This window comes from Sminthopsis crassicaudata, chromosome 6, assembly GCF_048593235.1.
Source record: "Sminthopsis crassicaudata isolate SCR6 chromosome 6, ASM4859323v1, whole genome shotgun sequence".
In the NCBI taxonomy this organism is placed as follows: Eukaryota; Metazoa; Chordata; class Mammalia; order Dasyuromorphia; family Dasyuridae; genus Sminthopsis; species Sminthopsis crassicaudata.
The window spans coordinates 225523786-225595874 of NC_133622.1; the positions used below are offsets into that span (position 1 = coordinate 225523786).

A 72089-nucleotide genomic window follows, 5' to 3' on the forward strand; every position below is an offset into this window, starting at 1 on the left:
AGAACCACCAGCAGGGGTGACATTGAGGCCTAATACATCACCTCTGTCATCAGCTGATAGTATCTAGGAAATGCCATAATTTATTTGCTTTCTCTGTTGGTCGTGTAACTTTGTTTGATAATTTGGAAAGTGTATTTGTTAAAAATTGCTCGATTTAAAGTTGTGTTTTTAGTGACTCTTAGACTGTGAGCCATGAAGAGATCTCAGGTCATTCAGCCCAGCCCCCTCATGTCCGTCATTCCTTTTCCTTCTGCCCTTCTGCAATGAAAAATAAGTTTTCTGAAAGACATCTTTGAGAACTCAAAGAAAAGTTGTTGTTTTTTTTTAAAGTAGAATCTGTGTCTGTGTCTTGATTAAGCTCCATAAACTGAACAGTGCCCACTCACAATTAGAAAAATAATAGGTTGTGCTTCTGTTAACATTTCTCGTTTTCAACATAATGATATATTTATATTTAACCGAGGGCTGCTATCCTTTACACATCGAACAAAAATCGTTTGCATGCATCCTAGAATTGTGCTACAATTTACTTTTTAATTACTGAAGTAAAGGATCTATTAAAATATACACAAACATAGCAGTGATATTCGAAGAATCCCTAATGAAAATTAAAAAAAAAAAGAAGCCGTCAATAAATGCGGAAGGTGAAGTATGAAAGTGTACATAAGGAAACAGTCCATCAAAGCCTGTTTGCTGATGGGTATGAGCCAGTTGGGAGACTTTACTCTCGATCTGTACATGTATATGATTCTATATAATATAGCTTTATATTATATAAAATGATATATGTGTCATTCTGTGTATATTAAAGATTGGTCCATGTTTTTTAGGTAGGTTAGCCTTCACAGTTGTAGCAAGGATGTCCTTCCTGATATGGCTGTTATTTCCTCCATTATGGAGTGAGGGACCACTCCCAGTGTATTTGCTACGATTTTCTTATTGTTGACAGCGGCCAACACCACTATAAAGTCCGGGCCCGTGAGCCAAAAGTCTTTCAAGTTGTCTATTTGTTGTGTTTCCCAAATAGATTCAATAAACACCATTTTGTATTTTGATCCCGTTCCTGGCAATGTTATTTCATTGTTGTCTCTTGTCTCGAGCACAGCAGGTTTGTTGGCATCCCAGCCATCCTGCCTTCATGTTCTTGGTCCTTCCTTTGGGGTCCCTCTTCCTGTTGCCCCCATTTCTAGGTTAGGGAACAAGATCCCTCAGAAGTTTTTTCTACCATCCTAGACTAAGTACCATTTCCCAGGGAAGTATAGATTGTTCTCGGAGCTGGGGAAACATAAAACGCAAGCCTTGAGAGATAGGGGCTCTTTTCATTCCAATATGACCAATGCAAAAAGGGATGTGTTTGGTCTTGAATGCTTGAGCTCATCTGATGACCAGATTTCCCCCAGGAGCTGTTTTCTGGCTTGGAGGATAGCCTGGTAGGAAGAGAAGTGGATTTAGCTCAGAGAAGCTCAGTTTGAAGCCTGATTCTGCCTTTTCCTACAGTGTGTAAATGGGGGCAAGTGCCTTAAGCCTTATTATTTTTGTTTAAAAAAAAAGCTAGGTTGCAGTGGATAGACCACAGAAGAAGTAGCATTCAAATCCAGCCTCAGACACTTACTATGGTATGACCCTGAGCAAGTCACTTAACCCTGATTGCCTCAAAAAAAAAAGAAGGTAGATTTGAGATTCCTTCCATCTCTAAATTGGGGAATCCCATTAATAATCATTTTGATGTTCTAGTTTTGAGGAAGATTTATCTTCTCTTCTCTTCCCCTTTCCCCAGTCTTCTCCCTCCAGAATCTTTGCATAAGGAAGATTTTTGTTTTTTGGAAGCAGTTTGGGGTGAGGTGATTTGCCTAGGGCCACACAGCTAGTTAAGTATCTGAGACTGGAATGGCTTTTGTCTGCCAAGGTCAGCTCTATGCTTAAATGTCCTCAGTAAAATAGCTGAAAAGGAAGGATGGGAGAATTATGCAAATACATGTGGTCTACTTCCTCTCCCCCAGCATCCTTCCCTGGTTGCCTTTTGTGCCTGGAAAGTCCCTCCTGGCTCACCTTGGCTGCCAGGGAAGTTCCTGGCTGACCTGCCCATCTGTAGGTTCCCGTGTCGGTGCATTATTAGGCTCTCTGAGAAGGTGAGGCAGTGGGAAAACAAGGCAAATGGAGTTCCCCCACGAGTTTGTGCCAGTTGGCAGCAGTGCTTCATTAGTGCAGGCTGGCAGCTGTAATTAGCACGCTGATTCCCCTTTGAAAATAATTAAATGCCATTCATCAGCCCCACTGGCACCAAGCTGCCATTTGTGGGTATAGCAACCTGCTGAGGCTGCGGGGCCCCCATCGGGGCTCCCATTCCCACTCCCGTGGCCAAGTGCCTTTCAGCTCTGGCTCCTTCCCCTGGGAGATTAAGACATTCTGCTCAAGGGGGGGAGGGAGCTCAAAATCTCCTTCACTGGAAATAGGGTCAAGTGCCTCTGCCCCTCTGTGGGCCCCTGGAGGTCACCAGATGCTCTGCATATAGCAAGAGCCATAGGAAAATTGCTGGTGTTTGCACCCAGAAGCATGAATAATGTATAAAGGTCTGTAGAAGGAAGGAGATTTGGACGAGATCATCTGGGCATGTTAAGCCTGGAGAAGGGACGTATCTGAAGGGCCATTCTCGATGATGGCTATGACCCTACGTGGCCGAGTGAGTCTGAATCCTTCTAGGTCATCCTTCCAACCTTCTCCTCTCCCTCAAGTTCCAACCAGCACCACCCAGCCCTTCCACCTGGGCCTCTGGAACACCTGTTCTCCAGCCAACAAACTTCCCATCATTCTGTATCTTCTCTTTTCTGATTCCTCCCATGTTCCAGCTGTTACTGAAACCTGGCTCTCCTCTGATGACAGATTCTCGAGCACTTTTGGCAGGACTGGCTTCACCTTCACCCCTTCCCTTAGGCTCAATGGTCAAGGTTTGGGAGTTGGATTACTTCTTGCCCCCCAAGTTTTCTCCCTATGTCACTCAGTAACTTTCCTCCTTTTCAGGTCTTTGCTATTCCTACCACCCAATCCAAATCCGGGTGGCCCTTGTTTACAGACTTCCAGGTTATCCCCTTTCTATTCTCAATGCATTCAAGACTTGGCTTACAATTCTTTGCTCAATCCCAGCTGTCATATCAGGGGACTTCAACATATATATGACTAATCGCTCAGTCCTCAACCTACTCACTTCCTATGAACCTACAAAATGTACCACTTCCATGTTCCAGAATGGACAACCACTTACTTGGTCATAATCTATTGGTCTTCCACCTCTCCCTTTGCTTTCCCTTATCAAACTCTACTTTTCATCCACACTATGACCTTCAATCCCTTGACCCCTCAATTGTCTTCCAGGCTATCTCAATCACATCCACTCCTTTTTTCCATCCTGATTCACTGATGAACTAATTCAGTCCTATCATGTTCTCTTGCTTGGGTCCTTAGCCCCTTTATTTCAGTGATGAAGCTTTTGGATCATTCTGTGACTGACGGGAGCCCCGAAACTAGAGTCATTTCTTGATTGGTCTAGTACCAATATGTATAAGTGTGTATGTCCCTGCGGCAGAATGTGTGCCCTGAAAGAAAATGAGCAGAAGGCTGATTTTCATTTTCTCTCATGCAATCTGGCCCTCTGTTCTAAGGAAGACTTCAGAATCCCCCTGCCCAGACTTCGGCCTCTGATCTGGTCTTAATATGTAGTGGACAGTAGCAAGAGGGGAGGAGAAGTAGTGTATTTAGTCCAAAAATCAGTCAGCGACTGTCTGGAAAGCAACTAGTGTGTACCCAGCACTGGGCCAAATAATAAAAATGAGAAAATCCCTATCCTCAAAGAGCTCCCATTCTAGAGGGAGATACATGTTCGAATAGAATTATGTATACAATATTTACAAAATAAACATAAGGTTTATCCAACATTTATTAAACACTTACAAGGCTTAGAAATCGTGGTGGACATTGGGGATAGCAGGATAAGAAAAAAAGTTCCTTCCTCTCAAAGGAAATGATTTTCTACTGGGAAGATATAATATACACACAGATAAATACATAATATATGGGGGCTATAAACATATGCAGGTGTTTAAATAGACGTGTATACATACGTAAAGTAAGAGCAGTAGTGATGAGGGAATGGCCGGCTCAGGACGGTTTTTGCCACATAATTATCTGTGTGACGTTGGATACATCACTTCCTCCTCCTTGAGTCTGTTTATCCAGTCTCATTGATCACAGACTGAAGGAAGGTGATCTGGTCCAGCTGCCTCATTTTGCAAATAGGGAAACAGAGTCATGGCTTGGCTAAGGTCATATAGGTGGTACTAGAACCCAAGTCTTCTGTTTCTGTAGCCAGCGTTCTTTACAGGGCACCATGCTGCCTCTGGATCTTTAGTCCCTTCCCAGGGCTACTATTCTGTGACTTTGGGGTGGATCCAGGGTTCTGTGGGACAGGGAGACTGATTAACCAGGACATAAGAGGAGAATCCAGAGTAACCCAGGAAAAGGTAGGAGCTAGAACTTGGGACCTTCTAGAACCTAGAAGTTTGTGGGAATTTAGAAGTGGGAAAAAGCCTGGAGAAAATGTCCAAGTGAGGGCTGGGGAATGAATGAATGAATGAATGCATTTATTAAGTACCAACTTGGTGAAGTTGCTTAAAAGCTTGGGAGCCACTTGTCAGAGTCCCCAGAGCTAGGGCAGCTGCTGAGTTAATCCTGTTTCTGCCCTCACTTGTGTGACCCTTGGCAAACCTGGCTCCCGGAACCGTAGGCTGGGCTTAACAATACAGCTTGGATGGCCAGAACAGGGTGTCCTCTCCTGAGCATAGGTGAGGTCCTCAGTCCGGATCCCTTCAGGTGCTCAGAGGCTGTTGCTTTTACTGCTGCAGTTGAGAAAGCCATTGAGAAATCCAGGTTTCCTCTTGGGCAATAACCACCCCCATTGTGATAAACCAGCAGCTAGAAAGTCAGGGGGAAGCTGGCGGGAGTGTGGAGGATGGGGTGGGCAGAACAATAAGGCCGGGCTTCTGTGGCTGATTAGAAATGTCCCATCCGTGCCTTGTCGATCCCAAGCTTCCTGAAACAGTGGGCGGTTCCATTTCAGCCTTCACATGCAAGGACAATGTACCAGCTGGCCAGAAATGGAGATTTCCTCCCTCCAAATGACAATGGGCTGGTTAGTCAGTTAATGGCCACCAAGGACTGGAACGGTTTGCTGGCTGTGTGTTTTGATTCCTAGTTCACCTTTGCCCTAAGCCTCGGGATCTAGGGCTTATTGACCTTTGGGAAAATGCCAGGGTGAGGGTTTTCTATCTTCTATCCATCTATCTATCATCTATCTATCTATCTAGCCATCTATCATCTATCTATCATCTATCTATCTATCCATCTATCTATCATCTATCATCTATCTATCTATCTATCCATCTATTTATCTATCTATCATCTATGTCTATCTATCTATCTATTTATCTATCATCTATCTATCTATCTATCTGTCTATCTATCCATCTATCATCTATCTATCCATATCTATCCGTCTATCTATCTGTCTATCTATCATCTATCATCTATCTATCTATCTATCCATCTATTTATCTATCATCTATGTCTATCTATCTATCTATTTATCTATCATCTATCTATCTATCTATCTATCTGTCTATCTATCCATCTATCATCTATCTATCCATATCTATCCGTCTATCTATCTGTCTATCTATCATCTATCATCTATCTATGCCTGTATATCTATCTATCCATCTATCATCTATCATCTATCTATCTATCTATCTATCTATCTATCTATCTATCTATCTATCATCTATCTATCCGTCTATCTATCCGTCTATCTATCTGTCTATCTATCCATCTATCATCTATCTATCCATATCTATCCGTCTATCTATCTGTCTATCTATCTATCTATCTATCCATCTATCATCTATCTATCATCTATCTATCCATCTATCTATCTATCATCTATCATCTATCTATGCCTGTCTATCTATCTATCCATCTATCATCTATCTATCTATCCATCTATCATCTATCTATCATCTATCTATCTATCCATCTATCTATCATCTATCATTTATCTATCTATCTATCTATCTATCTATCTATCTATCTATCTATCTATCCATCTATCTATCTATCATCTATGTCTATCTGTCTATCTATCTATCTATCTATCTATCTATCTATCTATCTATCTATCTATCTATCTATCCATCTATTTATCTATCTATCATCTATGTCTATCTATCTATCTATCTATCTATCTATCTATCTATCTATCTATCTATCTATCTATCTATCTATCCATCTATCTATCATCTATGTCTATCTATCTATCTATCTATCTATCTATCTATCTATCTATCTATCTATCTATCATCTATCATCTATCTATCTATCTATCTATCATCTATCTATCCATCTATCTATCTATCCATATATCTATCTGTCTATCTATCCATCTATCATCTATCTATCCGTCTATCTATCCGTCTATCTATCTGTCTATCTATCTATCTATCTATCTATCTATCTATCTATCATCTATCTATCTATCATCTATCTATCTAGCCATCTATCCATCTATCTATCTGTCTATCTATCTATCTATCTATCTATCTATCTATCTATCTATCTATCTATCATCTATCTATCCATCTATCTATCATCTATCATCTATCTATCTATCCATCTATCTATCTATCTATCTATCTATCTATCTATCTATCTATCTATCTACCTAATTTTTTAAACCCTTTTATTTTATTTTATGCTGAGGCAATGGGGTTGCCCAGGGTCACACAACTAAGAAGTGTTAAATGTCTGAGACCAGATTTGAACTCAGGTCCTCAAACCCTTTTATTTTCAAAACATATGCACGGATAATTTTTCCACATTGACCCTTGCATAGCCTTGTGTTTCAGATTTTCTCCTCCTTCCTCCCACCCCCTCCCCTAGATGGCAAGCAATCCACTATATGTTATACAAATTAAAATATATGTTAAATCCCATATGTGTAAACATTTATACAATTCTCTTGCTGAACAAGAAAAATCAGATTGAAAAGGAAAGAATGAGAAAGAAAATAAAATGCAAGAAAATAACAACAAAAAGAGTGAGAATGCTATGTTGTGGTCCACATTCAGTTCCCACAGTCCTCTCTCTGGGTGCAGATGGCTCCCTCCATCACAAGATCACTGGAGCCAATGGCCCATCATTTTTATAGGAACCTTAGAGCTGGAAGTCCAGCCTCTCTTATCTTGATGAAGAAGGGGAAGCCATTTGCCTAGGTCAACTTGGGGATTTGAACCCAGGTCTTTTCTTTCCAAATCTATTGACCCTGATATACCCTACATCTTTCCTAGGACCTTACAAATCAATTTTGAGCTGCAGATGACAGGTAGTTGTACTGCTAGTCCAATTTAAGGCCTTGGAGAGTGGAAGATGGTGTCTACTCACAGAGAAACCTAAATCACCTTGGATTGATTGTGTATATAAACAAGACATTCCCTCAGGGAAGGGACCATTTCATAGGCTCATAGATTTATATATGGAGGAGATTTGGGGGGTCTTTTGGTGGAGGCTCCCTCATTTTACAGATAAGGAAACTGAGAGCAGTTAAAGGCAAAGCTGTGATGGTCTAGCCAATAAAGTCGCAGTCAAAGTGTGAATTGTACTCTTTGCCTCCAAATACAACTCCTTCCTATTGTACCAAGCTGTTCTGGCAGGCATCAGGGCTGGCTGCCATCAGATAAGAATCAATGATTCCCCTACAGGGCTTGGCTAAATTTCTTTGTAAAGTTGGGAGAGGGATGGGGAGAGATGCTCAGCCCAGCTAGAAAATAGACCGTGGCTGCCACCTGCTGCCAGGTAGTTCTCAGGTTGGCACCTGCCAATTTCCCTGTCCTTTTCACTTTGGGTCTCGTCTGGGGTGCCTGAAGTACCAGGACAATCAGTCATCCCCCCGAAAACAAAACAATGAACCAACTCAGACTTTTACGCCCACAAGCTCTCCCTGCTTCCCAAGGTCCATCTTTGAGCTTTCATTGATGGAGTCATCCAGTTCTGGCTCAAAATAACAAAAAAGCACTTTGCTTGGGGTAACTGGACACACTGTTTTAGTCCCATTTTACAGATGAAGAAACTGAGGCACAAGGAAATTATCCATGGTCCTACAAAAATTAGTACTGGTGGGATTTATCACCCCACCCTGATTTTATTCAAATAACTGTAGCTTGAAATGTATATGAGAGGTGCAAAACAAGAGAATATGAGGTCCAAGGTGGGAGAAATCATAACCAATTGAGAGAATTAGGGAAGGATATAAATGGAGGTAGTGGAATTTGAGAGAAAATTTAAAGTAATGATAGGAAACCAGTGAGGGAAGGGTGGGAACAAGAGGATTCTAAGCATCATAAATAGTAGGAGAAGAGGAATAGGGGTAGCCAGTAAACACTGATTAACTCCTACTATGTGTCAACCACACAGTTAAGAATTTGAAATACAAACTGGTAAAAAATAGTATAAAAAATTGTCCCTGCTTTCAAGCTTACAGTGCAAACGCCAAGTACAAATGAATTACAGATAGAAAGGATATAACTGGATATAACAGACAGAAGTAAGATGCCAGAATTAAATAGACTTATTACAAAGTGGGATTTCATTTTATTTTTTATTTATTTAGTTATTTATCAATCGATTAATTTATTTATTTATTTTTGCTGAGGCAATTGGGGTTACTTGCCCAGGGTCACACAGCTAGGAAGTGTTAAAAGTGTTAAAGGTCAGATTTGAACTTGGGTCCTCCTGACTTCAGGGCTGATGCTCTATCCAGTATTGCCCCTTATTTTTTTTTTTAATACTTTTTATTTTCAAAACATATGGATGAATAATTTTTCAACATTGACCTTTGCATAGCCTTGGGTTCCAAATGTTCCCCTCCTTTCCCCCACCCCTCCCTTAGATGGCAAGCAATCCAATATATGTTACACATGTTAAAATATATGCTAAATCCAATATAAAGTAGGATTTTAAATGGGACTTAAAGGAAGCCAGGGAAATAAAGAGATGGAGAGTTTTCGGGAGAGATTCCACATCTGGTGGATAGCCAGTGAAAATGCTGGGAGTCCAAAAATGGAGGCGAGTATCTTTGGATCACAGAATCCACGTGTGGGGGTAGAATGGGAGGAGGGATACTTAAGGTTAAGAATGCAATGCTGTAGAGGGAGCTCGTGTTATGAAGAGCTTTGGATGCCAAATGAAGATCTTGTATTTGGCCCTAGAGGTGATAAGGAGCCACTGGAGTTAATTGAGTAAGGAGGTGACATGGCTGACTCTGTGCTTTAGCAAGGATGGATTAGAATGGGGAGGGACGTGTGGGAGGAAATCCCCCCCACAAACATCCCAATAGTTCAGGCATCTGGCGGTGGTAATGTCCACGAAGGGTACATTTAAGAGATGATGCAGAAGCAAAATGGCGGACCTTGTCAAGAGATTGTCTATGGATGGTGAGAGTAAGATGTAAAAAGAGAATATCCAGGTTATGAGACTTGGAGATGGGGGATGGGGGTGTCCTTGACTGTGATAAAGAAGTTTGAAAGGGACAAATTTGGGAGAGAATGAATTCAGTCTTGGACAAGTTGAGTATAAGTTGTCCACCAGTATTCAGTTGGAGAGATGCAAGAAATGCATTGGAGGTCAGTAAAGAAGTTAGGGCTGGATAAATAGATTTAAGAATCCCTAGCATGGGGATGATTGTGGAATCACAGCAGTGATACAACAACAAAAAGAGTAAGAATGTTATGTTGTGACCCACATTCAGTTCCTACAAATGACTCTTTTCATCACAAGATCATTGGAACTGGCCTGAATCATCTCATTGTTGGAAAGAGCCATGTCCATAAGAATTGATCATCATATAGCATTGTTGTTGAAGTATATAATGATCTCCTGGACCTGCTCATTTCACTCAGCATCAGTTCATGTAAGTCTCTCACAGGCCTCTTTGAAATCATCCTGTTGGTCATTTCTTACAGAACAATGATATTCCATAATATTCATATAGCACCATTTATTCAGCCATTCTCCAATTGATGGGCATCCGTTCAGTTTCCAGTTCCTAGCCACTACAAAGAGGACTACTACAAACATTTTTGCCCATACAGGTTCCGTTCCCTCCTTTAATATCTCTTTGGGATATAAGCCCAGTAGTAACGCTGCTGAGTCAAAGGGTATGCACAGTTCCAAATTGCTCTCCAGAATGGTTGAATCTGTTCACAACTCCACCAACAATGTATCAGTGTTCCAGTTTTCCCACATCCCCTCCAACATTTTTCATTATTTTTTCCTGTCAGCCAATCTGAGAAGTGTATAGTGGTATCTCAAAGTTGTCTCAATTTGCATTTCTCTTATCAATAGTGATTTGGGACACCTTTTCATATGAGTAAAAATGTTTTCAGTTTCTTCATCTGAAAATTGTCTGTTCATATTCTTTGACCATTTATTAATTGGAAAATGGCTTGAATTCTTATAAATTTGAGTCAATTCTCTACATATTTTAGAAATGAGGCTTTTTTCAGAATCCTTGAATGTAAAACATTTTTTCCCCAGTTTTTGTACTGGTTTTGTTTGTCCAAAAACTTTTTGTAATGTAATCAAGTTATCTATTTTGTGATCAATAATGATCTCCAGTTCTTCTTTGTCACAAATTCCTTCCTCCTCCATAGGTTTGAGGTAAACTATCCCATATTCTTCTAATGTGTTTATAATATCATTCTTTAAGTCTAAATCATGAACCTACTTCGACCTTATTTTGGTACATGATACAATGCTTAATTTTTGCCATACCAAGTTTCCAATTTTCTCAGCAGTTTTTGTCAAATAGTGAGTTTTTAATCCTAAAAGCTAGCATTTTGGTGTTTGTCAAACAGTCGATTACTGTAGTCATTGACTATTTTGTCCTGTGAGTCTAACCTATTCCACTGATTGACTACTCTATTTCTTAGCCAGTATCAAATGGTTTTGATGACCACTGCTTTTTAATATAGTTTTAAGTCTGATACAGCTAGACCAACTTCATTTGCATATTTTTCATTAATTCCCTTAAAATTCTTGACCTTTTGTTCTTCCAGATGAACTTTGTTATTATTTTTTCAGGTATATAAAATAATTTCTTGGGAGTTTGATTGGTATGAAATTGGTTAAGTAGATTAATTTAGGTAGTATTGTCACTTTTATTATATTAGTTTGGCGTACCTATGAGCACTTGCTATTTTTCCAGTTGATTAGATCTGATTTTATTTGTGTGGAAAGAGTTTTATAGTTGTATATATATAGTTCCTGACTTTGCCTTGGCAGATAGACTCTCAAATATTTTGTATTATCTACAGTTATTGTAAGTGGAATTTCTCTTTTTATCTGTTGCTGCTGGACTTTGTTGGTAATATATAAAAATGTTGATTATTTATGTGGATTTATTATGTATCCTGCAACTTTGCTAACATTGTGAATTGTTTCTAGTAGCTTTTTAGTTGATTCTCTAGGGTTCTCTAAGTGTACTCATATCATCTGCAAAGAGTGATAATTTTAGTTTCTACTCTAATTCCTTTAATCTCTTTTTCTTTTCTCATTGCTAAAACTAACATTTCTAATATAATATCAAGTAGTAATGGTAATAACAGGCAACTTTGTTTCACCCCTGACCTTATTGGGAGTGGTTCTAGTTTATCCCCATTAAATATGCTGCTTGCTGATGGTTTTAAATAAATGCTACTGATCATTTTAAGGAAAAATCCATTTATTCCTATACTTTCCTACTGTTTTTAATAGGAATGGGTGTTGAATTTTATCAAATGCTTTTTCTGCATCTATTGAAATAATCATATGACTTTTGTTAGTTTGGTAATAGTTTTCCTAATATTGAACTAACCCTGTATTCCTGGTATAACTCCTACTTGGTCATGGTGTATTACCTTGGGGATAACTTGTTGTAATCTCTTTGCTAATACTTTATTTAAGATTAGTGCATCAATATTCATTAGGGAAATTGGTCTATAATTCTTTCTCTGTTTTCACTCTACCTGATTTAGGTATCAGCACCATGTCTGTGTTATAAGATGAATTTGGTAGGAGTCCTTCTTTCCCTATTTTTTCAAATAGTTTATATAGTATTGGAATCAATTGTTCTTTAAATGTTTGGTAGAATTCACATCCCATCTATCTGGTCCTGGAGATTTTTTCTTAGGGAGTTGATGATTAATAGCTTATTCAATTTCTTTTTCTAAAATGGGACTATTTAAGTAATTTATTCCCTCTTTTGTTAACCTGGGCAATCTATAGTTTTCTAAGTATTCCTCTGTTAAACTAGATTATCAGGTTTATTGACATATAGTTAAGCAAAATAACTCCTAATTATTGTTCTAATTTGCTTTTTACCGGTGGAAAGTTCTCCCTTTTCATTTTTGATACTGACAGTTTGACTTCCTTCTTTCCTTTTTTCTAATCAAATTAACTAAAGATTTGACTACTTTGTTGGTTTTTTCATAAAACTCAGTTTTGTTTATTAATTCAATAGTTTTCTTTCAATTTTATTCGTCTACCCTTTTATTTTCAGAATTTCAAATTTGGTATTTAATTGGGATCTTTTTAATTTGTTCTTTTTCTAGATTTTTTAGTTGTAAGCCCAATTCATTGATCTTCTCTTTCTCTGGTTCATGCAAGTCAGCATCTAGTCATAAAATTTCCCCTAACAAATGCTTTGGCTGCATCTCATAAATTTTGGTATGCTGTCTCATTATTGTCATTCTCTTAAATGAAATTATCGATTGTGTCTATGATTTGTTATTTCACCACTCATTCTTAAGGGTTAGCTTAGTTTGCAATTAATTTTTGGGTTTTTTTCCCCTTGGCCTTTTTGCTTGTAATTTTTATCACATCATGATCTAAAAAGATTGCATTTACTATTTCTGCCTTTTTGCATTTGATTTTGAGGGTTTTAGCCTTAATATATGGTCAATTTTTTCATAGGTTCCACGTACCACTGAGAAAAAAGTATGTTCTTGTCTCCATTCAATTTTCTCCAAAGGTCTATCATACCTAACTTTTTTAGAATTCTATTTCCCTCAACTTCTTTCCTATTTATTTTGTGGTTTGAGTTATCTAGTTCTGAGAGAGCAAAGTTGAGATCCCTCACTAGTATAGTTTTATTGTTTATTTCTTCTAGAAGCTCTTTTAATTTCTGCTCTAGGAATCTGGATGCTTGGTGCATATATATATATTTAGTATTGATATTGCTTCTTTATGGTATTCTTTACACACTCAGAATTTTTTACAAATATCTCATTTGATCCTCACAACCACCCTAGGACTTAGGCATTACTAAGTTAATCCTATTTTAACAGCTGAGGAAGCTGAGTCAAATACTCACGTCAAGATGAGAGAGATAATTGTCTGAAGTTGAATTGTCTGACTTGTCTGGAGACTCTGAATCAGAAAACTTGGAGAGAGCATTAAAAAAAACAGGTGATCAATAATGTCATTCATCAAAGTCCAGAGCCCAAGCAATGGTTTGACCAGAGTATGAGGTCATAGTATAAAATAAGCCTGGAACAAAGGTGGCATGGCCCCTGACTGTGTAATGTATAAGGGTGGAACAAAGGTGGAGTGGTCCCAGAGTGTAATATAACAAATACCACATTAGGGAGTTAGAAACTTATTAGGGAAGCAAAAAACGAGTCATTGGAATGCCTTGTTTGTAAGAACTGTTATAAAGATAATAAATCAAGGATTGGCAGCTAAATGGATGAGGGACAAATGGAAAAGCTGATAGGAGGAACAGAAAGCTAAGAAAGAAATGTGTTTTTCTTTTAAGCTTTCCTATTCTGTTCATCTGAGAGGTGTAGTCTGATTCCAGCCTATAATAAGGAGCAGGAAATTGAGTAGACAAATAAGAACAGGCTTGCTTGAGAATCTTCCAGGATCCCTGAGTCATCTTTAGAGTATGTTTAGTTATAGTATTTGCCTTGGAATATCATGATTTCCTGGAAGATGAGACATATATTCAAATGGAAGCACAAAAACACATTCTCCAGTCAAATACAAATGTTTTGGGTTTCCCATTGCTTGTAATTATTCATCATTTTTCTGTTCTTTAAGTATGCATAACTAAAAAGTTGACTCTATAAAGTAACCCTATTCTCATTTCTTTTGTTTTTTTGGTTAAAACAACTTTATATGGAGTTTTAAAAAGTGACGAGATTAACAGAAACTGGACTAAAGATGAGTGATTTTAAAGTCAAATCTTACCCAAAATAACTTGTTGGGAGTGTTTTAAAAATTATAGTCTTTGATGACTTTTCTTCTTGGAACGTTCATCCCCAAAGGCTTTTTTGAAAAGCTGTTTTCCTACAAAATGTCTTAGAAGTGTTTGTGTCACTCAGTTCTGAAATTACTTGATTCATTTTAAATGCAGCAGGTGGATATTTAGGAAGGATTATACAAATGTGTCTCTCTGCCTGGAAACAGTTCTTTAACAAGTAAAAAAGAGGTGGAGGGGAACCCTGTTAAAAAAAGGTTCACAAATTTAGACCTGAAAGAGATCTTAAAGCCATCTAGTTCAGGCTCCTATTAGATGAGGAAAATGGGGTCCAGGGAGGTTACGTGGCTCCTAGAGAGAAGCTGGAATCAAACCTACATCTTCTGATCCAAATGCAGACTTTGTAATGTTACTTGTCTAGGATTTTTTTCTTTCTATAGTCACTTGAAATGAGGCAGGCTGATAAATATTGGCAGAGGAAGGAGCTCATTACATGTGTCCTGCAAGAAAGCCGCCATCACCTGACACAAATCTGAGCTTCCTTCCTCCCCCAGCCTCTCTACTTTCGCCCCTCTTCTCCATGAACCAGGATGAACGGAATTTCTGCTCAGTCACATGTGATAAAACCGGGGAACCACAGAACATGAGTTCAAGGTCTCTTCCAACTCTGCTCTCCTATACCTCTTCCTTCTCAGTTTACACTGTGCCCTTCCCCCAATCACAACAACTTGATTATAACATTAAAACAATTTATTAATTTTAAAATTTTCTTCCAGAAATGCTGCTTATACTTTTTTCATTTACAAGGGAAAATACAGACAAACCAACATACAGTTTTATTATGGGACTAGTGCAATACATAGACCAGGAAGGGAGAGGGGCAAAGGTCTCTTATCTTTGCCAGTGTGACACTCGCCTTCCCCAAAGACATTCATGAAGGTGAGGTGGGCTGGGGGGTAGAAAAAGGAAGGGAAGATGTTCAAGGATCACCTCTCCTTTTGTCCAGTCTCTAGCTGTCTAAAGCTTTGGCCATCGGAGTCATGCATAAATATCCTGTCCTAGAACATCCAGAAACACAGGCTTCTTAGTACATTCACAAAACAGTGGAGAATTGGTTAATTAATTATTAGGGTTCCTACTAGCCTCTGAATAAAGAAAAAACATTTGAAAGGGATTAATCTAGGTAATCCCCCCCACCCCCGGCCCCAATCTATCATGGGGTCAAAAGCAGGTCCAGATAACAAACCTGTTGAGGTTGGAGCTCACAACCAGGTTGATTGATTCCCTGTACATTTCTACAAATTCACAGCCTTGCTGGGCTCTCACAGCCAGCCTTTCTGCCCATCCTTAGTCCCCATCCTCCTGGAATTTGACAATGGCCTCAGCCCCCTCAGAGGGCTGGTAAGGCACTTGTTTATTACCTGAGAGTGAATTAAAGTTTTATTTGGAGGATTTTAAGAGATCTCTGATAATTAGAGAGCCAACGGGGGGTAACAAAACCAAGGCTGGGTAATTCTGCATGTGGGCAAACATAAATAGTAATTTGCTGCAAAGAGTTTCAGGTAATACTTAAAGAAAACGAGATCCCAGCAGTTATGTGGCGAGTTTATTTTATACAGATATATGACTCTATAAACATAGATTCATATATCTATATCCCCATATACACTTATGTGTATTTTACACATATGCATCTATATGTGTATATGTGATAGGCCCGAAACTTCTAAAGCAGCAATTTCAAAAAATATGATCGATGGCCACTGGTGTGTTAATGTGCTTCATTTCATAAAAAGTCTGATCAATTCCTAGCTTTTCTTACCATTTATGGAAAATGATTATTTTAAAAAAAACATTCTTTGGATTTATAGGGTATCTTTTCTTTAAAAGGCACAAAACATTTTCCTAGGTATATGATTTCCTTGCTCAGTGTTCAGAATCCAATCCTTTGTCTTTCAGCGTGATGGCTTATCCAGTCAATATTTTCTCATCTCTCCTGATGCAGGATTTTGGGAACCTGGACAATTCACAAAATGAGTGCAAAAAGCTCATCCAACTCATTAATCACGACCAACAGCAGAATGACTGATCTCTTTGTTTAAAAGCAAATAGTTTACACCATAGTGATGTACAAAAGTATTTCTTTATGTAGAAATATAAATAAAACCATAAAATGCATTAGGTCTGGAAATACAAACTTTCTAAATCAGCTTTAGAAACCTTTAATTACATCTCCAATATACATCCCAGGTATAACTCTGTTTCATTTTCAATAGCAATAGAATTTAAGGGAACTGACCTAGAAGGAAGCCTCACTGAAAGTGAGCTCTGAAAATGTTACTAACCTTTGCTTACATGGGAAATTAATTTGCACATCAGTCAACTCTTTTCCCTTTGAAAGCAAGAAGGCACTAAGTTTCATATTCCTCTCAGCACCAATGAGGCAGAAGCCATCTCTGCCTGCTCCTCCATACTCACTACGGACCTACTTTGGTACTCACTTGGAGAATTTATGGGATAGATGCTAGGGCAGGGGTTCTCAAACTACGGCCTGTGGGCCAGATGTGGCCCGCCGGGTTATGGCAAATGGGCTGAGGGGCGGAGACAGAGTGTGAGCTTTTGTTTTTACTATAGTCCGGCCCTCCGACAGTCTGAGGGACAGTGAACTGGGCCCCTATTTAAGAAGTTTGAGGACCACTGTGCTAGGGCAAGCTTGTAAAGATTGGGGCAACAAAGTTTAAAACAATCTTCCTTTCAGAGAACTGCTGTAAGAACACTGGAATTATGCTTTAGTGCCAGGATCAACGTTACATGGAGAGCCAGGTGAGAACATAGAATATAAAGTACTACAATGGAGTCGAATGTTCCCTTTTTGCAGACTCCTTTTCAAATCTTTCCCAACCAGAATTACTTTTCTGTATTTGATTCTGATAGCTATTATGAGAAAATAGCCTTACATTAAAACAAAAGAAAACATTATTTCTGTAATAATATTTCTGTAATAAAAATGAAGCATGATGACTAAGATGGAAAAGACGTGACATTTAAAAAACAGCTAAATATCTCTTTACAAATGTTCATTTTTGATCCAAAGGTCTCCTTATATTATTGCTTCAGTATAATTAAACCCATGGGTCAACATTGATTTGATTAGGTCTTCCAAGGTACTGGCCACAAGGAACTACAGCAGAGTTCTATAGGAAGGATGAATGAAATCTGTAGGAGAACTTAGAGGAAAGATGGAACTAAAAACACCTGTTGTCAGGATGTCTGAGCATTACACTGGAAGATGGCTTCCCAAGTGTGATAAGAGGTTTAGGGAATTTGTAGTCACTACCACACTGGTCTCCATTAACAATCAAAGACTCATTTTTACAAAGGAACAAAACTATGTGGTGACATGATAAGACAAAAACACCCCCAGATGACAATTTTTGTCATCTTCACAATTAAATTACATTTACATAGCACAGTAGTTTACCAATTTTCACATTTGTATCTTGTTAATCCTCACAATCACCTTGTGAAGGAAGAAAGCAGTGAGCTGGGAAAGAAAGTAAAACTCAGGAGAGTTGCATCTTTCCCAAGATCACACAGCTAATAAGGAGTGTGGCCAAAAAGACAATACAGACGGTCTTAACTACTTAACAGAAAAGACATATCAATCTTGTTTTAAAGAATTTAGAACACATACAGCTACTCAGGCCTAATGGAAATAGAGCACTGCAGTATTTTATTAAAAACAAAACCAAAACAAAAACAAACAAGCCTAACTGGAAGGAGCTTTTAATCCAAAGTGATTAAAAAAAGTGTTTCAGAAAGGGATTTAGCTGTGGGCCTTGCCAATTCAGTGATAATGAATTAAATGAAAAAATGAAAAAGATTTTTAAAAATTTTTCTCCAATAAAGTAAAAATATTTATTAGTAAAACAGAAGAGATCCAAGAAACTCTGAGCAAAACAACTTGTAAAATGTAGTGGGCAACTGATGGGGATGATATTTGTTACTTTTTTTATGCTGATAGTCCAGGAGATTCCTAAGCACAGGCCTGGTTTATTTCAAACTGTATTGGTTTGAAAATGATGAATAAATCAAGTGAAAGATTATAAATTTTGTGGCAAAAGCACAATTTTTCTAAATAATCCCTGGAGACTCATGTTTCCCTTTTCATGTTCAACAGCTCTCGCCAAGCTGGGTCTCCATGATCTTACCTTCCCTATTCCCCAAGAAAAAAAGATAATTTCGGTTATGTCACCAAAAAAGGGTTGCTTAAGGGCAGAAGTAATTACTGACATGTAATTACCTCCCTACTCTGTCAGCCAACAGCCTAACGTGTGACTTAGAGCAAGCCGAGGATAAATACCATCTTGGACGACTCTCCCAAAGAGGAAGTGGCAAAAGGAGCTTATTTTAGCTGACCCCAGATGATGCAGAAGCATAAACTGGAAAGCAGCGACCAGTCTGTCAGTTAATAAAACACAAATATGGCCCGCCTCTTCACCTGTCAACTTATCAAACTAGGCAGCTTCCACTTTTATTTTGGCACAGCAGGACTAAAAGAGGAAATCAGCTTGTTATCAGGTCCCGAGTCAAGGTCAGCCCAAAGACCTGACCAAAAACATCCCTTCGTCTTGGATGATGACTACATCATCGGTCTCTGTAATGATGCTCAGAATCATTTAGGAAAAGCTAACAAGCGAGGAAAGAGCAGCCCCTAGAGAAGAGGCAGCCCAGACGATGGTCACTTCATACACTGACAGAGAGCAGAGAGAACTGTCTCCAGACTTAACTGCCCAGTTTTAAGCCTCCTCCTTGAGAAGGCTTCATGAGAACTGTCAGAGACATGAGAACTTAATTTCTGGAATCCCTTACTTTGAGATGTAAGAGGCCTTAAGGACGATTTAATGCAGGGATTCTTAATCTGGAGTTCATAAATTTGATTTTTTTATAAAATATTTTGACACCTGTATTTCAGGATAATTGGTTTCTTGCCACAGGGCTCCCTGCCACCCACAGAAAGGTCTGACATACTGGAACCTCCTCATTTTAGAGATGAGGGAACCGAAAGCCAAAGGGGTTGTGGCAATCAAGCAGCACTCGTTTGGCTTCTCCTGAGGACAGGAAGAGGGTCATGGGTGCTCCTGAGCCAGGGGATCACAGAGTGGTCTGATCAAAGAGCAGATAACAAAGCAGCAGGGGAGTAGGCCGTAGGGGCCATGAATTATGTTGGAGACAAAAAGGGAAATGTAGCCCTTTGTTTTACTGTTGGTAGAACAGGGAAGGGGGCTCTCTCTAGCTTTGTTTCCCATCCTCCTTTTGTAATGATAAATATCCTTGCTTTGGAGTGGGCAATAGTAAAATAGGTGATTCGTAGAAAACTTAATATAAAAATCAATTAGTCCCAGCTGATCAACATTTATTACTCCGTTGCACTATTCTTTTCTGATCAGCAAGCCACTCTCTCTATTCAGCTCCTTCTGAGAGTCACTAGTTTGTAATAAAACTCACGATAACGACTAATGTTCAGAACTAGATTTTGCTCCAACAGTCAAGATCCAAGGCTTCTAATACACTACTGAACAAATTTAAACAAATAATCTGCATGGGCCTCCCAAGGCCCATTCCTTAAGCCCTTCATTATTGTCCTAGGAGGATATGTTAAAGAAATACTGAGTGAATTCCGTGTTCCCTTTTTAAGCTTTTTCATTCGGATCCTATGGTCCTGATGAGGTAAGGCAATCATTCCAAATAATGGACTATGGAACTCTCTCCACTGAGAAATTCCTCCTTCCTTTTAATGATTTCTAGGCTCCCTCTTAAGGAGGTAATTGAAAAAATTATCAAAATCAATTTTAATCTGCCTTACTTAAATAAAGTAACAGCATCATAGGTGTACGGCAGGAATACAAAAAGATCCAGCCATAAAAATCCCAAAATAGCTTTGAATCACTGGCTTACACAACTGGGCAGTGGGTATGCATCCTGATCACAGGTGCTACTACAGGGGCTGTATACTTGCAATGAAATTTCGGACTGTTATTAAATTTGTGATTGTGTGTATATATACACAAATACTTGTGAGACACCACATACAACAAATATATTCATACACACATCTCTTTTAGCCTCAAACTTTAGTTCAGCAGGTGATGACTGATGGGTATGCAAGGGTAGCATCTTATCAACAGAACTCAAAAAGATGCCAGAACTATTACCCATAAGCTTCTTGACACCAAAGAAGAGCAGTACAGAGAAGATGGAAAGGAAAAATGTTCTGATATGTCTTCAAAGAAACGTGCACTGAATTAAGATGCAAGAATATTCAGTAAGGAGTATTCAAAGTCTCTAACATTCACATGTGCAGTGGGAAAAGCCTTTCGCGAAGTTCAAAGTTCTTTATAAAAATACATATCATCTTGGTGAAAAAAATAAAAAAATTTTTTTTTTTTAAACAAATCTAAAACCACTATAAATGACTGTGCTTGTAGCTAGAAATTCCCTGGGAGAAAAAAAGCAGCAAATGGGAACTTTACCCCAGATCTCAAGAACTAAAAAGAGGTCAAATTTTTGAGAACTCAAATTTCTAACTATCTCTTCTTTCTGGGTAGGTAAGGCAGTAGTGATTATCAATCTACTTAAGTCTGATATCATCAAAATAACACGAGTAGAAGGAAATTTATGATTATCCAGAGAAGAAGAAGAGGCTTTCAATTGCTTTACCATGGCTTTTGGATAATAAATAACATGACATCCTTTGGGTAAAGTTCATAGGAAAATCCTTTGGTACTGATCTTCTGACTTGATCTGAGAAACAAGAAGAGATATCCTTAGACTAACAAAATAGCTAAAATACTTAAAGGCACCTCGGATTCCATTCTTTTGTAGAAGTAGACAAAGTGTTCGTATCTAAGGGAAAACTGTTTCTATTTAGACTGTCTCAGAAGGAGTGAGGACTCAAGATAATGATATGGATTCAGACTTTTGATGAATGATTTTTAGGTAATGGTACAGAATTTATGACCGAGTAATGAAATACTCTTTCTTTAAATCATTGTTTGGGTTTGTGTTTCATTGGTTAGAGGTTTTTAGAGAGCTGAGGCTCTTGAACTGACTTCACAGGCAACCAGAAATAAAGCCTGGAAGATACAATTGTGACATAAGCCAGGTAAGGCGACCATGGACTCCAGATGGCGTCCGTTTTTCACAAGCCAAGGGCCACGCTCTACACCCCTGCGTCAGTACTGCGTGGCTGAAATCCCTCCCTCCGTAAGCTATTCATGTCCAGGCGTGTCAAAACCTCACAACGCACAAGTAAAGTATCATCTTTAATAAAGGTTCTTTGTCTAAGGGCTTGTAAGTGCATGAAAGTCACATAGCCGAAACCTTTGGGGTTCCGGGGGATGGTGGGTCTCTGGAAGGCCAGCAGATCTGGCTTGGCGTCCATGACCTCTTCGTGATTCTGCCTCACCGGGGCTTCAGACTGATCGAGAATAGTAAGGCGTATCGTGCCCTGGAAGGGCCATGGAAGATGGCTGTCATACTCACCTTGCATCGTGTGGACAAAAAGGGAAATGTAGTTAGCGCAGCGCTGAGCGCTGGGCAGCTGCAGGTGAAGGCGCATGCAGAGCTTATAGCCGGGTTTGCCAGTGTAGAATCCAGGGCTGTGGATGACTACAGGTTTCTCCTCTTCTTGAGATTTCAAATGCATCCCAAAGTTGTTGATTTTCCAGATGTAAATGCCATTGCACTGCTGCGCCTCCATCTCGGCGATCCTGTCCTCGAGGGTTCGAATGGTACGTTTGAGGTCCCCTACGCAAGCACTCTGCGTTTCCATCTTGGCCGTCAGCTCTCGGATTTGATGGTCTTGCATCACAAGGCGACTCTCCAACTGCTGGATGGTTTCTTGGAAGTTCTGAACCTCCTGGTGGCATCCTGATGGGGTCCGGGGCAGCCCTGGATCGAAAGCTGCAATGCTGATGTTCTGGATGGCCTGTGCCATCATGCGCATGTGGGCCAGAGTATCCTCTTGTAGGTGGCGTGCCAAATGATTCCTCTGCATCTAGAACAAAAACTGATGATAGTCAGAGACTGGAACACTCAAACCAAGAAAAGAATGAGGAAAGGTCAGGGTTAATTTAAAGGAATAAAAGAGAAAAATGAAAATAATGAATACATCTATTACTCTAAAAGTTTGCAGCACATTTTATGTACATTATTTCATTTAACTCTCACAACAACTTTGTGAGGCAGGTAGTTTGGTTATTATAAACTCTTATTTTAGAGAGCAACAAACTGAGCCTCAAAGGTATTTCTGAATTTGACAATATCCTGTTGTCTCCTGAAAGCTGATAATTATGGTTTGGTTAGAACTTCCAATGGCTGAAGACTAGATTCTCTGAAGCATCTTGCTGAGTAACATAAATGCCACAATTTAACAGGAAAGGTTTTTTTTTATTTTTATAATAGCTTTTTATTTTTCCAAATATATGCAAAGATAACATTCAGCTTTGAAAACCTTTTTCTCTCTTCCTTCCCTAGACAGCAAGCAATCTGATAGAGGTTAAACATGTGCAATGAGAAGAGTTTCTCTTGATATTTAAAACAAAACTCACCTTCTCATCACACCCAAATGTACTGAATGTACATGGAATCGGAGCTGTTGGACAATCTATATCATAGTGATTAGGCATCTGGAAAGAAACAAAACAAGACAATTTTCCTGCAAGAAATAATTTTCTCCAGACAGTGAAGAGATCACATTTAAAGTGACTATTTCAATTTCCAGTAAACCATTAGTAAGTGCAATTTCAAAGTCACACACTGAAAGTTAAATAGTATTAAATCTCATAGTATTCCAACAAATTAGATTTTTGAGAAGACAAGAAACTCAGTCCCACTGTTGATACAGACTGCCCTCTAGTGGTTTTTTTTCTTTAAAGAATAAATTCTGAGAAGAGAATTGGGGGCTGTGACATAGGAAACGGGGAAAAAATGTAGTGTATTAAAATGGACACTTTTGTCTTTTAGAAATAAACTCAACTGGTCATTTCAGAAGCACAATCAATCAAATGGAAAAGTTGAGAGTTTTCCTAGTACTTGCTGAGCAAATTATTAAGATGATGATCTCTGCACTGGCAGATTTCATGGGTGTAGTAAAATTCCTACTGGTAATTCTTATTTTTGATGCTGAACTGTCCAAAAGTCTTAAGACAGGAATGAGGCAGAACTGTGGTCTACCACATTCCCATCCCACCTAGGATGGCCAATGTGATACCTTAGGCATACTTACGATGGACTATAAATACCAACTTCTTATTAGGCTTCAGGGCCTACAATCTATTGATAGCAGAAAGGAAAGGAAAGACAGGAAACTATGGAACTTGTTACATTTGCTCTTATCTTATGCTTTCCTCTTCTCAGATGGGTTCTATCTCTCTCAGGGATACTTAACAGAGCAGAGGCTTATCAAAAACAAAATTCTGAGTTTATTAACTTGAAGATGAGAATGTTCAGGGTTAATAGCAGCCTAACCTTCTCATTTTACAGATGGTAACACTGAGGCCAGCTTGTCCAAGGCACGGCCTTGCAACTTCAGCCTTCTCTGGGCTCATGCCTCTAGAGTTCTGAGCAACCCACAGAAAGTGACTGACGTTGCTGGCCTCCTCCACTACCCCCTGCTGTGCGATGGAGCCCCTCTACTTCAAATACTTGTGGGTCTCTCATTTCCAACTCCATGACCCAGATCACATTCCTGGGAGCTTTCAGGAAATGTGTCTATTTGTGAGAAAGAGGGAAATCATTCTACCTGTTCGCGGATGAGCATGGTGTTGCAGTATTTACAGAAGACTGTTGCCAGTGGACAGTTCTGGTCATGGAACTACATTTTGGAGAAAAAGAAAAAAACAAAACAAAACATAAGCTCTCTTGTATCTTAATCCAACTAAGCAAGTACACAGCTGATTTTTCATCTAGCCCAAATTACTCGAGAACAGTAAGATTTATGTAGCACAAACTACTTTAATGGTTTCAAAGAACTTACTTTTCCATTTCCCCAGGATATTCATACTATTTAGCATTCTAGTTCTCTGACCAGAATACTGACCAAAATGCAGTAGCTCTTCAGCTTTTCCCTAATTACTAGCTAACGAGACACAACGAGGCTGGTGGGATTTAGGCTAAGCACTACTTCCAATTCCCCACAATCTGTCCCCCAAATTTCCATCTTCAGCATGAAGCCTCCTAATGAAGCCTTGTCTTATTAAATGGAATCATTCCTAGGGTGAGTTTTGCTATGTTTTATCTCCACTGTTGCAAGTCAAATCCCGTTATTAAATCCCCTCATCACCAAAAAGAATCTTCAATTGGAAAATCAAATTCCATGCCTCAAATCAAACGATTTAAATCAGCATTCCAAGATGATTCTACATCTACTGATGTGGGGACGAGGAAGTTGATGTGATTTTGCTCTAATTATGATGCAAGAGTAACTCTTCCTTAACATCTTCAGCAAGCCAGCAAATTTCATTTGTCTCATTGTTATGAAACAGAGGGAATGTAGAAAAAGAAATTATAATAAACATTTACATATTGCTTATTTTTTACCAGGCACTCTGTTAAACAGCCTTACAATTATTATCTTATTTGATCCTCACAACTACCCTGAAAGGCAGGTGTTATTACAATCCCCATTTTACAGATGAAGAAACTAAGGCAAACAGAGGTTATGTGACACGGTGAGGGTCACACAGCTAGTAACAGGTCACATTTGAACTCAGATTATCTTGACTCCAAGGCCCACTCTTTCTCCACTGCACCAATGACTGTCCAAACCATTTTACAGAGCAGCACCCTCTAAGGAACTATGTAACTATCAAGAGTTAACAACATCACCAGATAATGCAAACGCCATGAAAGTTAGTCTTGTGACAGAATGGGTCAGGAGGCCCGGAGTTTTAGCTCTAATTTTATCAATGACAGCAGCCTCTTGGTGCCTTCATTCTGTGGCAGAACCCAGGTCAATACGTGCCTCTTTCTCTTCAAACGGCATCGGGGCAGCACAATTCACACATGACACTTGCCGCCTTGGACACTCCGTGAGCATATGATTGTGAAGGAGATATTTCCGAAAGGAAAGGTGGCACTGTGAGCATTCCACAAGTGCAAACTCACAATGTGTCTGGTGATCCTATAAAAAGAGCAAAAGGAAAACTGATGACTCTCTATCAATCAAGAGTTCCACCTGCCCTCAGCAAGCTGATTTACCTGTTATTCAGATATGAGAGATCATTGTGTAACCCCGGGAAGACCATATACAGTGTGGCTGCTTTATAAGTACTTTCAAATAGTAGTTCTGATTTTAAATTTCATAAACAAATTCAATTTGGCCAAGTGCATCTATATAGTGGCAAAAGAGTTAATCTCCAGGTCAGAAGCTGTGTTCCCACCTTGGCTCTGCCATACACAGAGCTGCATGGCCCCGGGCTGGGGGCCACTCTCTAAGACTTTATAGGGACCTGAAGCACTGGAGGGAGAGTTCCGGGGCCAGGAATTCCTCACACTGAAACACGGCAGGTCCAGGCTCTGACTCTATTATTCAGAGTCCCAGAACAAAAGCACCTGCAATGTTCACAGTGAACGACCTAAAGGAGGAGCTTCTTTAAGGAGCAGTGGAAAATTGACTGCAAGTCATTAAACTTTGAGTGCAACATAAACCATGTGCTTAAGCCACTGACTGGCCCGAGTGGTCTCGCTAAAACTACTCTGCTCAAAGCAAACGCCACGAGTACTTTCATGACTTGTTTTGACTCACAAGCCATAAGGGTATCCCGCCTCATTAACAAGGAAGTGCACAATTTAGGAAAGTAGCCAAAATGGGAGTCTGGGAGTCAAGGGTGGCACCTGCAGGGCCCAGGCCAGCTCAGTTGCAGATCGGACAAGAACATCTGGGGAGGGAGGAGGAAGAACCCTGGCTTCTTTCCCTGCTAGGTCGAATTCTTTCCATGTGTATGTGGTAGCCCACCAACAAGCCCAGCCAAAAGTAAACTGTTTTGGAAGCATGACAGAATAGCAAAGAGATTTACAGTCCACCTCTAGATGCCTCAGTTCCATCTTCAGCAGACAACCTTCATTTGGACACTTCACTGTAAGTGAGAGGATTTCCCGTTTAGCAAAATTGTCAGGAAATAGTTGATTCTCCAGCAGTATTTCATTGTCTACAGGGCATTTGTGACCCGCGTCTCTACAATAAATAGATGAAAAAAAAAAATGTGTCAAATTATCAGAGGGCAATTCAAACTTAACTATCATTCAACAAACACATATAATCTCCATTTAGTATCTATTATACAACATGGTATTGAATAACCAACTGTATTACCAAAACAAAAAAACTATGGTAACCAATGGAAATGGAGCAATCATATGCCATCTTCATGGTATAAAGCAATAAGGGATTTTTAAAACCATGGGGTTGTTTGATACCATAAGAGATGTGGACCCTTTACGTGAATAAACTCCTTGACAGACAGAAGATGGGCAGTGTGGGCAGCCTTGTTATTCAGTCACAACAAGCCTAGTAACCAAAGGGTATGCTAAGATTCCTGATTCAACTAAATATGATCAGGGCATTTCCAAGAGTCCCACGTAAGGCTTGTCTAATCAAACTAGTGAATTGTTTGGGGCCATTCTGGTGACTGGCCATGCCTTAAAGACGATCCAAGCTTTGGCACAGGCAATGGGAGTGATTTCAAGAAAATCGACAGGAAGAGGAATGGTTTGAAGCCAGCAGGGGACGGGTAAGTTCTAAAGGTGCTCAATTTCACATAAATGTGAACAAGTCATTTAAGTTCTTTGGGTCTCAGTTCTCTCAGGTCTCATCTGCAAACTGGAGGAGCAGAGTAAAGACTCCTTCCAGTCTGTTGGACCTCACAGGATTATTGTGAAGAAAAAACAGGATGAGCAGAGTCATTATGATTAGGGTGTGCATATCCTGGTGCCGGGTCTCAGCTCTTATCCTCAGCCCTGATATTTTAGGACTTTCTCCTTTCTTGTGAAGGCACTTACCATTTCTGGCCTAAGGTCCTAATCATTCTTTCCCAGCCACTGACTATCACTTCTACCATAAGCTTTAAGTAGACAGGGCTCTTGATGCATGTTCTAGGATGCCTTATCTAGGCAGCATTGAGAGTTCTTTGTAGTGAATAAGGTGGTGCTTGAAGCATGGAATGCTTAAGTATGGTCTAATTAAAAAAAAATTAAGGAATCTAAATCTAGGAAATCACATACAAAACATACAAGGTATCTATACAAAATATCTGGAGTACCAGAATTCCTTTTGAAAGAAACAGAATTAGATTCAGATGAGTAGATGCACTCTGTTGGTTACATAGTATTACAAGGGACCTTAAAGATCATATCATACCCCTCTCATTCTACAGATGAGGAAGCAGAAGCACAGTGAGACAAAGTGAATTCCTGGAAGTCACACGAGACTGAAATGGCAGAACTGGGATTTGAACTCAGATCTTCTAACGCAAAACCAGGGATCCTCAAACTACGGCTCGCAGGCCAGATGCGGCTCGGTGAGGATGTTTATGTGGCCCGTCTATGGCAAAATCAGACCAGAAGTGATGTTCGGCCTAAACTCATGTTAGCAAGGCACACTTCTGGCACTGGGTTGAGGCGGCAGAGACAGAGGGTGAGCTTTTGTTTTTACTATAGCCCGGCTCTCCAACAGTCTGAGGGACAGTGAACTGGTTCCCTATTTAAAAAGTTTGAGGACCACTGTGCTAAACAGTAGCTGGTGATGGTACAAGATGACATTATTTCTATGAGCATCGATGTGAGTACAAGCAGACAGCTGAGGTTTTAGAAGGGAATGTAGAAAAAGAAAACCCTCCAATTTACTCTTGTGGGTTTTGCTTCTTTTCCTGGTCCCAAAATGTGTGGGAAAACCTCCCTACTTATTTAAAAAAAAAAAAAATTAAAGCTTCAGCTTGCCTTGCTTTGTAAGCCTAAATGACACCTGGTGAGACATCATACATTTCTAGCTTAATAAGAGGAAACCCAATATCCACACCCTACTTCTATTTACTACATACATTGCATGATGGAGCATCAGGGGAAACAACAAAGGCAAAAGCTGAACCAACAAGCTTGGTTTCCTGGGAGCTTTTTTTAAAGTAATGTCCTAACAGAGCATTTCAATTCACCCTACAGATGCTGTGCAGGCTTACAGAGAGGGGTCCTGGGAAATATACCTGCCACAAAGTACTAAAGAAGTCCTTGAAGTTTGAAAGAAGATTCAGTGCATTAAACTAAAGACCCAGAAGAGCTTATCAACTATTTATGGCCCCAGGAAGGTAGAGCAGTAATTTGTACTTTACTTGTAAATAAAGACACCAGTTACTCAACTACTTCACATGGGTCTTAAAAGAATTTTTAAAAGGAGGAGGAAGAGGGGGGCAGTAATAGTAAATATTATCAGAATGAAGCCATCCATTTTGTGTGTGTGCAAGTGGTAAGATTATCCCTTCTAATTTGTAGCAAACCATGATGATTTATTCATCTATGGCTGAATTTCTATTACTTTATATTTTTTATAAAAGAAACTTCCTAAAATGATTAGAGATGCTTTTAATATAGAGAGATGCAATAAAAATTAAAGTTTTCTTGGAAGGGGACCTTTAATGAATTCATGGAAATTCTATTTGTAGCTGGAGTATCAATTGCTAATGAAAGGGTATATGGGTAAATTATTCTTACTACTGTGCATTACTAACATGGTCAAGCTAAGTCAGATATTAAAATTATACTGACAGCTCATTTACAAAGAAAGCTGGTTAACAGTTTGATTTTTCACTAATGCTCTAAGCTTATGGCTATTATTTTGTGTTCCAGTCTTGGCATCTTAGAAGAAAGTAAAGCTTCGGGGCAGCTAGGTGGTGCAATGGATACAGCACCAGCCCTGAAGTCAGGAGGACCCAAGTTGAAATCTGGCCTCAGATACTTAACACATAGTAGCTGTGTGACTGTGGGTAAGTCACTTAACCCCAATTGCCTCAGGGGGAAAAAAAAAGTAAAGCTTCTATGTTCTTTCTCAGAAAATGATGATTTTTCTCTCTTTCTTCACAAGAAGATACGGAAGAAACAGTTTTATAAGCTGGGGGATATGGCAATTACCTTAACAACTGTTGCTGGAAACAGAATCCAGCTTTCTCAGCTTACTTTTCCATGTTCTACATTACCTATGCAACTTCTTACCCAGTAAAACTAGCTCTTGAGAAACTCAAGCTCTTTTCCATGTTTTGTTACCTTATTGACTTGACAATGCAGGCCTTGCAGAAGCGATGGCCACACGGGGTTTGCACAGCTTCCCGTAACGCCATCAGACAGATGGGACACTCGTATTTGCTTTCAAGGGGCGGATCAAACTCCACATCATAGCCTTGAATCTCTTCCATCAGGGAGCTGGAAAGGTTCCCGGGAACGGTGCTCCCGTTCATGCTGTCCTCCTTGGCACCGGTGCTGCAGGCACTAGCCATGGCGGGGCAACAGTCGCTTTCCGGCTGGTTGCCACCGCAGCTGTCTTCACAGTTTAGCAGACTCATATTTGCTAAGTGGCCACACAACTTCTCTGCAGAAATAGCAAGAAAAAATGCTTAAAACCGAATTTACTCAGCATTTGTTGCCTTTAAGCAAAGAATTCATCCCTTCAAACCTCGGCTCAGATGTCGCCCCCCCCCCCCTTCTCCCTCTTCAAACATCTCCTGGGTCCCCCAACTTTCTTTGGAGGCTTGTTTTTAGATGTGCTTTTTCTCTGCTAAGTTGCAAGCTTTTCCAGAATAAGACTTTGCATATCCATCTCTGGATTCCCGATACCCCAAACACCCACAGGTGCTTCCCAAATAACAAATGAATGGTAATTAGATGAGGTGGAGGGTGTGCTACATTTGAAGGGGGCAGACCGCCCTCAGCAGCCCAGTTCTGACCTTTACTGAGAGCCGGGCAATGATGGGCCCCTCACTAACACTCTTGAAGCTGCAGCTGAGGGGACTCATCTGAGGTGATCAGATGCTGCCGGCTTTAACTCCATGATGCTCTGTGATAGATAGCAGACGATACACATAGAACTTTACACTTAAACCCAAAACCAAACATTATCTCACAAGAGCCCTGAGTGGGGCTGCTATTTTCATCCCCATTCTGAGGCTGGCCCCCTGCTGCCCCAGCCCCTTCCCACGTGGCCCTCTTCCCATAGGACAAGGACTGCTGGTTTTCCTGGTACTCTCAGTCCCCTGCTCTGCTCATGTGAGTGCGTGTGCCAGAGCTTTACACATGCAGGCAGGTGTGTGTGACTGTATTTTTAACATCAAGACCAGGTCTCCCCATCTTAGCCGGGAAAGAAGCGTGGGGGATATTCCCCGGGCCCATCCTCATCCCTGAGGAGAGAACCTTTAGATGCTCACTTCGTTTTGGGCCTAGACTGGCTCTTTCCTTCTCAGGCAGGCACCCAATGTCAAACATGGGGAGGGGGGCATCCAATCAGCACCGCCCTCCAGCTCAGGACCAGTAGCCTGGCCAGCCTCTGTAGCTGGGGTTACAAGAGCCACTGCTACAGGGCCCACACAGACCCACACGGTGCTTATTAAAGCTTTTCACTCAAAGTCAACCTTGTGCCAACCCTGGGGATAAGAAGCCAACAGGAGAACAAGGAGAAAACACAACAATGATAAATAAGCTAGATCCAGCATCCATAAAACACAGAAGGATGGGGGGAGCGTGGGAGGTGGGGAAGCAGGCAAGGCCTCTAGTAGAAGATGACATACCTCTGAAGGGAACACGGAGGTCCCAGGAACAAAGAGGGGAAAGGGACATCCCAAGAACAGAGGAACGGCAGGCTGGGTCAAGGAGACAGTCAGGGCTGGTGTAATTGAAATATGTTCTCGAAGAGGACCCTGACCTTGCCATGACATGCAAGTGACCTGGATTTAGTGGGAGCGCTGGGCAAGGTCACCTGCCTCACTTTCCTCTCCAGAGCGGTCAGGCTGTGGCCACATACAAATCAGGCAAATGTAGATGAGTGATTATAGACTTATATAGTGTCTATGTCTGTAAAAATGTTAAGAGTCAATCTCTGATCCACTGATCTCTGAAGAGAAACTTGAAATACAGGTGAGCCTCTGGTATCCTACATCAACCGCAATGAATAACTCCTAATTTCTTTTTCAAAATATCTTTCAATTAACTGAAACCTAGGAAACATGAGACCAAGATTCTTTTTGAAGCCATATATTTTAAACTAAGCCATAGCTCATCTAAAAACTAAGCTGCTGTGACTTCTCACTCTTCTCACCTCTCTCCAGTGTTCTAAGTTAAGAAAATGGTCATCTGTAGTTCTAAGAGCCTTTAAGCTCAGTAGTAAAATTATAAGTCACTTTTATCTCATTAAAATATTTTACAGAAAGACTTTATGGTGAGAATATGGTGACTTTATGAACAACAAAAACAAGTTCCTTTACTTCAGCCAAAGTGACTTCTCAAGCTGGCAAAGCCTTCACTCCTGCCTCTTCCTCTTCCATTAGGGGAGAAAATCTCCATTTAAAGAAGTATCTATCCAAGCTATACCCTCTTCAAACCTGGCTCTGCCCAAGACTATTTTTCTCCTTCTTCCAGCTTTTATTTTGTCCCATTAAAATGTAACCTCCTTGAAGTCAGGATTATCTTTTGGCTAGTATTGGTATTCCTAGGACTTATCAAGGCTCTTGAACAATCTTTGTGGTTAATATTAAGAAATGCTCTCTTGCTCTGTCAATCTTTCTGTCTGGTGCCAGAAATCTGGAAGTACAATTTTACCTTGTAAAAAATGAGAATGGGTCTAAATAGTGTATCTTTCTTTGATGACATTTTTTCTTTGTTTACATGATATTACACTATTTCCTTTGGTAAGCAGCTTATTTGTTGCTGAGCACATGCTTAGGAACTGGAATGATTTTTAAAAATAAGCCTGATAATATTTCTTAGGAATCAAACCATCTAGAATCATAATTCAAATTAACCCAAAGAACTATGACAATCAAAATTTAAGCACATGAATACTAAAATCCACTGACCACTGAATCCAACCCGTTCTACAGCTGAAGAAACCGAGGCTCTGAGATAAATGGCTGGCCCAGGGCCACATTGTCATTAAGGGTCTGAGACAGGGTGTGGACCCAGGTCGTCCTGAGTCCTGTTGGGGGGAGAGAAGAATAGTTACTACTGCTAAAATTTCTGCACAATTGATCTTTGGCTTCAATGGTTTTAGTTGCAGAGTCAAAGTTTTTTTTTTAGGAAAAAAAAATCATAAACTAAGGTTTCTCTTTTATGTATATACCTGCCTTTCTACAACACCCTGCTTGAATTTCATGTCATCTTTTTTCTGTTACAGAAATCAGTATTTCAAAAATTCAAGCAAAAATGTGATTTGCTTTAAATGGTTTTTTAATGAGTAAATAAAGCACAATTAACAGGCAAAATAAATTCACAAGACATGCTGCTAAAAAGCAACTGCTTTTAGCAGCCCTGTTAGAAACAATGTAGGTTACTGCCATATATGACTTGTGCCACTCTTTGCGAAGAAATCCTGCTATTTCTTAAAGTGAGAATGGTAGTCTCTCCCTTGAATATATTTCTAACATTAAAGGGCAAAATATTTTTTAACCAGCAAGACATATGTGGCCTTTTCTAGCCTTTGGAGAAAAATATAAATATGCTTTAATGTAATGACTAAGATAGCATTTTATAATTTACAAAGTACCTTATATACTATCTCATTAGATTTCTTTTTTTTAAGGAACAAAAAAGGAAGGAGGAAAGAATAAGCACAACTAAGCAATCCATTAAAAAAGTCTGAAACCACTAGTAGGCCTCTCACCTCTCCAAAGGGATGGTTTAGAGTACCTTAAAGTTTGCAAAGCACTTAGGCACTACACAGACCATCACAACAGCCAAGTCTGTCAGAAACATTAGGTAATAGCTGTGTTTTACATATCAGAAAACTGAGACTTAGGGAGATCACCCAGCTGGTAAATACCAGAGGTAGAAACTGAGTCCATTTCTTCCTTAATCCGAAGCCAGCATTTTATTTACGAGGCTAGCACTCGTTTTCTGGAAATGTAACTTTGAGGTAGTGTCACTGATAAAATCCTAATTTTGAATAAATACTTGAAAATGAGTGCATTTTAATATTTCATTTAAATTTCCCAGAGGGTAATGTCCCCATTTAATAATTCATTCTGCAAAAACTAACGATTGTTCTCAGTGTATGCATTCTTTCCTCCATTGGCACAGACTCCAACTTGTGCACAGGATCAGGCTGTGAAACTGACCCAAGGGCTGCTCAGTTTGCAAGATTGATGAGCCTCCATTATTCCAGATAACAACACTCCCAGATGCCACTATGCTCGCCCTCAGACAGCATATACTTTGTCACTGGGCCCAGACCAGCTTTTCCAGTTCAGCAGGAGCTGCCAGAGCTTATTCTCTGAGCCTATCTTTGAGAGCCCAGCATCATCTCTATGCCATGAGACCTCCAAAGATGGAGTGGGAGAGACTTGGAATTCATTTAATATAAATGAGAAGACAAGCAGCAATAAATCACAGAGCAGACAAAAGCTGCCAGGTGAATATTTTAAAGTGCTTTTGAAGACAGAGATATTTCTCAAATTTCCTTGGAGTTCTAGCAATAAGGGTACTGCCGTCCTCTCCAATAAAACCTCTAGAGTTCAGAGATTGTGTTTTGGCCTTTTTTTGTAGACTCAGTGCTTTCCATTATGGCTGATACATAGCAAGAGCTAAGCAAAGGCCTACTGACTATTCATTAAAGTCCACTCTTTCCTCCTCCAAATATACATGTTCAATGCATTCACCAAACAATTCATTTGGTTGGCAGTCTTGACTTTGGTTCTTTCTCATCCCTGTTCAAAACAAAACAAAACAAAACAACAACCTCAAAGGCTTTTCTCATAATTTAAACACATCTTTTTTTGGGGGGGAGGGGAGGCAAAAGCATTTCTAAGAAAATGTTTTCAACAAATCAGTCACAATTTGGTGAGGGGGGAATTCACAATAAGTTTACAGCTTAAAGACATCAATCACATATTAAAAGAAAACACCCTAGTGACCCAAAAATTGTATTGATAAATACTCCTAGCTTTAGGAATCAAAACCATGGACTCCCTCTGTCACTGTCTCCTTACTGAACAGCAACTCTCTTCATGGATAATGTCAAAAGGGCATTTGCTCTATTTTCAAAGGGAACATTGGAAAACGAAACAAGGTCCAACAGAGAGCACCTATTTTCCCCATATATTTAATTTTCTAGGTGAACACAGCAATGAGATCATGGAAGCATATGCCACCAAGAAGGCGGGAAACAAGCACATGTTAAGCTCAAAATATGTGCCAGGAACTTTAGGTTAGTACTTTACAAAAATTACCTCTATTTTCACAGTTACTCCAGGAGGCAGGTGCTATTAATTATCCCCATTTTACAATGGGGGAAATCAAGGCAGAAAGCAGCAAAGGGACTTGCCCAGAGCTATCAAGGCTAAATCTGAACTCAGATCTTCTTGACTTCAGGCCTTGGGCCCCTCAGTAGTAGGAAGGCCAGAGAGGCAGGTGAAGGTAACATGGGAGCTTTCATCCTGGCTCCCCCCCTAAGTGTCACCTTCAGTGAGCAGGCAGCTTTAGTCCTCTATGCCTCAGATTCTATATCATAGAAAGAATGAAATCACTTCCAAATTTTAAAAATATTTTGCAAACAGGGCCAGGTGATGCACCTCCTGGTGCATCTTAGATTATGAGACATATTTTAGACATTATCAATGAAGGAAGTTATATTGCTTCACTGTGTATATTCGTTAAAAGGATTTTTTCCTCTTCTTTTTTAATTGAGAAGAAGTGTCAATGGGAAGAAAAAATATGTGCTTGTTAACTGGAAAAAAATTTAAATAATAATAAAAAAATCAGTTGCTAATGCTTCCACTGAATGGTTTCTCTCCTGTGTCAACAGAATGCAATCTCCACAAAGGCTGAGGGGAGGAAACTGAAGCAGACAAAGGTGAAGTCACTTGCCCTCCAAATGCCAAGACCATATATGAATTCAGTTCTTCTGACTCTGGGCCCAATCTCGGAGACATATTTGTTTACAACCTTGTAACAATCACCAAACTCCTAGCAGCCCATTTCCTCAACTATAAAAGAGGAACAATCCTAGCACCATCCTCACAGGAGCACTTCAAAAATGAAATAAATGTGTCTAGTACTTTGAAACCCGGGTGGTTCCATATAAATGAGAGCTATTATCATAAATAAAGTCCTGATCCTGTTGTTGCCATTTAGACATTTCAGTCTTGTCCTTCTAGTTTACCCCATTGGAGTTTTCTTGGCAAAGAAACTGAAGTAGTTGCCTTTTCCTTCTCTGCCCTGATTGGCTCACAAATGGTGAGGGTAGATAACAACTAATAGGATGGAAGCTGGGACTAGTGGGGGTTTTCTTTCCTGTTGGGACTCTGGGTTTGCAGATTTGAATTCTGTGCATAAGAAAGACTTCTTTCATTGGTTAAAAAGTCGGGGGCAACCGATAGTCTTTTTTGGATCTACAATGTGTAGAAACACCGTCAACAATATGCTCACACAACAGAGGTTCCCATTAATTTGCTAAATATTTAAGTAGCTAATAACACACATCAAGTTTCCCATAGTGGAAAGGGGAGAAGAAAGAATAAAGAAAGGACACAAGACTACACTCATTACTTACTGCTAAAGCACAGGTGGGGAGAAGGATAAGCAAAGGTCAAGAAAGCTTCAAATAAGACTTTCAAATGTTATTTTTAAGTCAGATCACAGTTTTCACAGGATGTTAAAAAACACACCTGACACAAAGCAAGAGACTGCCGGAAACAGAAGTGTAAACAATGTATTGTCAAAGGAGCATTAATTTTTTATGCATTAAGACTAAGAGAAGCTATATGCTTTCACAGAGTTTATTCTATGATGCAAGGACAAGAAGAGTTTATAAACATGTGCATTTTCAAAGCATTAAAGGGAGGAAATACAAATTAAAAAGACTGCATATAAGCTCCATACATATGAATTAAAATACAGGAAACAAGAGACAAGGAAGAATCACAAATGGTTCTCACAGTCAGTTTTGGGGAACAAAATTCTCTTAAAAAATCCAATGTTAGGCCCATTGTGCCAAAATTAAGGTTGCAATTCTAATGTTCTGTAATATGGTGAAGGGGAAGGAGTTGTTCGGAGTTTTGGTTCCAGCATGTGACCTTGAACAATTAATCGGATCCCCCTGGGAGTCAATTTGCTCATCTGTAAAATAAAGGGATTGGACTCTCTGGAGACTCTTAAAGTCACTTCTGGTATTGATAGTTTTTACCATTTATGTAACCTGTTGCTGACATCTTGTGGAAGGAGCAGAATTATGGAAACATTAACCAAATAAATGTAAATATATGGGAGACCAAGGACACATTAAACTATTCTAGGTTATCAATCCTGTACATTTATACGGCAGACGCAAAGAGCCTTACAAAGTGCTTTCTTCCAACAACTTCAGCAACCACTCTAAGTAGTGCATTTATTATCTTTACTTTACAGGTGGGAAACCAAGTTTTGGGAAAGCTAAATGACTTGCCCGTTACTATCCTAAGTGTCAGAGGGTTCATCTGAAATCAGATGTTCAGGCTAAGACCAAGAGTATTCCCACTTTGTCAAAGTGCCGACCTCTCTCCAGCAATCAGCAAAATACAGCTTCATACACTGTCAGATCTATAAGGAATCAGAGAGCTTCTAAAAGTCCCAGGAGTGAACTGAGCTGTGAGAGAGTTTAAGTTTAAGGTCTTGATGCTGTATCTGGTATAGATGGCCAAGGCTATGTAAATATATATACATATGTGTGTATGTATATATGTGTATCTATGTATATGTATGTGTACATGTGTGTGTGTGTGTGTGTGTGTGTGTGTGTGTAATATTCTCTCTAAAATGTGATGTTCTCTGTTGAGGTTTTCTTGGGGTCTCTGGGAGCAGCCTCCGTTTCAGTTCACTAATCACCACAAGCCCAGACAGATGTTAAAGTCCAAATCCTTTACTGTCTCCTTCACTTGAGGCTCCGCTAGTTTTCTGGAGGCCTGTCTCTCTCCTTGGTTCCGAGAGCTTGAGCTCCCGCCCTCCTTCTCTGGCTTCCGAATCTCCTGGACTTCCAGGGGTTTGGGCTTGAGCCTGCAGCCACCACAAAGGGGGACGATGGAGTGAATCTGTCTCAGCCTCCGAGAGCTTCTAGTGCGCTTGTCTTTTCTGGCCCTGAGAGCTTCTCCCTTATATGGTGCACACTGAGCACACATCAATCCTTACATCACTAGGAAACCATTATTTGTTGTAGGATTAAATCCATGCGAAACTAGATTCAGCCAGTGTCTCCTCAATTCCGCTCAGTACCTAGTTTCAAGTCCTGGTCCATAACATCTCCTAGAAGGGTCAGGTCAATCATACTGAACCAGGCTAAGTTAGACAATTATTGTCTCTGTCCATCCCACTGACTTCGCTCTTTGTTTCAGTTCAGAGTTCTGGCCCATGACATATGTGCATATATGTATACGCGCACACACATACACGTATATCCAGAGTGGGGCCATAAGCCAGCCCTGCCTTCAGGCCCCGTGTTCTGTCTATGACGCGGGCTCCCTTCACTACCCGCTGGTCGCTTTTCTTTTACAGTTCCCCTCGGACAGATTGGGTATTGCGCCGTTCCCTAAATCAAAAGTAACACAAGAAGCCTCGGGGGTTCGGTGCGAGCGCTTTAGGTGCTTTCTGTTCAGTCCCTCCCAAAGGCACAGCGGACTTCCCCTCCTCCAAATACCAGGAACAGCGAGACTGACCGAACAAAAAGCCCTGCCTGCAGGCCAGCGGGAAGCTTCCTCGGAGCTCGGAGGGGCTCTCCCAGGCCCTCCGGAGCTAACCTGCCGCCCGCCTCCGGCCAAAGCGGGAGGAGCGTCGCCACAGCCGGGCAAGCCTCGCGGTCAGCCACGCGCCCGGGCCGGCGCCAGCGCGGCCACCTGGAGACCCTTCGGCAGCCTGGGACTGGAGCTCAGTTCCTCCTGCCGATGGGTGGCCAGGGGCCGGCCTCTTCTCCGAGCTCCCCTTCACAGTCCCTCCAAGCCCGGTCTCTCCCCTCGGAGGCCGGGTGTGCGGGCTCCCTCCCCCGGAGCCCGCAGGCCTGCGGGCCGCCTCCCGTTTCCCTTTTCCGGGCTCCCCCGGAGCCAGCGCAGAGCAGGCACATCCCCAGGCCCTGACAAGCACTAGACAGTTCCGAGCCGCAGGTTTACTTTCCCTAACGCAAGCACTGAAGCCGTCCGGCCCCGAGGCGTCAATCAGAGCCCGAGCCCTGTGGACAGCGCCTGGTCCTTAGGGAGCCCGGCGAGGAGCCGCGTGCGAGGGGGAACCCGGGCTCCGAGGGCGCTCAGTATCCTCGGGCCCTACAGGGCTCCGGCCCCAGCTACTCATCTGGAAAACGGAGCTGAGCATCGAGGGAAGGGATCGCAATAAACATTTATTGAGCACCTACAGTGTGCCAGGCGCTCAAGGCTCGAGGCTACTGGGAGGGAGCCCTGAGGCACCTCCAATATAATAGAGCGGAAATGACAACGTTTCCTAAATCAGTTTCCTTAATTCCGCACCGCACCTGGCTCCCAAAAGATCATTTTGTAGGCTTAGAAAACAAAACTAACAATAACAATGCCACGAAAAGTGTGAGCAAGGACGGGGCTAAAGGCTGAAAAAGATAACGGGATCACAAGGAGTTAAAAAGAACTAAAAACGAGCCAGACCTCAACGCTCAAGTTCAAGGGGCTCGCCCACTGAGAGGGGCCAGACGACTCTACCGCCGTCACCAGCGCCTCTTCGCTAGGCCCCCGGCGCTCAGTCTCTCGTTTGAACCTCATCCCGACCCTAAAGGGCTGCCTCCCCGGTGGGGAAACTGAGGCATCCAGGCTCCGCGCCTTTCCCGGGCTCACCGCAGCTGGTAAGCCCGCCTATATCCGCGACACGAAAGTCAGCAGGGAAGCACCAAAACGAAGGGAGACGGAGGGAGTCTAAGGGGGCCCGAGTTCGAATGCTGCCTCGTTTACTGTGTAAGCCGCCCAACCCGCGCGGGTCTCAGTTTCCCCATCCGTAAAGGGGCTCCCCGAGTCTCGCTCTACGAATACCGGCACGGACCCCGGCCGCACTTTTCTCCCCTCCCTCCGTCCCCGGCGCCCGGTCTGGGATTCCCTGAAGATGCTGTCGGAGGGGCTCCCTCCGAGTCTCCTCCGCCGTGAGCGCCCGGCACACAGCAGGTGCTTAATGCTTGCGGGTGACCCTCCCGGCTCGCTCCCCAGGGGAGGAAACTGAGGTACGGGGCGAGCGGGGGCCATTCTCCCGCTGCGCCACAGCCTGCCGGGCCCGAGACACTCACCCCGCCGCTTGGCTCTTTCGTCGCTCAGTCGCTCGGGGGCCCCACGAAGAACGAGGGCGAAGAGCGCGGCCAGGGAGGTGCGGCCAGTCGCGGGGAGTGGGCGAGGCCCCTCCGGCCACCGCCACAGCTTCCGCCTTCCCAGCTCCTGGCCCAGGCATGGGAACGCGACTGCGCCTGCGCCGGTTACGACGGCGCCCGAGAGGGGTCGCGCTCGCTCTAGCGGCGCAGCGCCCCCTAGCGGCATGGAGGCCCTCAGGCAGGCTGCCGTGCCCTCCTCCCACCCACCACCACCGCCGCCGCCCAGGCGGGATTGCCCGGGTGAATTCCTTCCTTGCGCGTCCCTGGTCGACGCGTGGAAAGCGAGGTGCGGTGTGGGACGCTGTGAGGCGAAGAATTAGGAAGTGATCCCGGCCCCAAAAGCAGCAGGCGTCCCAGTCACATGCATGAAACTGACGGGAGGGCGGGGCGAGGAGCCGGGATTTCTTTATGGAGGGAATTTCCAGGTGGTGTCGGGGAGAGACTCCCCGTGGTGCGCCCTCTTTGTTTTTCATTGCTCCCATCTTTCGTTGTATTGTTATTGTTATTTTTATTTTCTAAGCCTACAAAAGCTTTTAGCAGCCTGGTGCGGTACCGAATTAAATAAACTGATTTAGGAAATATTGCCATTTCCGCTATGTTAGCGCGCCCTACCCAAGAACAATGCATCTTTCTGCGTCAATTACATTCTTTTAACCATATTTCTGGCCTACATCACAGCGAAGAGTTTTGAGATACAAAACTTAATTCAACAGAATTTATTTGTTTTCAATGGAGTTTCTCTCCCTTTTCCATGAGTTGCCAGAAGCTTCTTGCGTCCTCCAGGACAAACTCACCACTACAAATGTAATCAGCTTGGAAATTTACTTTAATGTCCATTACGTCACCCCCTAATTGGGGAACGTCGAATGAAGTAGCAATAAACTCCCAAACCTTCCTGGCTGAAGGGCTCAGAACCTTTCGGCTTTGTTCTCCATCTTTCCAGAGAGTTCCTTTTTCTTCTTTGTATCCCCATAGCACCTTGGGAGCATAGTAGGTGCTTCATTTTATACTTCATTTACAACGATCTAGTGAGATTCCGAGGGACCCTGAGTGAGGTCCCAAAGTGGCCTCTTTAATTATTTTGAGTGGAAATTCCCTTTGTACTTCCTCCTACTGAGTTTTGTTGGTCCTATAATAAGACCGCTGGTGATTCTATGCATTTATCTTGTATCCCGCACCTTTGCAGAAAGCACTGATTATTTCAGTTAGGTTTTTTTTTTTTTTTTTTTTTTTTAATTTGACTTCAGAGTTTTCTAAGCATTCTATCTGACTGGAAGGTGGTTTATGGAGTATTGAAATTAACCTTTCAGCATGTGGTGAAATTCTCTTGTAAATCCCTGCTGGTCCTGGGAAATTTTTTCTTTGGAAATTAAATTTCCTACTTGTCCAACTTCTCTTTTCTAAGGTGAGGTGATTTCTAAGCAGCCCAGATGTTTTTATTAACTTTTAAAATTTTAATTTTAAATTAAAAATTAAATTTTATAAAATTTAAAATAAAATAAAAAAATTAAATAAAAATTAAATTTTAATTTTAATTAATTTTTATATTTTATGTTGTTTGTAAATATTCAGCTATTTCCTCCAACCAGGTTGTCAATTTTGATAGCATATAACTGGGCAAAGTAGTTTCTGATCATTTCCTTTATTTCCTCTTCCATTATTGTAAGTTCCCCTTTTTTCATTTTTGGTATGAATAATTTGGTTTTCCTCTCTTTTTAAAAAAAATACCTTATTTATCAATTTTTTAAAACCAGCTTATTTTATTTATCAGTTCAGTAGATTTTTTGTTTTCAACTTTATTAATCTTTTCTGAATTTTCCTAATTTCTACTTTGTTATTTAGTTAGGGACTTTTGAATAATTTGAATTGTTATTGTTTAAGCTAATTTATTAATTTGTTTCTCCTTTTGAATAATTTGAATTATTATTGTTTAAGCTAATTTATTAATTTGTTTCTCCTTTGAATAATTTCAATTATTATTGTTTAAGCTAATTTATTAATTTGTTTCTCCTTTTGAATAATTTGAATTATTGTTTAAGCTAATTTATTAATTTGTTTCTCCTTTTGAATAATTTGAATTATTATTGTTTAAGCTAATTTATTAATTTGTTTCTTCTTTTGGTCGATGAAAACATTTAAAGGTAGAAATCTCCCCATCTGAAGCATTTTATCTATATCATATAAATTTTGTTTGTTTTCTCATTATTGTCATTTCCTTTGATGAGATTTTTGATTGTTCCTGTAATTTGTTCTTTGAATCACTGTTGATTTTTAATTTCCAAATATACGCAAACATATAAACCTTTACCAGTTATATATTTAACAATTTTAAACATTCATCTAAAAAAAAAAGTGCCAAATTTTGTCCCTTTCTCCCACTCTTTGAGAAAACAAACAATATATCAATTATACATGTGAAATTACATGTGAAGTCATGCAAAACATATTTCCACATTAACCGTATTCCAAAAGAAAACATACCACAAAAACCTAAGGAAAACAAAGAAATATCCTTTATCTGTAATCAGAATTTGTTCTTTCTCTGGAATTGAATAAAATAGGTGAATAGAATTTTTCATCCGGAGTCCTTTAAAATTCTCTTAGATAATTGTGATCAGAATGGCTACGTCAGTTAATAATTTAAATATCACTATTTCTGTATACAACGTGCTCAGTTCACTTTGCATCAGTCCATGTGACTTCCCAGGTTTTTCTGAAACCATTCTGCTCATCATTTGTTCTGGCGTAATAGCATTCCTTCACATACCACAGCTTACTCAACCATTAACTAATTGATGAGCATCCAGCATCCCCTCAATTTCCAATTATTTTTTACCCCAAAAAGATCTAATATAAATTTGTTCAGTCATGTCTGACTCTTTGTGACTCCTTATGGGGTTTTTTTTTTGGCGTGATTTGCCATTTTCTTAATCATTGAATTAAAGCAATCAGAATTTAAATGACTTGTCTAGGGTTATCCTCCCAGATCACTCTGACTCTAGGCCTAGTGCTCTTTCTACTGAACCGACAAATATTTTTGTGTAGATAGGTGCTTTCCTCTTTTCTTTGATCTCTTCTTCATCTGCTTTTTAATTCTTTTAAAGGTTCTCTAAAATATACATTTTGTTACATTATGATTTAGAAATGATGTGTTTAGTATTTCCAGTATTTTTTGTGTATTTGAGTTCTTGGTGTGCCCCTTGAAGCAGCACATAAATAAAGTGTGACCAAGAAATTGATTTCTATATCCAACCAAAGCTTTTTTCCCCTTCTCTTTGACAGGAAGAAGGAAAAGTGATGAATTCTATTTTTGGATATGAGTTAAAGTCAACTTTAGATCATGTATTTAGGAAAAAACAGGCAGTTTGGAGATTAAGAGCTAAAGCTCCACAGAGAGGTGAGGTTTGGTTTTGTGAGTCATCTATCTAGAGACAATAGCTGAATATGTGGGAACTGGAGAGAGAAGTGAGAGAAAGGAGGAGAAGAGAACCAGACAGAGAAAGAGAAAGAGAGAAGGGGAAGAGAGAGAGAAAGAAAGACAGAGATTGAGATAGAGACAGGCAGAGACAGAGACACACACACACAGAGAGACAAAGACAGAGGGAAAGTGGGAGGGAGGGAGGGAGATAGAAGGGAAGAAAGAGAGACAGAAAGAGAGCGAGGTGAGGGCTAGAGAGAGTCATACAGAAAGTGGACAGAGATAAACTACAGGGGAAAGGAGAGAGAGGAGAAAGGAAGGAAGGGGAGAGGATGGAAGAAAAGGGAGGATAGGGAAGGGGAAGGGAGGGGAGGAGAGGAAAGAGGAGAGGAGGGAGAGAGACAGAGACAGAAAGAGAGAAATAGAGAAAGGCAGACACAGAGGTAGAGACAGACAAAGAGACCAAGAGGGGAGGGAGGAAGGGCAGAGAGCGCCTCCTGATGAGGGATCATGAGCCTGCAACTGGCCTATGGTGTCCTTACTTTCTCTACTTAAGGAGAGAACAATTAATTGGGTGGGAAGGGTAACTCCTGAAGCTGGTGCCCAGGGTCCCTGGTACTTCCTGATGTCACTGCTCCCTGCTGAGCCACTCCTAGATGGTCCTATGTGAGCAGGCTCTGTCGAGGGTCCCTCCTGGCTGGTGGGATATGCCAGGGGATGTCCTGCTGGCCTTAGGCTCCCTTGCTGGCCTTGACAGTGCAGCCAGCTTACCAGCTCCTGCCTTCTGTTGAGATGCTAGCACTTAACAGGAGAGCAGGAGTGGGCTCTGTTAGCCCTTTTAAAGACCAGAGCTAAGAAACTTCTCTGCCACAGTTCTTTTAAAGAGGCAGAAGTGCTGACATATCTAATCAGTGGATCAAGGATAAAATCTGGGAGTTTTCTTCCCAGAAGGAAGGTTTTTCTGTATCTCCATCCATTAGCTGGAATAGGTTTTTGCTCTCTAGAAGGTGAGCATTGCTCCCTGAACCAAACTCTAAGCCAGAGACCCCCAGTTAATTAGCACCATGAGGTTTCAGCATGTTTTTGACACGATATTATGTGGTTCCTAAGGGTTACATCTCAATCAGAAGACCCTTTCTATATTTGGGCCAGAAAGTACATGCTTGATTTCCAAATGCTAAACTGTTCTCGTTTGTCATCAGTTTTCTTCAAGAAAATTGCCAACAACTTTCTTGCTTCTAGGGCCATTCTCAACCCCCCATTTTTTTTTTACAAATGAATAAGAGGTGAAGAGATACAGAAACAAATCTTAAACACAGGAGTCAGGGCCATTATTTTCCCCTGGCTCAGCCATTTTCCTGAACTTTCTTAAGTATATGTTGTCTAACTATCTTTGAGTCCTCTCCAGTAAAGAGAAAAACAGCAAAGTTAAACTGAGGAAGAAGAGGACTCCAGCAATATGACTATAAACCTTAAAGACAACTAAGTCTTCTAAGCAACAAAAAAGAGGAAAAGGGCCCTTCAGTCAAGGAGACCGGCTTGTGTGAAGGTAGACAGGTGAGAGAGAGATGGGATTCCAAATTTTGGGAACAGAAAGCAGGCCTGAATATAAAATTCAGGGGAAAGATGGGCTAGAGCCAGATTGTAAAGGGTTTTAAATGTCAAACTGAGAAGTTTGCATTGGATCTTAGAAGCAATAAAAAGCCACTGAAGATCCTTGATTAAAGACTTAGATGGTCAGAACTAGGTTTTAGAAGGACTCTTAGAGGTTTTAGGGAGATGCATTGACAAAGAGAGAGACTAGAATCAAAAAGAATCAGATAAGAGTCATAATTGTTATTGGTTAGGAGTCATGATTGTTATTGATTGTCCTTCATCCTTCAAGAGGACCAAAATGACATTACTATGTTAGTGTGCCCAATCATGGCTGATCAGACCACTACAAGCTCAGAATGCTCTCCACAGATCAGACACAAATAGTCCCTGTGAACATTTGGGGTGCCTTCTCTGACTTTGAGTATTTTGCTTTTCTTCTGAGCTAATTAATAGATCAGGAGACAGAAGGCAAAGGCTTGAATTGGGGGAGAGAAGGAGGATGTGTAATTGGAACAAAGGGTTAGATAAAAATGAATGAGTACACACAAGTGAAGGTAAACTTGCACGGAGAAGATGAAAAAGAAGAAAAAGTTTTTGCCATAGCTGTAAGGCTGGATGCCAGTAAGATTGCTGATATTTTCATTAGAAATGAAAAAGGAAGGATGAGATTGGGAGAAGATAATGAATTTCACTTGGGAAATTTTGAGTTTCAGATGTCCACATGACATTTAGTCAGCGATGTCTAACAAATAATGAGAGATGGAGTTAAGTTAGAGATATACATGGTTCTAGATAATAATCAACTGCATAGATATAATCATTAACCATCCTCCTCTCCACCTCCTTCAGGGTTCAGAATTGGAAGACTTCAGAAATTCAGCTGGACAAGAGGTCATCTAGCTTCTGCAAATGAATATCTTCAGTGAATGAGTATTCACTACCTACTAAGGAAGTCAATTGCATTTTTAGGTAACTGTGATTATTAGGAAATCTTTCTTTAAATGTATTCAACATTTGCATTTTTGTAGTTTTAACTTATATTCCTCCCCTCAGTGGTCAAATCAAATAAATTTAACCCTTTTTGAAAAAGAAAGATTTTTTAAATCAATCTTTTCTTTTTTAATATGACCTAAATTTCTCCTGTGTCTCTCAATCTCATCCCTCTTCAATTCTTCTGATGTTTGAAGATCATATCCTTCTTCTACTCTACTCCCATCTGGGTCTTCTTTTTTCCAGCCTAAATATCCCATTCTGTCAACTGATTGTGCTTTCCAGGATTGATAGTTTCCAGAAACTATGCTTTTCTGATGGTATCTTTTGTATTTTTCCTACTTGTCAACAGTTTTCCTAAAATTTGGCCTACAGTTGGGGAGTCAATATTCCATATGTTGTCTTATCAGGAAAGAGTATCACATCTCTCATTCTGGAAATAGTATTTCTGTGACGCCTGCCCAAGGTCACTTTTGAATTTTGAACTACTGTGATTTCTCCCCAAGATGACATGGAGATGACTATCTTTTCTCAAAAGCCTTGTTAAGGGGAATACAAACCCTCCTCCTAAGCTGGAAATGCTCTGAGCCCTCATGAATTGTATGTCAGCCCAGGACCAGCTAGCCTTGTTAAATCCGGGAAAGCTCATCACCACAAGCTTGGCCAACACAGAACAATTTTGTTTTCCTCTTTGGCCTCCATTAGCCAATAAATTGTCTGCCAGCATATGGAATGGGTTGTGATTTTGTCAGCAAAGGGAAGACCTACACAGATGAAGTCACAGATCCTTGAAGTCAGTCACACTGTTGGGTTTATGGTAAGATCAAAACAAAACAAAACAAAACAAAATTTAATAGTATGCAAATGTCTCCTCATGGCCAGGGACTGTATAATATGCCATTTAAAGCTATGACTTAGCGTAAAGGCAGTCTCTGAAAGAATAGTTATTCTTTCAGATTTAGGAACATTCCTTACAGATAAAACTGCTGATGAGGGAGGAGAATCCTGTCTTTTGGTTTGCTGAATCTGATTGAATTCAACGGAATTGCTGAGGATGGAGGTATTTTTCATTATCTGTTCTCTAGACTTAGATTGGTTTTTACAATTAATCAGAGCTTTATTGACTTTCAGCATTGTTTTTTGTGGACAAATATTTAGAGGATTTATTCAGTTTAATCCCCTCATTTGACAGTTTTGAGGAATTGATGCCCTGAGAGGAATGTGAGGAATTGAGAGGAATCTGAGAGGAATAGTCCAAAATCACCCAAAGTGAGTGACAGAGCTGAGATATGTACCTAGTTCAAAAGTAGAACCAGGAGAATAATTTGCAGCTGTGTGGCTCAGTAGGCAGAGCACTGGTCCTGAGCCAATTTGGGGTGTCTTGGGAGAGATACTGGAGCCGTTTGCCATTTAGAGCTCATTTTATAAATGAGGCAGAGGCAAAATTAAGTGACTTGTTGAGGGTCACACAGCCAGTAAGTGTCAATATAGGCCCATGTGTATATATAAAGGCATATACTTATATCTATCTATCTATCTATCTATCTATCTATCTATCTATCTATCTATATACATACACACATACATGAATAGGGAGCATATATATCCATACATGGCAGAGGCTCCACACACACACACACACACACACACACACACACACACACACACACACAAACACACACACACACACTGATATGTGCTTATGCATATACATACATGTTTCACATAGATTAATATATGCTCATATTAATAAATGCATGCCATATATATGCAATTATATCCACGTGTCTATATGCACATAATATCATGAATACACACATGTCCATGTGTATATACATACACATATATCTATGCTATCTATTGATATATCTTCATATGCATATATGCCATATATACTCATACATACATATCTATATGTTTAGATACATATTATGAATACATATATATCTGTGCATATATATATATACATATATAGGCATATCTATAATGATATATTGATATATTTTCATATGTATATATATCATATATATGTATACATGTCATATATATAATAACTGTCATAGATAAGCATGTGTCCACATGTCTATGTAAATGTAAATATGTTATATGTAATATGTGTCCATTTGTAGATGTGTATGTAGAATGTCATGTATACTCATGTGTCTCCATAGTCTATATATCATATATACTTCTATTTGTCCATGTCTATGTATGGATGTATATAGTCATGTATACTTACACATGCAAGTGTGTGTGTGTGTGTGTGTATACATATACACACAATCATATATATGTCTATGTGTGTACATATGTCATATATTTGTAAGAGTTATTTATATGCCCATGTCTGTATACATATTTGCTGATATAGGTCCATGTTTATATGTGTATATAGGTGACAATATACTAATATATGCTCATATTTATACATATGTTTAATATGCACTTATATATGTTTATATGTATAACTTTATAATTCATACATAGACCTGTCTTTCTGTCTGTATAAGTCACAATATACACATGTACACACATATATGTATGTAATGACACACAGATCTATGGTCATGTATATGCATTGTATATGTGTCATGTATGTAAATTTCTATTGTCCATGTGTGTATCCACCATGTCAATATACTTACATGTGCCCTCAGTCTGTCTCTATAAGTGTCACACATGCTTATATATGTCCATGGGTGCATGTGTTTACATGTGTCTAAATAGTCATGTATAGTTATATATGACTTCCCAGCCATCCCCGTACCATGCTGCCTGCAACCCACTTTTATCTCCAACCAGAACTGAAGGCCTGCCCACTGGACCCCAGGTTCTAATTGACCAGCATTACTGTATTTTGTCTTGACCCTACTTGCTGGCCATCTTTGTACTACCATATCTACCTGCCTTCAGTAAACAGATCAATATTATCATTTAAGTAAAAAATTCTGCCAATTGTCATTTGTGGCTCCTGAGAAATCTCCAGCTACTTCTCTCTTACATGTGTGTCTTCTCTATTAGTATATAAACTCCTTGAGGGCAGGGAGTGTCTTGCTTGTTTTTATTTATATCCCTAGCACTTACTATAATGCCTGGTATATAATGAGAAATTAATAAATGGTTTTAAATTAATTAATCAATTGATTCTTCTTATCTCCCTGAGAAGAATGTAAGCTCTCCAAGGATAGAGTCTATTTTATTTTTGTCTTTTTATTCCCAGCACCAACATACTTCTTGGAATATTAGTAGAATTAGTAGAATAATTAGTAGAATTAGTAAATTCGGGTTGATTGAATACCCACACTGATGAAATCCCAGATTACTGAATGATAGGATTGTGGCATCAGACCAAGAGACCCAATCTGGAGCAGGTGTAACTGCTTGCCTCAGTTTCCTCATTTGTAAAATGGGGAACGTAATAAAGCACTTAATTTTTTAGGGTTGTTGTGGGGATTAAATGGGATAATAATTATAAAATCCTTTGCAAACCTAATACTTGCTAGCTATTATTATTATCATTTAACTTCACCAGGTCTCAGGTTTTGCTTTTCTTTTCTGTAATGTAGATTTGATACCTATAGTGTTACCAAGAAGGTTTTTGTATGGCTTAGATTAGATACTATTTATAAAATGTTTTTCAAGTTTTAATGCAATATAGAGGGGAAAGAAACAGGTATTTGAATTCAAATCCTTCCTTTCAATGCTCAAATAAGTTCCTTGCTTTCTTGTACTGAACTTTCCTCATCTGTAGAATGAGGGGGGACAGTGGGTGGAAGGGGGATTATGTGCCCCAGTGAAGTCTCTTGCAGCTGTAGGTTTGTGTCACTATAGCAGTTATCGATAATAACAAATTTATAGTGTTGTTTCTAGGTCCCAAGAGTTCTAAGTAGCCCGCTTAGAAATGAAGTTTTTGGTATATAACTTGTCTGCAAGTTGGGAAATGTCTGTATTGGGGATTTATTGTAAGCCTTATATAAAGTAAATAAGACCCTGGCTTAGTCTATAGGGGGACTGAGGATTTTTACAAATAGCAGTCCAGCCTTTATCTTTGTCTCCTATACAGAAATTTGCTCCAAGACCACAAAGCCCTTTCTTTTGCTGGGCTGGTGCTACAGCTAATACCTTGAAGGGGTTTTAAAAAGAAAAGAATTTTAAATCCCAAATTGACTTTTCAGCACTCCTCAACAAAGACCATTTGACTTTGATGATTTAGGTATGCTGGAGCTGATGCAGTAGGCTCACCATGGGAGCTCCTCTGTAAGGAAAGACTGCATTATGACATTACAGTGTTTGTTTGTTTGTTTATTTATTTGCTTATTTATTTATTTATCTATCTATTTATTTATTTATTCATTTATTTATTTATTTATTTTCTGTCTGTCTTTATTTATTTACTTACTCACCTACTCATTCATTCATTCATTCATTCATTTATTTATTTATCTGTCCATTTATTTATTTATTTATTTTTCCATTCATTCATTCATTCATTTATTTATTTATTTATTTTGTTTGTTTGTTTGTTTTTACAGCAACACCATTCTTGAGTCCTGGTCAACTGCTCACACTTACCTCGTTTGCCTTATAGGTATACATCACATTCTTTGAAGTGAATTTGAATCTTGAAGTCAGAAGACCTTGGTTAAAGTCCTGCTTCAAACATTTTCTAGCTTCATGACTTTGGATAAAACATCACCTTTCTGAGCTTCAGTTTCCCTGTCTGCAAAATGAGAATAATAATCCTTCTATCACTTGTCAGAAGGGTTTTTGGTTGATTCAGCCACCAAATTCAGTCTAAGAATTGAGCCACTATGATAATGCAAACAGCTCTTCCTCTCTAGGAATTATGGGAGTGGGGGACAGAATATGTATCAGAGGAAAATATCAATCAATCAAAAAGCACTTATTAGGTTTTTATTTAAAACCAAGCATTGTGCTGGGAGTAAAGGAAAAAAAAAAGTTTCTCTGCCTTCAGAATACTTAACATTTGAAGGTGAGGTTGACATATAAATAAATAGGTTAATGGATTAGGTGACAGAGAGAAAGTTCTACAAAAGTTGCAAAATACACACAAAGTAAATACAAAGTAAAAGGTAACAGTCCCATCCCCTAAGCTTCCAGTATTACATTGCAGGGTGATTTGAATAATTGCCATTGAGAAAGAAATAGAATCCTTTAAAAATACAGGTTTGACCAGAGGGACTTTTACTCTGCTGGCTTGGTGTGGCTGTAGGTTTGACTCACAAAAAAGCTCCATAGGTCAGAGATCTAGGAAACTTTACGGCCATTTAGTTCAACCCCCTCAATTTATAGATTAGAAAAGAGGAAAGGGAAGTGACTTGCCCAGTGGTATATATGGTATATACTTAAAAGGGGTCAGAAGTGGGATTTGTGCCCAGGTCCTTTATTGAGCCATTAATATTTCTGCTGTATCTATTTTAATAACCTTTTGGCTATAGGGTGACTCACAGAAAGAGCCGTAAGTACTTCCCTATGGATCAAAAGTCAGTAGTTTCAGTTTAGTGGCAAAGCAGGGAAGCCACAAACGGTGATTTTAAAGAGAGAAAGGTGTTTTAGCTGGGACAAAACCCTAGGAAGTGAACTATCCAAGCTGTGAGTTTTTGCTTGCTATCATGGGAATCTGTGGAAGACCGTCCATTCTATCTATAAAATGATTTTTCTTGTTATTTACCTTTTTATTCTATTTATTTAAGATATATAAACATTATTTATTTAAGAGGTATCTTACTCCATCCTTCCCCCATACTTTCCAGCTTCCTTTTAAAAATATATTCTTTTCCTCCATTAGAATATAAGCTTCTTGAAGGCAAGAATTGTCTTTTTGCTTTTATTCTCATCCCTAGAGTTTATTACACTGCCTGAAACAAAGTTTTTAATAAATAATAAATAAATAAAATAAACAATAAATGATTGTTTCTTACCTTGACTTGCATTGTCTTTTTTTACTATCTAACTAGATGATTTCGTCTGGGCAAAATCATTTAACCAATGTGGGCTTCAGTTTCCACCTTAGTAAAATGAAAAAAATGAATTAGGTGATCCTTAAGCTCCTTCTCAATTCTTCTATATGCCATGCTAGAGAGCATTAAGAAAGATCTTCACCTGTGGATTTTGTAGCTCGTCCTATTTGTCTCGATTTTCTTTTTCTTTGCTAGTTGATGTGTTGGAAAGGAAATGTGACATAATTTATTGAGGTCATAGAATTTAAAGCAGGAAGGGAGCCTAGATAAAGAAAATGAAACCTAGGTAATGAAATTCTTTTGCTTTCACTCAATATCCTGAACTCCTTATGACAATTTTAACTGTTAGGTTTGATAATTCTAGATTTACCAGGAGTCTCCTTGAATCTCCCTGGCTTCCAAGTGCAGGCATTTTTTTCTTAAAACCTCAGGAATAGACTAAAACAGCACGCTGCAGCTCCTGTGAGGAGTTTCCTGAAATTGTGCACTAGGAAAGGAGTCCTTGTAGGCCATCTTCTCTATCTTGTGAGACCGACATAGACATTTGCCCTTCTCTGTTGCATTCAGGAGAGATGGTGTGGTGCAGTGAAAAGAACATTTGGAATCAGAATTAGTTTGGTTCTACTTAGCTAGGTAGTACTGGCCTAGAATCAGAAACACCTGAGTTTAATCCATCTTCAAATACTAGCTATGTGACTGGGCAAGTCACTTACTTCTCTGTGGATCCATTTCCTCATCTAAAAATAGGAAAAATAGTAGGATCTATCTTTCATTTCATTTCATTTTATTTCATTTCAAATAATAATAATAGATTATAGATAGATAATAGTAGTAGAGTATTTTGCAAAACTTTTAAAATATTTATGTAAATGGTACCTAACTATATCATTTTTTGAGATAATGATCAAAATGTCTAAACTCTCACAAAATTGTTTTATTGACTTGGGGGGGAGAGGCTGAAATCTTTAGAATTTTTATTTCTTTTATTTGTACCTTTTGTTTTTATTTTATTTATTTAATTTTAAAATTTAAGTTAAACTTAAAATTTGTGTTGGTATCTTTTGTGGGTTCCTCCCTCCTCCCCTATCCATGGAGCCATGCTTTCTGGGTTGTTTTAAGAGCTAAGTGGGATAGTAAATGCAAAAAACACTCTTGAGAAGCATAAAAACATTATATAAAAGTAAAGGATAATTGTCACTTACTGCATGTACCTGTCTTTTACTCAAGGTTTTTAAGATGTGACAAGTATTTCTTTTTTTTTTTTTATGAGGAATGCTATTAATTCTCATTTAGGGATGCTTAGCTTAAAGAAGAGAATACTTGATGGGAGAGTGGGGATCATGACAACTATTTTGAAATATTTCAAGGACTATCTGGCTCGAGGAAGAGGAATTATTCTTGTTCTGCTTGGCCTTAGAGGGGAGAATAAGAAGCAGTAGGTGGAAGGTGCAGAGAGGTGCATTTATGCTCTATGCTTCATAGATGAGAGCTATCAGGCTATAGAACTTGGGTAGTAGAGCTCTCCAAGGTAGTTTCAAGGATGTTCTTAAACAGAAGCTGGATGATCCCTTGCCAGGTATGTGTGGTAGAGGGGACTCTTGCTCAGCTAGAGGCTGGCCAAGCTGGCCACTGAAGTCTCCTTGACACTGAGAATCTCTGAATTTTTCTGTAGTATTACTTAGGCTAACATCAGCATTAGCCATGGCCAAATCCAGATTGCTGATTGAGAAATCATGCTATTTCTAAACCCAATGAAGAATTAAATATGTTTATTTATTTATCTGTGAACATGTTTACTCCATGTTTTACTCCTTTATTTCCCATCCAACCTTTAAACCTTCTCCTTCTGGCCGTCTCCTAATTCGATGTTTTCCTGCTTACTAAATCACAAGAAGGATTGTAGAGTAAGAGCTAGAAGGGGCCTCAGGTGTCATTCCACTTTCCTCTCCCAGTATTTTACAGAGTAGGAGCTGACATCCAGATAGGTGAAATCCCTTGCTCGGGGCTACAATGTAGTAAAATGATCAGAATTTGAATCCTAGACCTTTGATGCCATCCCTACCACCACACCATGGTGCCATCCCTCTACCCCAAAAGGAAATGCCAATGGGAGAAACCAGAAAGAGGGAATTATATTTTGTGATGGGTAGAGGGACAAGAGGTAAAGAATTTGAAGTAAATTGAGATCCAAATAAGTTGTGATTTGTCCAAAGTCATACAGATAAGGGCAGGACATCAATCTGATTAGATTTAGACCTAGCTTTTCTATCTCCAAATCCATGGTTTTTCTTTGGATTATACTCAATTATTAGGAGACTGCCTCCTTACTTTGGACATACCATACTTTGACAGCACATATTAGATAATGTTCCTAGTGAAATGGTTTGCCCAGTTACCACACTCCCTCTATTAACTCAGAATATACAGGTAGAAAAGTACCAGAGCCAGGGTTCACATCTAGTGGGTTTTTTCTACTAATTATCAGTATTTTATAGGGTTTTATGATGATGGCCTTGATAGTAATAAAGAAACTGAGAGGAAGGGTGGTTTTTTTGGGGGGGAAAGAGAATGAATTCTGTTTTTGAAATGTTGGTTCTGAGATACCTATGAAACATCCACTTTGAAATACAGTTGGTAATATGAAATAGAAGCATAGGAGAGAGATGGGAATGGATAAAATAGATCTAGGTATTATTAGCATAAAGATGATAATGGAAACCATTAAAGTTTATGGGTAAATAAGAGTGTACATGGAGAGAAGAGGAGGACCTACTACAACCTAGATGAACAAGTTTCTTTTTTTAAGGTAAAGAATATTTACTTAAAACATGCAAAATAACTAATATGGAAATGTTTACCTGATTGCACATGTAAAAACTATATCGGATTAGTTACCATCTCAGGGAGAAAGGGAGGGAGGGATAGAATTTGGAACTCAAAACTTTTAAAGAAATATTAAAATATTGTTTTACATGTAATTGAGGAAAACATCAAAATACAAATAAGAACATGCATGCTAAATGACATAACCTTAAATTACTCAACACTGATTTTCTTTATTTTTAAATTTTTATTATAGCTTTTTATTGACAGAACATATGCATGGGTAATTTTTCAACATTGACCTTTGCAATCACTTCTGATGGACAAGTTTCTAAATTTTTAGTTCCTATTTCTAGTTCTAAATTTTGAGATCCTATTTAATTTAAAGTAGGGTGTGCTAAAATCACCTCAAACATGATAGCAAAAGCTGATTGTTAACATTTTAATATGAGGATATACACTTCAGCCATCCCTAAATGTTACAAACCAGGACTTAATTTATTGTTTTGTTGCTTTCTAGACTTAAAAAAGTGATGAAAAAAACTGTTAATAATGCAGAGTAAGCTTAAAAAGTATGTCCTGTCTATACCCTTGACCTTTCCAGGCCGGTTGTTAAACATTTACCAGCACATTGCTGATTTAAAGTTTAAAATGTTGGTAGGTTAAAATAGTGGAGTGCAAACTAGCCCCAGGGGAAAGGAAGAGCTGATTTTAGGTCCATCTGTTGGCAATACTACACATGTTTCTCTGGGCAAGTCACAGTAACCTCTCAATGCCTCAGGCAATTCTCTGAAACTACGAGTTACTGGCATGGGTGCATTAATAGAGGGAATTTCCTTTACCAATGTGATTAGTGAAATCACAACCTTGGTCCAATTTGTCTTTTCTTTTAAATTTGTATTTTTTTTTCCAGAGCTGAAGTTTCTAAGGGGGTGATTTGAAGGTATTAAGGATGTTTGGCTCAAAAAAGAATGATTCAGGGAAGATAAGAGGCAGTTGGAGACCCAGGCTTCAAGGTCAACCTTTATATGTGACCTTGGTGCCTTAGCTCCCCTTTCCCAAACTTCAGTTTCCTGCTCTATGAATGAGAGGGCCAGCCTAGATGGCCTTTGAGACCTCAGCCCAGCTCCTTAAATACTTAAAGGGAATCATGTAGAAGAAAGAGCAGACTTGTTCCAACGGCTACAAAGGACAAATCTAGGAGCTATGAGTAGAAATATCAAATGGGAGATTTTTTTGACTTGGAAAAACTTGTTAACAATCAGAGTCATCTCAAAGTGGAATGAGCTTCTTGGGAGAGAGAGCTCTCCCTCACTGGAGGTCTTTAGGCAGAGGCAGGTTGGCTAATTGTTTTAATAAGGATTCTTGTTTTAATGTGGATTACCCCAGCTGGGGGCCCTTGCACCTACCTCCATGATTCCACGAAAATGGGGACCACCGTGTCACATGGTCTTCATTTCTAGTCCATGGATCCATATAACTCTCCTCACTCATTTACTGACTGAGACTACTTGGCAAGGGTCAAGCAGTAATAATAAAAAAAGGAAATTAATTTCCATTTTAGTCAGGAAATCCACCCGTGTCTCTCCCAGCAGCCTTAGCCAGAGTTTTTCTCTCAGAACCTAATAATGCAGAATTTTCTCTTTCCACTTGGTGGTGCTACTTGTTCAAGAAACAGTCCGCTTGCAGAATCCTTACCCATCCTCAGTGCAGCTCTGCTAAAATTGCTAGGAAAGAGCAGTTAGAGCTAGTGCAATTAATAAAGCATTAGAGTTTTTGCTATCAGAGATAATCCACATTAACTTAACGAGGAGGCAGTGTCCAGGATGGGGGGAATTTGGTGGTGGGAAATGGAAACAGGAATGTGGCGGTAGCTGGTTAAATCCCTAGCTCTCCACTCCCTCACTGATGTGCAGGAAAGTTTGAATCACCAGGGCACTGACCTGATAATTATCTGTTGGGATTCTGGCTTGGTGGGGAGAAGCAAACCAGACCAGTCTGTAAAGGGGATTTCCACTGATCTGAATCAGCATCATGTCCTGGAAACATCTGGAGTCAGAGGACCTGCTCTTGGATCTTGAGTTAGCTCCTTACTATCTGTGATCAGTTTCCTCATCTGATAAACAATCAGGTTGGATTAATGATCTCCAAAGTCCTTTCTATAGCGCTAAGGTTAAATGAAGACTGATATTGTAGGGAATCCATTGTAACTATATTTCAAATAATATTATTGTGCTTTATGTTTTATCTTTCGGGATGATATATGTGAATAGGAAATAACGATAGAAATTTGGAGAAAAAACCCAGATGAACTCTTGCTTTTGCTCTAGAAGCTTGTGACCTCAAAGGTTCCTATAACTACTACAGATTTTAAGAACTCAGGAGATCCAACCGTCATTCTGGCTTTGCCACCAATTAGCTATGTATTTACCGGACCTAGAATCAGATAGATGATAGTTAGGTAGATGATATGTAGGTAGTTAGATAATAGGTAGATAAATAAATAGCTATGTCATAGAGATGATAGAAAGAAAGATAAACAAATAGGTAGACGGGCAGATAATAGATAAATAGAGAAGACAAAGAGATGATAGGTAGGTAATGAATAGATATATGAAAGGTAGAGAAATGATGTTAGAGAAGGAGGGAGAGGAGGAGGAGAGAGAGAGATGGAGGAGAGAGGGACGTATACACAGAGAGATAAAAACACACACAGAAACTGACAATGAAAAAGAGATACATACACACACAGAGGATAGATAGATGAGTGGAGATGATAGATGATAAATAGATAGACAACAAGTAAATAGACAGGTAAACAGATAGATGAATAGATAGATGATAGGTAAATAGGTAGAGAAGATAGAGGAAGATAGGTAGATGAATAGCTGAATAGCTATATGAAATATAGAGAAATGATGTTAGTAGAGATAATAGATAGACATACAAAAGCTGTAGAGACCTTATAGGTCATCTGGGTCATTTTATGAATGGGGAAGCCTGAGACCAATAGAGGTTATGTTGTTGACTCATTTGACAGATACCATTGACCAGAGAGTTTAAGAGATCTGCCCAAGCCAGAGGCAGAGAAAAGATTTGATAACAGGTCTTCTAACACTGAATTAAATGGTGTTTTTTTTGCTAACCATGCAGTGATTTCCTTCACTTCTCCAGAACTCAGTTTCTTTTCTCTAAAATGAAAACATGGGAGAACTCAGGTTCTTTCCAGCTCTAAGATTTTGTGATGATGGAGCATGGAGAAAGTGTGTGTGTGTGTGTGTGTGTGTGTGTGTGTGTGTGTGTGTGTGTATGTGTGTGTGTGAGCTCGATACAGTGTGTGTGTGTGTGTGTGTGTGTGTGTATGAGCTCGATACAGTGTGTGTGTGTGTGTGTGTGTGTGTGTGTGTGTGTGTGTGTGTGTGTGTGCGTGTGTGTAGGTACAATCACACTGTCCATAGACTGCATCTGTAGGATTATGATAAGCTTGGAAAATGCAACAGTGATGAGAACTGCTCTGCTGGTGTGTGAGATTTTGATTGGTATCAGCAACTGGAGTTCATTGCAGTCTATGGGGAAAATATGTTTGAAAAAGGTCTCTGAAAGGGCTACTGGGTAGATAAATCCTGGGGATTTGGGGTTGGGAGGAGTAGCTGGGCAACAACAAGGCAGGGGGTATGGGCCTTGAAGAATTGCTCTCGTTAAGGGTCTCTCAGCATTTCCAGGATTATCCAAAGCTAATAACTCAGCTCTGAGGGCTTTGCTTCTGGCTGAAGCTTGGCACTGAATTTCCCAGCCCACAATTTGCCCTTTTCCATTCTTTGTCTCCCGCTAAATTTGGCTCTTGTCTGCCGGCAGGTTTTTATTTTTAATTTCCTGGGAACAGCATGGTGCCCGTAGGTAGCCTGACTTTGCTGGTATACAGAGGAATTCCAGGTTTTCTCCAGAGGGGGCTGTCAGCATCCAATAATCTATGGAAATGTTTTGAAAACCACATCCAGGGAGTGCAGTGGCCAAGCCTTGCTGGCTAATTAAGGGGCTCCTATTTGGAGTGAGAAGACAGGTTCAGCTCCCAGAACCAGCTGAGTAGCTTTAGGTAAGTCCCCCCACTTTGTTGGTCCTGTTTTCTCATATGTAAAACGAAGGGGGTATAAATTGGCCCAGTGGATGGAAAGTTGCCCTCAGAGAAAAGATCTGAGTTGGAATTTTCTCTCTCACACCTACTGGCTTTGTGACCCTGGGCAAGCCACATAGCCTCGCACTGTGCCAGTCAGCTCTCTAATGCTTAAGCTGCAAAGCATTTGCTGATCTGTGCTAGCTGTACCAGTCCCTACACCTGTAAAATCACAATCTAGCCTTAAAAATGAATGGATTTGATCTTTAAGGTCTCTTCAATTTCTGGCAGCATATGAATGATGCACAAGGTTTGAAGTTGGGAGAAATCATTTAGTCCAGAGATTCTTAACCCTTTTTTTTGTATTCTGGACTTTTTTTTGGACCATCTAGAGGAAATCTATGGATTCATTCCCTCTCAGAGCAATGCTTTTAAATGTATAAAATAAAATACACAGACTTTCAAAGGAAACCATCCATTTTTGAATGCTATCATCAAAATATATATTCTATCCCTCCCTCCCTTTCTCCCTGAGATGGTAACTAATCCGATATAGTTTTTACATGTGCAATCAGGTAAACATTTCCATATTAGTTATTTTGCATGTTTTAAGTAAATATTCTTTACCTTAAAAAAAAGTCTAGGTTAAGAACCCCTGATAGAGTCCAAAGATTTCATCTTACAAATGAGTAAACTGAGGCTCAGAAAGAGTAGGCGACTTGTCCAGGGTCACATAACTAGTTAGTAAGAGGGTTTGGATTCTTCAGAACCAAGTCCAGAGACCTTTCAGGCATATTAAATAGGGGATTATTGAGGTTCATTTAATTTAAGATGACATTTCCCCCAGGAATACAGTTCTTGAACAGAATTCTTTTTCAATCATTCAGTTAATCTTTAATATGTTGGCTTATCTTCTTTTCGAGAAGAATCAGAACCTCTCTAAGAACAAATGTTAAGATAAAATTTCTTCACCTTAAAAAATTCTTGTTTTTAGTATATAGACCAAGAATGGGAAAAATTCCTATGAATAACTTTTCTTTGAGGCAAAAATGGTTTTCATTATTTGATATTCTTTTCGAAATAAAATACTTGTAAATATAGTAGCTCTCTAGAATGAATATAATCTGTTTATTTTCATGAATTTTGACTTACATGAGATTTTGCATATTTGTGAATGATTTGAGATAAAGATGGAGGTATATATATATCTATATATCTATATCTATATCTATCTATCTATCTATAACTTTTTTTAGCTTAATTTGTATTATTGACATTTTCTCTATCACCTTCCTAAGTTTGGCTAATAAACACAACAATAAATCAAGCCCTGATTTGTAGCATTTGCTAATTTCTGAGGTATAAATGCTCAAACTAAAAGTTTAACTATTAACTTTCACTGTTTTGTTTGAACTGGCTTTAGCAAGCCCTTGGAGAGAGGAGAGAGTACATATGTTCTTTGGAATTAGCAATGTCTTTGTATTTCAATTTACATAAGAGATTTGTGTATCTTTAAGAAACCTTGATTGTGCCTTCCACTGAAGGTTGTAGATACATCAAGGAGTGCTTTTTCTAGTATATATATATATATATATATATATATATATATTTAGTATATATATATTTCTAGTATATATATATTTCTAGTATATATATATATACTAGAAATATTTCTAGTATATATATATCTAGTATATATATACAATATTGTGTTTTAAAATATTGTCTTTAAGTGAGTCTTTGAGTTCTCTGTTCAGATTTGCAACCACATGTATACAGAGTCAAAAAATTCTCTGATTTCAGTAAGACACTATAGTCAATCAGTCAACACGCATTTAGTAAGCATTCGGCATACTGGAGATAGTGAGAAACAAAAACATGTTTGTTCTCAAGAAACTCATATTCCTGTTTTTCAATCAACAAACATTTACTGAAGTTCTACTATGTACCAAAACAATGTGCTCATCACTGGAAATATAAAGAATGAACCAATTGTTGCTTACAAGGAATTCACATTTGAATGGGATGTTTTCATTTCTCTTTCAGATCTATTGACCATGAGGGCTCTGTATTTTCTTGCCTTAATTGTTTTGTCTGCTTTAAACTAGAGTAAGCTGGGTAGAAGCAACATCCTGATATAGATGGCTGAGTCACATAGCCAGAATGGAGTTCCCCTAAGTGGGGATCAAGACATGGAAATTTATTACAACATGATGGGCAGTTTCAGGATCTACTACTAAATTTTAAAAGAATAAGGCAAAGACCTTTTGAACATTATGGACACCTTTTATAGAGGATTTAGGAATGAGGGAGAGGATGGTATAGGATGAGAAGGAATGGGAGCATGGTATTATCTACACTAGGGAAGGGAGTCCCCACACTGGTGAATCCCAACTCACTGGAAGGATTGGAGTCTTGCAGCATGATATATATAGTATCTAAAATAGGCATTTGTAGACTTCTTTGTGTGTCTTGGAACTAAAGAGGTTGTATGAGCACAATTTTTAAAATTCAATTCAGCCAGCATTTGTCAAGCACCTAACTGTGAGCACATGGAACAAAGACAAAGACAAAATAATTCTTGCTTTCTAGGGGTTACCGTGTGCATACAGGTAAACAACTACCAAGAAAATACAAAGTAATTTAAAGACCACTACCCACTAGGTGTGATCTCCTGAAGGAGAGCTTGGAGGATCTAGGGATTTTAAGGGAAAGAGATGATGAGTGAGCACATTTCAGATATGATGGAGAGGGCTTCTGCAAAGGGATGGAGGCAGGGGATGGGATGGTATATGTAAAGACTAATTTCACTAGAGCAGCATGTGTTAGAAAAGGAGGAATAGAAAACTGAATTGGAGAAGGAAGTGGGAACTAAATCAGGGAGGATCTTAAGTTTTGAAGAGTTTGTTTTTTATTTCCCAGAATTAGAGAAAATAAGAGTAAGAACTATCTTTTAAGAATATCACATTGATTGCTGCGGGTTACAAGAGAGAAACTGGAAGCTGGGAGGCCAAATAGGATTTAACAAGTCTTGACAAGATGGTATATCTCCAAAGTCTTAGAGCAATTGTAAGTTATTCTGAGATAGTAAGTATGTTCAACAGAGAATGAATGATTGGTGCTTTGGCTTTCGCAGAGTTGCCCGGTTTGTAGGGTTCCCTTTCTCAGTAAATACAAGCTAGAACAAAATTGAATAGTTCCAAGAAACCCACTGAGAGATTAGACCTGCAGTACTGACCTGTTTCCCAAGGGGACCCAAAGCAGCCCCTCTGCAGGGCTCCCACAGAGCTAAGCTTCCTAAAGAGCCAGGTGCCAGCTGGAGTTGGGACTCCCAGCCTCTGATTGGCTGAGAGTAATTTGTGGTTAACCCCACTGGGGTATGGGGAGGCTGGAAAGGACAGCAGAAAACTAGATAAATAACACAGCTGCAGTTTGCTCTATGGAATAGGTGTGAGTGAGATGGAGAAAAGCATTGTGTTCGCTTCTAAGACACCATAATAGCAGCTGAATCACAGACTGACATCAGCCTTTACCAGGCAGCTCCTAGTGGAAGGTAACACTCTTTTCTTAGGCTGTGGATATGATGTTCCACTTGTCTCCTTTTTATTATAATTTTCTTCTTCTCAATAGAAATAGTTGAATTGTTATTTGGAACTGCTGAAGCAGTATAGGGGAAGGCCCACAGTTCCTTTCGAATACCCGAGGAACTGAGACTTGACATAAAGAAAGGGACAAGAAATAGTTTTAGCTCCTTATGGAGATGAATTCTATTCATGATTGTTGTCTAGTAGAATGCTGGTATGCACAGGGTGTCTAATGAGTATATATCGATTAGACAAATAAATGGTCAAATAAATTAATTGGACAGGGATGAGTCTAAAACTTTGTAGGTAAGTATTGCTTAATCCTAAACTGTAGGGAACGATGAACTGCTATGGAATTTTAGGAAAATGATAGCAGTTCCCATCTATTTCTTTTCTTTTCCTTTCTTTTTTCCTTCCTTTCTTTCTTTTGTCCTGTGGCCTGTGCTTCCATGTGGTTTTATTCAAATTACATAAATTCCCTGGAACTTGTTTTTCTCTTTTGTAAAGTGAAATGCCTCAGATCATTGATTTAAGTTGTAAAAGACCTCATATGTTATCTAGTTCATTTCCCTTATTCTTCAGATGAGGAAACTGAGGCCCAAAGATATAAATTTGTAAGCTTGGAAGTAGTAGAAGAGTTAGAATAATGATGGTCCTAGAAATAATAGGGTGCGATGGGTGTTTATTAAGTAGAATCTGGGTGTGATCAGACTTTTGCTTTAGGAAAATTATTTTAATAGCTGTGGGCAGTATAGTCTTATAATCAGTGTTCTGCTTTGGCTCAAGTTAACAAGGGTAAAAGTGAGTTCAGTGATGAAGAATCTATATTTGAAGGTGTTCAAAAATAATTATGTGTGCATTTCTGCCAGTTACCAGTGACTTGACCCTATGGCAATTTACATTTTGCCAAAAACTTGGATAAAATAGCTAAATAGAGGATGCCCTGGTCAAATCTGTAAATGACATAAAATTAGGAGGAATGGCTGATACATTGGATGGCTAGAAAATTTGGATCAATCTCATGTAATGAAATTTTATAAGGACAAAAATTTGAAAAAGTCAATTTCATAATTACAAGAATATAATTTAGAATATTATTAGAACATAATTTGGCTGGGATCAAAAGAAGTCCTGGGATATTTTAGTGGGCTTCACACTCAATAAGTTGAAATTAGAACGCAATGGTCAAGAAAGCTAACATAACTTTATTTTCCAAGGAATAAGGAATGGATGGCTCCACTATACTCAGAATGGTCAGACCATATCTCAAGTCCTATATTCTGTTCTGGGCACAATATTTTAGGTGCAAAACTGATAAACTGGAGTTTCCAGAGAATATTATCCAGGATGGCAAAGAGTTCATGCCATGAGAATCAATTTGAGGAAATAGGATGTTTAGTCTAGAGAAGAGCCAGTCTTGAGTAGAATATAAATGCACAACCTCCACAAACCTGTCATTTGGAAGATAGATTGGACATATTTTACTTAACTCCAGAGGATGGAAGTAGACTCAATGGATGCAAGCTGCTCAGAGGAAAATTTTGGCCAATAATGGTAGTGGCCTTAATTAGCACAGGCTCCCTCCACAGAAAGTGGGTTCCCTCTCCTAAAAAGTAAATGATCATTTGGGATGGTATTTTGTAAGAGAAATGTTCTTACAGGCCTGATTTGGTTTCTTCTAACTATGATTTAGTGAAATTATAAATATAGTGGACTGTAGAATACACATGATAGAAGAGTGTTTTGGGGTCAGAGGATGCAGATTTGAATCCCATTTGTCCTAATTACCATTTCTCGTTGGCAATAATGATAATGATAATTATAATAACTAACATTAGCATAAAGCATTTATACAGTACTTGAAGGTTTGCAGAGCATTAACATACATTAGTTTATTTGTTTCTCACAGAAATTCTTTGATCTAGGTGGCACTATTCTCCCAATTTTACAGATGAGGAAACTGAGGCAGAGATTAAATGACTTTTCTGGGGCCACACAACTAGTAGACAAAAAGGATCAGGAAGGATTTGAAGCCAGGTCTCTGATTCCAAGTCTGGCATTTTATTCCTTGTGCTACCTACTTGTTAACTTCTTTCTCTTCTGAAAATTGATGTATTTAAACTGAATGATCTTAAAGGTTTTTTTTTAAATCTTTAATTCTATGACTACTGACTTTGTCTTTATATAAGATTGCCCCTCGAGTTCAACATTGAGCCATGGAATTAGAGCTGAAAATGATCTTACAGAACATCTATATTTTTTCTTTCTTTTTTGAGGGACAGGTGAGGTAATTGGGGTTAAATGACTTATTCAGGGTGAAGTGTTAAATGTCTGAGGCCAGATTTGAATTTAGATCCTCATGATTTTAAGACTGGTGTTCTATCCACTGTACCATGTATTTATCCCATGGGATCATCCTATTTTTACAAATAAGGAAGCTGAGGCCCAGAATGATTAAGTCAAGGTCACATTGATTGCAAGTGGCAGAGCCAGTATCCTTTTTCTCAAAATCTGGGTTCCTTCCCTACACGATGTTGATTCTCATCAAGTTTTACATACTTCAAAAATATTAAAACTTACAGAAGTCTGCTAGTGTGCTCTAGATAAGGTTGTAGAAAAAGCACTGGAAATGGAATAAGACAAAGTTGAGATCTGCTCCTGCTCCTGCCAATGAATATCTTTCTGATCTTAATGAGCACTTTACATTCTCCCAAACTCCATTTCTTTTTTCTATAAAAATGGAGACAATACAGGATGCCCCAAAAGTCTTGGTGCAATTTAGAGTTATTTAGGCTCAAAGTAAAGTTAGTAAGAGGAGTGAAGGAGGCAGATTTAAGCTACTAAAGCTTAAAACTGCACTAAAACTTTTGGATTATCCTATATATTCATCCTAATTTACTATCAGATTATTGTGAGGATCATGTATGTAATCATAAAATGCTGTATCAATATGCCTTATTTTATGGCATTTTGTGTAGCTTTCTGGCCCTGTAGTTAGAAAGGACCTGCACCCAAATTTTGTCTTTTGATACTGTGTGACCTAGGAAAATTCACTTACTCTCTGTGTACCTGAATTTCCTCATTTGTATAATGAAGTTAAAATACAGCAATCCATAGTTTAAAGGGTTGTTGGGAGGCTCAATTGAGATTATGCGTGTGATGTGCTTTGTTAGTTTTAATATATAAAGTGGATGTCACTTTGTAGTGATTATTACCTGAAAGAGGCTAGAAGGGGGTACAAGCCAGAGGGGTAGAAAATGATTATTTCAGGAATTGGTAAGTGGGATCGGAAAGGGATTCTCAAAACAGTTGTCACCTGAAGCTGAGGAGTGGAGTTGAGAAACATGAATAAAGACAGGCTCTGAAAGTGTGACAGACTGTGCTTAAGAGGTGAGGGAGGATTTTGAAATAGTTCAGGGTTTTATGGAGAAAGCATGTTGCTCTGTGCAAAGAACATTCAAAGTGTAGATTCCTTTTAAGCATCTCTATGATAATTGCTTTTAATTAAAAAAAAAAAGCTTCCATAATGCATGGAAAATCGATTAAATTTCAGTAGTTTAAAGGAACAGCTTGAAAGCAAACTACTGGTAGATCTTGGGAACAGCCCTTTGTTCTCACTAAGAGGTATGTGAGCTTGAGGCTTTGTCTCTCTGATGATCAAAATCTCTGGTCGATGTAGTGAATTCAGTGAAAAACTACTTGTGGGGTAGCTAGGTTGTCAGAGTACTAGCCCTAAAGTCAGGAGGACCTGAGTTCAAATTTGACCTCAGACACTTAACACTTCCTAGCTGTGTTACCTTGGCAAATTACTTAATCCCAATTGCCTTAGCAAAAAACAAAACAAAACAAAAACAAACAAACAAAACCTACTTGTAGGGTAGAACTGGTTGGTGATAATGGTTGTTCTAGTACCTCAGAATAGACACAACTAAAATTTTAGGATAATGATTGACAATTCAATTTAATTAAACACATATTTAATGGTCAATCTAATAGCTCACGATGTGCACAACTTGAATCTTAGGAAAATGACTGACAGTTCAATTTAATTCAATACATGTTTATTGAACCTCTACTATAAGCCAGGTATTACGCCAGGTAGTGAGAGAAATACAAAGATCAGTTAGACATCATATTTGCTCTAATGAAGCATATAATCTAGTGGTAAAATTTGACATATACACAAATGTATAAATTTTCAAAAAAGGATGTGATTGGAGAAGTGTAGAAAAAAGTATAAAGTAGGGACTCTGAGAAAGGAAAACTCAGCTAGGGGGCACTATGGGATGGAGGCTGAACTTGGAGTCAGGAAAATCTCAGTTCAAATCTTGTCTTAGATTCTAACTGTATGGCTCTAGGCAAGTGACTTAATCACTCTCAGTCTAAGTTCTCCCATCTATAAAATGGGATAATAATATTGCTTGCTTCCCAATGAAGATCAATATGTAAAGTTCTTTGAAGATTTTAAAGTGTCATGGGGATATTAAGCATTATTTTTGATAGGAGTTCTGGGAAAGGTACTTGAAGCATATAGAGTTTGATAAGTGGAACTGGTTGGGACAGGGGATTATAGGAATAGAGAATGATAGTATGGCATGAAAGGATATCGAGACAGAGAAGTAAAGGGAAGATGTTGAATAAATTCAACTTGGCTAGAGGATGCTTAATGCTTAATTAGGAAAATAAATTATTGCTTTCCCGCTTATAAACCAAGGGGATCTGAAGCTAAAGGGCAAGGGATAGGGATCATTAGGTCAACCTCTATCCCAATCAGGAGAATTCTTTGCTGTGCTGTTGATAGCGTGTCACAGACCACTTTCTGGGGGATCCTCATCACAGAACGATAACCACTCCTCCCTTATCCCGCTTTAAAGAAATTCGAGAAAGAATAAAAGAAAAAGAAAACCCTGTAGTAATAAACTATTTGCCAATTAATAACAATTGAGTGGAGCCATGCTAACTCTTCAAAGGCTCATCTTGGTAGAGTACCAGAGTATTTTCAACTAAAAAATTCTTCATAGGGCACTACAGAACCCAGAATATGGCACAGAGCCCTCCAAGTTGGAGGAATCCAGGGATTTTTATAGCCAATGTAGATACAGCCTTCTAATTTACAGCAACATTCTTTAATTAAAATTGCAAGCATAATTACAATTCATAATACTTATTAGCTTGCATTCATAAAGCTCAAGTTGGCTTCATCCTTTCACTTGGTGAATAATTATTTTCTTTGGGTCTGTAGTTTTATCTCCTCTTTATGGCCAGTTTGGAAGGAATAAACAATGAAGCCCTTGAAAGTCTGTTTTCAAAAGCTGGAAATGGAATATCTAGCTAGTGCAGTGAGGGGAAAATCAATGTGGAGAATAATAATAACAGCAGGGATTGATATAATGGGCTAAAGTTTGCAAGAGGCTTCACATACATTATCAGTTCAATCCACAAGCATTTATTAAATGCTTCTTCTATGTGGACACTGACTGATTTGAGCCTCATGGACAGCCCCTAAAGGTAAATATAACAGGTGGTTTTTCTTTCTTTTTTCTTTCTCCATCCATCCCTCTCTCCCTTCCTTCCTCCCTCTCTTTTCTTCTTTCCTTTTTCTTTCTCCTTTCTTTCTTTTTCTTTTCTCTTCCTTCCTTTTTTTCTTCCTCCCTCTCTTTTCTCCTTTCCATTTTCTTTCTCCTTTCTTTCTGCTTCTTTTCTCTTCTGTCCTTTTTTCTTCCATCCTTTTTTCTTCCTTCCTTCTTTCTTTCCTTTCTTCCTTTCTTTCTTTCCTTTCTTCCTTTCTTTCTTTCCTTTCTTCCTTTCTTTCTTTCTTTCTTTCTTTCTTTCTTTCTTTCTTTCTTTCTTTCTTTCTTTCTTTCTTTCTTTCTTTCTTTCTTTCTTTCTTTCTTTCTTTCTTTCTTTCTTTCTTTCTTTCTTTCTTTCTTTCTTTCTTTCTTTCTTTCTCCACCCATCCCTCTCTCCTTTCCTTCCTCCCTCTCTTTTCTCCTTTCCATTTTCTTTCTCCTTTCTTTCTGCTTCTTTTCTCTTCCTTCCTTCCTTCCTTCCTTCCTTCCTTCCTTCCTTCCTTCCTTCCTTCCTTCCTTCCTTCCTTCCTTCCTTCCTTCCTTCCTTCCTTCCTTCCTTCCTTCCTTCCTTCCTTCCTTCCTTCCTTCCTTCCTTCCTTCCTCCCTCCCTCCCTTCCTTTCTCTTTTTTTCCCTCCTTTCTCCTTTCCTCCCCTCCCTCCCATTTCCCCCTCCTAACCACCCTCCCTCCAATGACTTTCACAGAATCTCACAGCTAGTGAGTGTCAGAGCCAAGATTTGAACCCAGGGGCTTCTAGTCTGGCATTCCTAGCTCATGACACCAGGCATTTTTTTTTTTCTGTAACTGCCTCTTTTTGCTTTAGTATTAATGTGGTAACAGCTTTTATGAAGTGTTTGGCGATAAAGTGATCATTTATCTTCCATTGCACCCATTTCCACCTGATCTGACCTTCTCCATTTGTTCCTAGGGGCCCTCATCCTTGCCACCATGGAAATCCCAGTGGCACCGGGCCGAGGACTTGGCTCTGCCCCAGATGAAATCCAGCACCCGCATATGAAATTTTCTGAATGGAAATTCAAACTCTTCAAAGTGAGATCCTTTGTGAAGCCCTCTCCTGAAGAAGCTCAGGGGCCAAATAAGAACGTGGGAGAAGTCCAGGCATCTCTGGAAGAGACCCCAGCGGTCATAAGCAGCACCAATATTCCAGCACCTGAAAAGCCGGCCCTCATCCAGCCAACATTCTCAGCCCTTCCCAAGTCTTTGGAGAAGCCTGCTGATGTTGGAAAGGCTCGGGAGAAGGCAATTCACCTGGCCAGCCTCCGGCAGCTTTGCCGTATCTGTGGTGTTTCCTTTAGAGCTGATGGACAGAGTAGGAGATACCCTGTCCATGGTCCAGTGGACAATAAAACTCAGGGCCTCCTTCGAAAGAAGGAGAAGAAAGTCACCTCCTGGCCAGACCTGATCGCAAAGGTTTTTAAAATTGACGTGAAAGGGGATGTTGAGTCCATCCACCCCACCCAGTTTTGCCACAGCTGTTGGAATATTATGTATGGGAGGTTCAGCAATGCCCCCTGTGAGGTACACTTTCCAAGGAAAGCTGCCATCGAGTGGCGTCCACACACCCCAGCCTGTGACAGCTGCCAGGCAGCTCGCCGGGGACTCAAGAGGAAAGGCCATCAGTTCAATCTGTCACTCAGCAAAAAGCTCAAGACGGTGATCAAACGGACTCAGAAAGCTCATCCCCCAAAGAGTCAAGTCCAGCTTCTAAACGGTGGCAAGGATCGGATGAAGAAGATCACCAACTGCAGCAAGATGCACTTGAGCACTAAGCTGCTAGCTGTGGACTACCCTGTGGACTTTGTGAAGGCCATCTCCTGCCAGATCTGTGAGCACATTGTGACTGACCCAGTGGAAACCACCTGTAGGCATCTATTCTGCAGAACCTGCATTTTGAGGTGCCTCAAGGTCATGGGCAGCTATTGCCCTTCTTGCCAGTATCCCTGCTTCCCTACAGATGTGGAAAGCCCAGCGAGGTCCTTTGTGAACATCCTCAATTCCCTGCTGGTGAAATGTCCTGTGAATGACTGTGACAAGGAAGTCAGCTTTGAAAAATACAACCAGCACATCTCCAGCCACAAGGAACCGAAAGCATCCTATGTGTACATTAATAAAGGCGGCCGGCCCCGGCAGCATCTGCTGTCCCTCACCAGGAGGGCTCAGAAACACCGGCTGAGAGAACTGAAGATGCAGGTCAAGGCTTTTGCAGACAGAGAAGAAGGGGGTGATCTGAAGGCAGTGTGCCTGACTTTGTTCCTGCTGGTACTGAGAGCAAGGAATGAGCATCGGCAGGCGGACGAGCTGGAGGCCATTATGAAGGGCAGAGGCTCGGGCCTCCAGGCAGCTGTGTGCTTGGCCATCAGGGTCAACACTTTTCTGAGCTGTAGCCAGTACCACAAGATGTACCGGACTGTGAAAGCCATCACTGGGAGGCAGATCTTCCAGCCCTTGCATGCCCTTCGAAATGCAGAAAAGACCCTCCTGCCTGGATATCACCCGTTCGAGTGGAACCCCCCTCTGAAGAACGTCTCCGCTCGCACGGACGTCGGCATTATTGACGGGCTTTCTGGCTGGGCTGCGTCTGTGGATGACTACCCAGTTGACACCATTGCAAAAAGGTTCCGTTACGATGCAGCGCTGGTGTCTGCCCTGATGGACATGGAAGAAGACATCCTAGAAGGCATGAAATCCCAAGACTTGGGGGACTACTTGAGTGGCCCCTTCACTGTGGTGGTGAAGGAGTCTTGTGATGGGATGGGAGATGTGAGCGAGAAGCATGGGAGCGGGCCAGCTGTGCCCGAGAAGGCCGTGCGCTTTTCCTTCACTATCATGAACATTACTATCACACACGATCAGGAGAGCGTGAGGATATTTGAAGAAGCCAAGCCCAACTCCGAGCTGTGCTGTAAGCCCTTGTGCCTCATGCTGGCTGATGAGTCGGACCACGAAACCCTGACAGCCATCCTGAGTCCCCTCATTGCAGAGAGAGAGGCGATGAAGAGCAGTGAATTGCTGCTTGAGATGGGAGGCATCCCAAGGACTTTCAAGTTCATCTTTAGAGGAACTGGCTATGATGAAAAACTTGTCCGGGAAGTTGAAGGTCTCGAGGCTTCTGGCTCTGTCTACATTTGCACCCTCTGTGACGCCACCCGGCTGGAAGCTTCCCAGAATCTTGTCCTTCACTCCATCACGAGGAGTCACGCGGAGAATCTGGAACGTTATGAAGTCTGGAGGTCCAACCCCTATCAGGAGTCGGCAGAAGAACTGAGAGACAGGGTGAAAGGGGTCTCAGCAAAGCCTTTTATCGAGACGGTCCCTTCCATCGATGCTCTCCACTGTGACATCGGCAATGCGGCAGAGTTTTACAAGCTCTTCCAGCTGGAAATTGGGGAAGTTTATAAGAATCCCAACGCATCCAAAGAGGAGAGGAAGCGATGGCAGGCTACCCTGGACAAGCACCTCCGGAAAAAAATGAACCTGAAGCCCATCATGAGGATGAATGGCAACTTTGCCAGGAAGCTCATGACCAAGGAGACGGTGGAAGCAGTATGTGAGTTAATTCACTCTGAGGAAAGGCATGAGGCCCTGAGGGAGCTAATGGACCTTTACCTGAAAATGAAACCTGTGTGGCGCTCAACATGCCCGGCCAAAGAGTGCCCAGAATCGCTTTGCCAGTACAGTTTCAACTCACAGCGTTTTGCAGAACTCCTGTCTACCAAGTTCCGGTACAGATACGAGGGGAAAATCACCAATTACTTTCACAAGACTCTGGCCCATGTCCCTGAGATCATTGAGAGAGATGGCTCCATCGGAGCATGGGCCAGTGAAGGGAATGAATCCGGTAATAAACTCTTCCGACGTTTCCGCAAAATGAACGCCAGACAGTCCAAGTGTTATGAAATGGAGGATGTCCTGAAGCACCATTGGTTGTACACTTCCAAATACCTCCAGAAGTTTATGAATGCTCATAATGCCGTGAAGAATACCGCTCTCATTATCAACTCACAAGCAGGCTTTGAAGACTCTTTAGGGCTAGAAGACTCACTGGAAATTCTTAATTCAATGGAATTCTAAAT

At 39.8% G+C, this 72089-nt stretch overlaps 3 protein-coding genes across 9 annotated transcripts in view; 2 read left to right on the plus strand and 1 right to left on the minus strand.

The window, feature by feature from the left end:
• Positions 1-1055, plus strand: part of PRR5L (proline rich 5 like) — a 134067-nt gene extending 133012 nt beyond the window's left edge. For all 4 annotated transcript variants that reach the window (XM_074276620.1, XM_074276618.1, XM_074276622.1 and 1 more), the window contains one exon: positions 1-1055. This exon is cut by the window's left edge and continues 2004 nt beyond it. The gene's annotated coding sequence lies outside the window, so the exon portion shown is untranslated.
• Positions 1056-15070: 14015 nt separating this feature from the next.
• TRAF6 (TNF receptor associated factor 6) lies at positions 15071-40004 on the minus strand. 4 transcript variants are annotated; one of them, XM_074276063.1, is made up of 9 exons: positions 39846-39979; positions 30328-30437; positions 29651-29972; positions 26426-26576; positions 25365-25523; positions 24144-24215; positions 22951-23028; positions 21884-22397; positions 15071-16355 (listed from the first exon to the last, which is right to left on the minus strand). In XM_074276063.1, the coding sequence occupies exons 3-9, from the start codon at positions 29944-29946 to the stop codon at positions 16315-16317; spliced, it is 1311 nt and encodes a 436-aa protein (XP_074132164.1). In that variant the 5' UTR covers positions 29947-29972; positions 30328-30437; positions 39846-39979; the 3' UTR covers positions 15071-16314. The 4 variants fall into 4 exon arrangements, with proteins under 4 accessions (XP_074132164.1, XP_074132162.1, XP_074132161.1 ...); XM_074276061.1 differs by lacking the exon at positions 30328-30437 and having other exon boundaries at positions 39846-39997; XM_074276060.1 differs by lacking the exon at positions 15071-16355 and having other exon boundaries at positions 21436-22397.
• A 28939-nt stretch (positions 40005-68943) lies between these two features.
• RAG1 (recombination activating 1) overlaps positions 68944-72089 on the plus strand; it is a 3599-nt gene continuing 453 nt past the window's right edge. The window contains exon 1 of the mRNA XM_074273445.1: positions 68944-72089. This exon is cut by the window's right edge and continues 453 nt beyond it. Within this exon, the coding sequence (XP_074129546.1) occupies positions 68944-72087 (3144 nt within the window). The 3' untranslated portion in view covers positions 72088-72089.

Excerpts from the sequence above, each read along its gene's own strand:
- TRAF6 (XM_074276064.1), bottom strand. The coding sequence starts at position 29,946 with ATGAGTCTGCTAAACTGTGAAGACAGCTGCGGTGGCAACCAGCCGGAA. Across the intron at positions 23,029-24,143 it reads CCATGCTCATCCGCGAACAG|ATGCCTAATCACTATGATAT; the intron begins GTAGAATGATTT and ends GTTTCTTTCCAG. Across the intron at positions 22,398-22,950 it reads CATTTGGGTGTGATGAGAAG|ATGCAGAGGAATCATTTGGC; the intron begins GTGAGTTTTGTT and ends TTTTTGTTCTAG.